A 63,828-nucleotide genomic window follows, 5' to 3' on the forward strand; every position below is an offset into this window, starting at 1 on the left:
TGTCTTCCTAGGAAAGAACACCCCCCCCCCCGCGGTGGCTAGGGAGCTGGACTCCTCCAGAGGCTCCCCTCCTTCAACCAAAGCAGATGCTTGCCAGGTTTTCCTGAGACACTCAGGGCCTAAATCCCACTGAGGCTGCGCCTGGCTAAAGGAAAGTCTTCCACAGCGCCGGAGTGACCGGGGGAAGGTTTAACACCATCCTTGGGCTTGGGGTGTTCCTGTCCTGCCAGCACACCACCTCATCTTCGTGGGGAGAGGTGACCAGCAGTGCAGCTATACCAGCCTGACTGCACGCAACGCCCAGGTACCGCGCTGAGCTGTAAACTGCGACGGCGAAACAAGTTGTTACCAAGCTCTCGCTGTAAGGTGCCACGTAACTCCCCGCGGCATTTGGGTATTTTACAAAGGCCACTTATGTAGTATTACCCTTGGGTTTAATTGCTTGTGTCCAGTAGCTGTGTGAAAGATCAGATCTAATCTACCAGGTTATACCTTCTTCCCTGCTCAGACGCTGGTGAAATTCCCTATTTCCTCACTGAAAGACGCTTTAGCTCAAACCCCGGCAGGGAAAGGGGAATTTGGTGCGGACCCGACGATCTGGTTTTGCAGGCAGGGAGCCCCTCCGTGCGGTGCCTCTGCAGAAATACAGCTTCAACAGGACGGCTGCTCTGCCCAGCACGGCATCGAGCTGCTCCCGAGCAACTGGGAGCTACAAACTCCAGAAACCTCCAGAACCAGCTAGGCGTGTGAGAATAACTGCTTTTCCGTTCTTCCTTTTATGTTCATTCCATCTTGGTTTTTTTCAGCCTGAATGCTCTAAACGGATTTTTCAGACTGGTGACCCAGCCAATAATGTACTATTTTATCAATCAAAGTAGGACTTTAAAAAATAATAACAACAATAAAAAAAAAAATCAAAAGTAGTGCTTTTAAAATCAATCTGTTTGGAGCATTTGTCATTGATTGACTAACACTTTTGAGTGACTGAATTTTTCAGTAAACAAATTATTTGCTCGGAAGATGTGCCAAGCTCCACTGATATCTTGTGGCTTTTGTGGATGCACAACATGCCGGCCTTCGGGGGCTGTGCAAGAGGTGTACCCCACACCTCTGTCTTCATGGGTGCCAGTGAGCTATAATGGGTTTACATGTTTTTTTTCTGGAAAGCTGCTTCAGTTCTATCATTTCCCCCATGCTGGCAAGAAAGACACAGGAGACCACAAAGTCTGTAAACAAGGGTAAGCGTTGAAGACACCCAAGTAAAGATGTTAGAGAGGCAAGAACATCAGTTACAAGTCAAAGAGAACTGGATATATGGTGACTGGTTTTGTTAGTCTGCCTTTAAAAGTGATCCAGTTTTTTTTCTCTTCAGCTGAGGAAATAATTCAGTAAAGAATACAGAAACCTAAATGTCATTTTCAGAGAAATCAGATTGAAGCGGCTCTGTGGCTTGGGGGAGGCAGGAGGAGGTCCCAGATCCCTGCTCCAGTTGTCTAGTTGCTATTGTGACAAAACAGTAGCTTTTGGACCCAGCCTGCTGGACTCTTGATCTTGCCATACTGATCTCTAGAGTATCACTGAAAATTCCAGCTGTGAAAAAGCTCCATTTGATGCATGGTGTATTAGCAGCTGCCACCTGATGACAGGAGCTACTGAGTGCACATTTCATCTGGAATTCTTCCTGTGTTGGCTTACGGCAGGATGTCATAAAAACTGAAAGTCTTGGAGTGAAATCCTACATCACTGAAGTCAAAAGCAAACTCCCACTCATTTCTCTGAGACCATGATACCACCATTGATTGCAATAGTCCGAAATTCTCAGTGTGGCTTGGTTTAGCTGAGGAGGTGCCTGTTGTAACTGTGATAATCACAGGTATGATCCATCGGCACAGGGAACCGTGCCACTGGAGCGAGGCTCAGGAAGGCTGATGATAGTTATTCAGGCAGTAGGAAAGCGACTGTGGAACACAAGAATCATAAATCTTACAACACGAGAACAAAATGCAAAATACTTTTTCTTTAAAAATTCACTTTCAGAATTCAGTTTCCTATATAAACAATCTGCTTGCAAGTGAGAAAGAGATAACTTTTCTTAAACTGCAGTTGCAGTGCAGTAGCACGGAGGATTGTGTTCCGTTACATGAACACACAAAGAGCAGCTAAACCAGTGCAGGCGACTGTGGCTGACTTAATTCCTAACTCCTGCTCCAGGGCGTGACATTGGTATGATGTAATGGGGCTAAGGAGAAACTGTAGAAAGAAGTCTCAGCATCAGCAGTGTCTCCTTGGGGAATGGGATACTTTCCAAAAATTGGAGTGAGAAACAAATTGTGTGTCTCAGGGAAAATGCTAAGAGATGGAACTAAAAGGTACATCAGTACGTTTTAGAAAGTGTCTATATTGGAAACCATATAGCTCCAAACTAGCTCAGCTTGTATAAAAGTAAATCTTTGTTCTCCTCTGACCTAGTTTCTTGAGTGCACACAGTTTCTGCAAATCTCTGTAAAAACATCTCTCTGTAAGGTATTCTTCACCACTAATAGTCAGGACAGTAGTGCTTATGGAGCTCTGGGGTTACGTGCCATCATGAAGGCTGTAACGAACCTGTAAGGAGGAGGCAAAATATTTAAACGTCATTGTATCTTTTAAAAACATTTGGAGGCTAAGTCCTAGAGGAGGCTGCCATACTTTCTGCTGCTCTAACAACTTCCAGAAATTCTGCTCAAAACCAGGTTTCTGCTGTGCTTGTCTTTACACATCTGTAGCCCAAAGAATTTATAATCCACTTAGGTTTAAAAAAAAAAAAAAAAATGAAGACGATCTCAGTAAGCGTATTCTGGAAAGACAGGACTTCCACAGCACGCGTGTTTCTGTCCCACAGCCCAGAAGCTCGTTCTGGGGATACGGAAACGTATCTCGCCATCTGCCCCAGATGCGAGCGGTACCGGGCTGTTTGCAAGGACTTCGCGTCCGCGGGGTAGGACGTGCCCCTCGGGGGCTGGCCGAGGCACCGAGGGCCCCGGCGGCGGAGCTCGGGCCGCTCCCCCTCGGCCGGGGCTGTCGGGCGGCGGAGTGCGCGGGGCCCGGCCCGGCCCGGCCCAGCCCGCGGGGCCGCCGGGGGCCGTGCGCGGGGGGGGGGCGGCAGGAAGCGCGCCCGGCGCCCGCCCCCCCGCGGCGGCAGCCGGAAGCGCGCGCGGCGGCGGGTCGCCGCCGGGGCGGCGACGCTGCTGCCGAGGAGGCCGGGACCGACGTGGCCGGTCCGGGGAGGCGGAGCTGAGGGGCCGCCGGGCGGGGCAGGCCCGCGCCGAGCCGCGGCTGGATGGCAGCGGCGGCCCGGGGCACGGCGGCGGCGGCGGCGCACGGTAACGAGGGCTCGCGGCCCGGGAGTGGCGCAGCCGGGGGCGGGGGGTCGCCGGGCTACCCCCGCTCCGCCTTTGCGGTAGCGAGGGGGGACGGCGGGGGCCGGGTGCGGCCGCGCAGCTCAGCCCTAGGCGGCGGCGGGACGCGCTGCCCGCAGCGGAGCCGAGTCCGGCGTCGGCGGGGCCCGGCCCGGCCGAGCGCGGGGCAAGTTTGGGAAAGACGTGGGGAGCAGCGCCTGGCCGGGCCGCTGCTGCCGGGAGCCGTGCCCCGGCCCGGCGAGACCGCGGGCTCCGCGCCGCCCGCTCCCGGGGCCCCGGCTTCCCCCGGGCTCCCGGGACCGCCTTAGCCGCAGCTTGCCGGGGGAGCGGCGCTCTGTGGCCGCCGCTGCGGGCGTGCCCGGGGCCGGGAGCTCAGCCCCTGCGGGACGCAGTGGGGAAAGTTTTCGAAGTCGCTCCTCCGGCAGACGATGCCGTGGGAAGGTCTCGGCGCCGGGGGGGGGCCGCTGCCTTCCCCCCCCCGTGGGACGCGCCGCGCGGGGAGGTGTCCCGGCTCGCCTTCGTGGGCTGGCCGGGGTCTGCGCGGCCCCACAGTGGGACCCTGGGGGGCAATTAATGTACTGGTCCAGTAAGGTGCGTGAACAGGGTTAATTACTGTTCCCCCCTACCCCCGGCAAATATGTCTCGCTTTGCACTGGTCAGCATTCCTGTGATGGAAAAGCCGCGCTGTCTGTCCCATCGGACGCCGTCCGCCGTGATGTTAGAAACAATGACAAGAGCGGGGCCGCCGTGTTAAATCGCCTGCAGATAAGAGCTGAGCCGGAGCCTGGCCCAGGCGGGGCGAGGGCTGCGGCACGGGGTGACTGCTCGGGGGGGGGGGGCTTCTGCCCGGCCTCTCCCTCGGGCTGCCACGGGGAGTGGGCTGGGAGGAGAGAAATCCCACCGAGCCCTGAGGGGGTGAACCGCAGACTTGCCGGATCCGCAAACTTTCCTCTTTCATCCTGGATAGGATGGGGAAGGCGTCGCTGTCTCCCAAACTACGGTAGTGTTCCATCAGTGTTTTAACTGGCTTCCTTGCCCGCTCTTAGGTTTGCCCGGGGTCTGTAATCTGTTCCCATCTGATACCCCGTTGTTCTTAACCCTGTGCATCTCCAGCTTTTAGCTGCGCATGCTGTGATGTGCGTGATTTGCAGAAATGCGAGTCTCTGTGCAAAGTGGGTTTTTTATGAGAGGGATGGGGGAAAGGGGAAGGGTTCCACCAGAGCAGTGCAATCCCTAAAGATGGGCAGTGATTGAGAGAGAAGGGAGTACTGGGGGGGACTGGAGACCTTTAGTGCCTCTGCTGAGGTCAGGGCTTCCAGGAGGAATGCAAAGCTTTCCACGGAGCTAATGGAGGGAGGCGGCTCGTGGAGAATTTTTTGGCTGAAAATTATGCTTCCTCCCTGGAAAATAACTTTTTTCCATTCCATGCAGTACTCTTTTGCAACTGTAAGACCAGGCAACAGGCTTCCAGGGAAAACACTTGTAAAAAAGCCTTTTCTTTTTCATTTTTTTTTCCCCAACAACATCTAAAATGTCATTGTGTGGCAATGAGCAATTGTGCTGAGACAGAGACGAAGCTGTGTGGTCTGAAAAGGCAGAGTGTCTAGGAGGGGAGGAGGCGGGTTGCTGCAAGAATCGTCTTCGTGTCGATATTTTATTTTCTCTTTTCCAATGGGTTTTTGCCTTGGCATTTTAAGTTTTGTCCGTGTTTTCTCAGGCACTGCCTGCCACTGAGGTGCTCAGTGAGCGCTGTGAGGTGGGGGAGGCCCCGGCAGCGTCCCGGGAGGAGGGCAGGAGCTCTTCTCCTGGCTTGGTGTGCAGCCTCCCCCTGCACCCAGTCAGGGGTGTGTAAATGGCAAATTCTCATTTGTTTCTTCTTCCTGAGCTGGGAAGCCCTCATGGTTATTCCAGTCCTGAGGCTCTTGCAGAAGGAGCTGAGCAGACCTGATTCCTGAATGCTTGGCTGCGAGACTTGCGTGGCACACGTGGCACTCTGGAGAGTGCTGCCAGTGGTGATGGTGACCAGGTTCTGATCCGGCACGGCTGGGAGCTGTGATCCCAAACGGTGTCGTTGTCAAAAATGATGAGTAAATGATGCACTGGCTATTTCTCTCCCATTCATGTTCTTAAATAGGTCAAACACTCTTCTTGAGAAAAACATACAAACATGGTTATGCCTCTGCCTCGTAGTGACCACAGACTTCTCTGGGAATCTACAGGTGCTTTCTCTAGAAATTTCTCAAGACCTCTAGCTGGATTCCTAAAACAGATGCTGTTGTCTAAAATCAGGTAGATAAAGACTTCTTCCACCCTCTGCAACTATAGTGGCAGGGTATTATTTTCTCTCTTGAGCTTTTTTTATCCTAGGACTACATCTTGACTGCTCCTTTTCTTCCCCTTAAGTATTTGTCTTAGGAGCAGCCAGTTTGAATTTAGAGACTTTACAAACATTAAGTAAACTTAATGTCTCACGAGGAGCGTGTAGTAATGAGAGAAGCAAAGAGATAAAAAATGCATTTTTTTAGAGCAAGTGGTTATGATATGTTAGGAAGAAGCAAATGCTGGGAATATCCTCTAAATAATTAGCTGGGCACAAAGATCAGTGCAGGTGTGTCCTGGATGATGCACCAAGTTCCTCGTAGATGTTTTATAAGCATCAGGAATTTATTGCATGAGATAGGGGTTGTTCTTGAGCCACAAGGTAATGATGGTCAGGCAGCACGGGTGTAAAGAAATGTCCTATGTTTCCCTTGGGTGAGTAACGAGAGAATAAAGACCCATGGGCCACAGAAAGTTGACTGATACAAATGTGAGTTAGGGGAATCAGTTTTCTACCCCTTTATGCCCATTTATTGTCCACCACCATCTCTTTTTGGAGGAACCTGGTCTCTTCCACTGCTGGACCAAGGACATGAAGTCAGGTATGCAGCCTGTTTTCAGAGTCCTGGGACATGCCCTTTGTCCTGTGTGCTACTGCCTCTCTCCAGGATTTCGGTCACTTAGTCTCAAAGACCCTTTCCGGTGTCTCTTGGGGGAGATGTGGGCTGTGAGTGTGGAGAACGAGATGGAAGAAATGGATCTGTTGCATCAGTTGCAGTGATTTCTTTTCCAGGCTGACTCTCAAAAGCTGTTAACTTTGTGGTGGTAGTGTTGCAGAAGAGGCCAGTTTGTGCCACTTCCCATCTTTGCTGAGATGTGGAGAACTGTGTGTGTTTGTTGCCTCTTTATAGGCATGTGGTGGTTGTATAAATCCTGATTTTTTGCTCTGCTCTTCACAGTAAGGTGTTCTCAGTCATTTTCTAGGTCTAATCCTGTCATAAAGGAAGAAGACATCCGTCAGGCCCGCTCTGGAGTTGGTAGGGGTGCCCTTCTTTTTTTAAAGCAGGAAATTCTCTAACTGCAGGTTGTTATGCAGCAGCTAGTAAGCAGAGGGAAAGCTGTGGCTGGTGTAATCTGCCTGAAGAGTCCCGTCACCTCCCTGTACAGATGCCTCTGTGGCTAATGGCTTCAGCCTGTATGGGTACTTGGGACAGAAGAAACTCTGTTCAATTAGGGGACAGCGAACATTTTAAGAGCTTCCTAACTTTTTGTGTGTTGGGTTTTGTTTTTTTTTTTCAAGAAGACATTTGGGGCATTCTGTGGCATAGCTCTGTGTGTCTGTTTGCATAGCTGTGGGGGGAGCCTGAATCCCAGTGAGGGGAGCCAGAGGGCCTGGCATCTGCATCAGGTGTGTATTCTTTTTTCTCAAAAAAAAAAAAAAACCCACCAAAAACAGTGCTGGAGATTCTGTATCATAGATAGCCTGTTTCAGTATATCACCGCTTTGGCACCATGTAAATTTGTTTCTTCATATCCAGGCTGAATCTTGTTTACCATTTGAGCTGATGCTACAGTGTGGAAGAAGAGTTGAGCACTTTCCCCCTTTTTTGTGACTTTTAATGTATGCAGACTGTTCTGTTCCCTTCAGTGTTATCTTTTTAAGACTAAACACACCCAGGTCCTTCAGTCATTTTTTCCAGGTCGTGCTTTCTACACTCTATTTTTTGTTTATTTCCACTGGAATGTCTCTGATTTTTGTATCTGTTTTATAAGGAAGAGTATGTGAGGCTGGGTATGGTCTGCTGGCTAAAGTCTCACTTGTGTGGAGCAGAAAGGAAACCCTGTTTTTGTGTCACACCTACAATGTACACCTTCTCTCTGTTACAATTAGTAGCTAACTAATATGTCTCAGGATGTCATTTGCCTACTTTGCAGCAGGCTTATGTTGCTGGCTTGGAATTAACTTCTGAATCAATGTAATGCATGTATGCTTTTTTTTTTCCCTGGTGTGTCAGAGTTACTGTTTTGTCATGTCCATTTGATTTTTTTTTTTTTTCCCCTGCCCCGTAGTATACTGTTTTGTACTGATCTTTACTGAAATTGGTTTGATAGTATGCTGTAGGTAGGTCCAGGGTCCTTGCAGCCAGAGCAAAACACTGCAATAAGATACCACAAAATCCTGAGCTGGTTTGAACTTGCTATGTTGAAAGACTCTTTTCTTGGGGCGGGGGGGAGTAATGGGTTTTGTATGGGTCAGTAGAGTTTACACTTGATCAGATATTATCTTGCACAAAAAGTTTTAGTGGTTCTTCCACAGCTAGCCAAGCCAGTGTCTTCATTGGTTCCTTCTTGCATCCTCCCTGCTCCTGATGTCCGTGGTCACTATGCTTGGAGCTCAGTGTCCTCCTTCACAGGAGCCATGGGCCTCTGTCCTTTAAGTTTCTTTTTGATTGCTCACTGCAGCTGGGCCTTCCTCCTGCAGTGATCTAGTTCAGGAACTGAAATTGGAAAAGGACCAAGCCTTTAAAAAAGTAGTTTTTCCTGCTAGTTTATTCTGACCCCGCTCACTCATGGAGTCAGGCATGAGCATGGGGAGGGGATGCTTCATGAGGGGATGGGGGGGACGACAAGGGGCAGCACTGCCCTTCTCAGCTGCAGTGAGCTCTTAGATTGGTTGCAACATCCTGGGTTTTGTCTTGATAATTTCAGGCCCCTTTCTGGCTGTTACTTAATGCTTTGCTATCTTTATCACTTTCTTATCTTATAGGTAACTACCAACTGATCATTTAACTTGATCAAGAATCTTTCAGAGGATTGAAGTTACTGGTCTGTAACTTAAGTCTTCTCCCACCTTTTTTTTTTCTTTTTATAAAGGTAGGTGAGGCATGATGCTTCTCCAGCCTTCTGTGGCCTTCCCATATTCCTGTAAATTTTCAAAGATGGTCACTAACGCTTCAGAGATTACTTTGACTGGTTTCTTACATGCTTTCAGGTGAATGCTGTTATTCCCTCTCAATCAGCTGTTTTGTGAACATTTGTTAAGCCGTTCTTTTCTAACCCACTCTTTTCTTCCATTTCCAAATTAATTTTGCTTGTCACATTTCACTTTTTTTCTGGAGACTGAAGGTGCATTTGAACGTCAGCCTTTGCATCATTTGCTTTCCTTTCCTGTTTGCCCATGAAAGTGTAACTATCTTTGTTTTCCTCTTCTGACATGCCTGCTTCTCTCCAGTTTTCTTGTGACTTAGTGACAGCTATGCTGATTTTGACTAAGAGACCATCTAACCCAGTATCCTTCTAGGAAAGAATAAAACTAGGACAAGTATACATGATCTTTTCCAACTACTCTTGCAGCTCCTTTCAGATAAGGGGATTTCCTGAGCCTAATGTGAGCTGTCTAGCCATGAACAATCAATAGATTTGCCTTTCTAGTACTTGTCCTCTCTTCTCTTGAATCCATGTAAAATTTTCCATCATTTTTGGGGAAGTACTACCACACAAGTTACCTGCTGGTGAAGAGTCACATTTGTTTGTTTTGTTTTGAAGCTGACCCTCACTGGCTTCATGTGATGGCTGTTAGCACTTGTGTCTGAAGAGGCGGTGAATAATCTACCCCTGTTCACTGTCTTTAACACCACTCATGATTTTATGGACCTCTATTATGCTGCAATGTCTTGCGTCCTAATTTGTTACGTGGATGCTGTTCCATGGCAAAGAGAAGACTTATCTGGGGAGCGTCTCTGGTCAATACCTTTCTCTGAAGCCTTGGGACACTGAAGGGCAAGGACAAGAGTACTTGGAGTCCTTGTCCAGTCCACCTGAGGGGAGATGCTAAAAGCCAGACTCTTTCACAAGATGTCTTATGTGCAGTTTCATACACCTGAGGATAAACAACCTCTCTGTCCTTTAGTGCTGTTTTGAAATCGGGAAGAGTTTCAGATGTTCCTTATGGGCATACATACCTGTCCTAAGATGCTGAGGGAGGGTGTGGCGTGACCGAGGCCTTTCCTCCGGGGTGGTGGGAGGGAGTCTTGGGCACGCTCTTGGAACCGCTCTCCCCTGCTCTTTTCAGAGATTGGCCAGCCCGGCTGAGACCACTTAGCGATGACAAAACAAAAGCTGCTTCTTGATGGGACGCTCTCCTTGTTTCTGATCGTGGCCTGTGAAGCTCAGCAGCTCCCGAGGAGTCATGTTGCTGCTAGTTCTGGTCCTCTGTGCGAGAAGGAGACAGAGTCCTGGGGAAACCTTTTCAGCAGTGAGCGGCTGGATGCCTGGATCTGTTCCCTCATCGGTTCGTTCATGGTGGGGCTGAGTGGGGTCTTCCCCTTGCTGGTGATCCCGTTTGAGACAGGAGCTGCTCTGCGGTCAGAAGGTAAGCCTGCTACCTGCATTAGCCTTTCTAAAGCCAAAAGTCCTGGGTTGTGACTGAACAGCACAGTGATGAACAAGACCTTGTCACAGAAATACTGTCCTTTACAATAGACAGTCCATTTCTGGTGCTTTAGTCCATACCAGGCAATTTGATAGGGAGTCCTTGGACAAATGCGAGCCCTGGATGGAGCTTGTACAAAGAGTATTGTTTGGTTTGCACCCTGCTTGGTCCAGGACCCTCCCACACACTGCTGTCGTAGCCAAGCGGTGCAAGAGCTTTTTCATGCACTCCAGCTTTGTGCTCTCTCCTTAGAAAGTTTGCTTTGCAGATGCTTCCAATTTAGGTCTCTTTGTGCAAAATCTCAGCTGGAGATGTTTTGGCTCCTGGCTGAGTTGTGATCAGTTTTTGTTTCTTTTTTTTTTTTGTTCCTAGCTGGATCACACCGTTTGAAGCAGTTGTTGAGTTTTGCAATTGGTGGACTACTGGGAAATGTGTTTCTACACCTGCTTCCCGAAGCCTGGGCCTACACATGCAGTGCAACGACAGGTATGAAAGTCTTATGTGCCTAGAAGTGGTCTGTGCTATGCCTATTGCTACGTTTTTTTGAGTCTGTTCCATCTCGAAAACATAAGACCAGCCAGCCTGGGTCAGCCCAAAAACTGGTCTAGGCTGGTATTCTCTTTCAAATGATGTGTAAAAGCAAATGCCTAGGGAAGGATATAAGAACAATAAAAACAGATGTAATACTTCATATTTGTACTCTGCAGTCCTCCAAAGATTTTGAGATTGCAGGCTTCCTGAGTTGGCCATGGTTTCTTTATGTTTAGTAACTTGCAATGGATTTCTTGTCTATCAACTTTTCCTATCGTGCCTTGGACTCCTCTAAATCTCTGTAGATTTTCCTTTGTCCTTCCTGTAAGGAAAAGGAATGCTTCTTTAACCTGATGGGAAGTTATGAATATGTGTGTGGTCTGATACGTGAACATGTGCACCACCTCAGATGGGGATTCTGCCCCATCAGATGCATCTTGTCTATAAATCTGTCCCTATAACAGTGTTACTCCTAGAGCCTCTTTCTTGGGACTAATTGGGGCCCCTCCGCTGGGTACTTCGATCTATGTGAGCCCAAATGTGTTGCACTCTCAATCTTTGCTCAAGGAAAAGTCATGGAAAATTGTCCATAGAGTCGTGACTAAAATGGGGGGGGGGGGGGGGGGCAGGGGGAGAAAAGGGAAACGCGAATGACAGAAACCTGTGTTCGCCAGCGAACTAAACACTGTTTGGGTTGGGATAGAGCTTGTGGTATCAGGGTAGAGCTTGTGGTATCGGTGTATCTCCTTCACCACTCAGATAGCCAGTGTTGTTGAAACCTGTAGTGATTGTATCTCTCCACTTAGCAAACTGATAGCATAGAAGGCAAGTGCCGCTGCATTGCACCTGTTGAGAAGCCAAGAAATCATTTCCCTGCTGAAAATGTGAGAGAGGGAAGAGGATGCCCTGGGTTTCCCAGACTTCCTTGCACCTATGCCCTGGGATCTCAAATCTGCTGGGGATTTGGTCCTCCTCTTCCTCACAGCTCTGGCACTGCCAGCGGAACCTGCTGTCCTTTTTTTCCCCTTTCGACAGTGATTCCCAAATGACTCTGGTCTTCCTGCTCTAGCTTGTTTGCTTCTGCCAGATTGTCCTGAAGCATAAAGGTTTCCTTGACCCGTGTAAGCCCCATTATGGAGTCATTCTGTTCTTCCACTGCAATGCAATCTTCGTTTCTGCAGCCAGGCTGAATGGATGATTATCTCACAAGCTTGGCTGTAATTGAAAAGAAAGTTTATAGCTTTGGGCTTAATAACTTGCCCAGGTGTGGAGCTGCAGACTCACCCTCCCCTTTCTGCCACTAATGGCAGATTTCATGTCAGGGCTTGCTGCTCAGTAGATACAGCTGCAGGATTTTTGTGGATGTAATCTGCCTGCCTCTGGAGCTCAGGGAAATTCCCACTGTTGTCAGGAAATACTCTGGATTGCACTGCTGAAGCAAAAGGGGTGGGGGCTTTCACTCTGAGTGTCTTGAGATGAGGATATCTGTTAGATCAAGAATGAGCAAGTTAAACTAATTTGCTGTGAGATATGTTTGCTCCTTATTCCTCACAGGAGGTGTTTCCATTGTCCGTACTTGTTTTTTGTCTTTGAACTGCTGGTTAAACTGTCTGGGGTGGGGTAGGTTCACATGTGGGAAACACTGTGTACTTGATTAGTGACATGAAGGTTTCTCTCTTGTCCCTCAGGAGAAGGGCAGAGCTTTCAGCAGCAGAAACTTCTGGGTCTCTGGGTGATCATTGGTTTCCTGACCTTCCTGGTGCTAGAGAAAATCTTCCTAGAGAAAGAAGAGAAGGAGTGCCCTGGTGTGGTAAGTTAGCAGCCAGAGGGGAGGGAGTGCTGTTATGTTTGGAGCACTGTACTAAACACCTCATCTGCCCTGGCAGGCTCAGCAAATGATCCTGATGAAGCCGTGAGTAGCTTGTCAGTGCCCTTTGGGAGCTTTTTGCCACTTCTTTGACACTGAGCTCTAGAAGGTGTTTCACCTCCAGGCTTTGGTTTTGTGGTTTTAGCTGAGATTTCTCACCTCTAGGCTGGTGTTGTTCTTGATGTGGTATGTGTGAAAGAGAGCTCCCCCTTTATGGGGGCTGGGAGCTGGAGCGCTCTGCAGATGAGGCTGTTGCTCAAGTAAGCTTTGAGGGATGACAGCTTGCTGATGCATGTTCCACTGAGCCATTGCGACTCAATCCCCTTCTGGGTCCTCGGTCAGGACAAAGACCAGCCTTCTCTGGAAGGTGTTCCTCACTGCCCACTCTTCTTAGGACTGGCCTGGACCAGGCATTTGTTCAGGTAACTTTGTGTGGTAGAAGGGGTTTATGGTTGGCCAGGTAATGCTAAGTAATGGTTCAGAGGAGAGTCACCCAGCTGCAAAGGGGCAACATAGAGAGAGGTACCAGAAGGTAATTCCAAGATAGAGGAGAGCAGCTAGTCCTTAGACATCTGCATAACTCCTAGCAGCAGCTCCTATAGGCTGTTCAGTCCCTGCTGTGCCATGACTTTTGAGAGGTGAAACAGCAGGTCAGGCACTGCATAAGAGCAATTGGGTATTACTTTGGCTCAACATGAGACTTTAAAGTCTGAAAGGAATCTCATTTACAGAGAGACTGAAGTCCGAGATGAACATTTTGCTGTTTGGAAGCTGACAACCCCAGCTGTAGAATAATTCTCTAGACTTAGATATTCTGATGCGCTGGGGAAAGCAAGACTCTTTTTCCCCCAACCCTTGCCCAGATGGAGTTGTATTTCTCTGGGCAGCCACTGCTAGCAGGAATGGCAGGCTCAGTTGCTTGTCTTTCCAGAAGAACCTGGCTTATGCCAAGGGGGTGTGCCTCCTCTCTCTACTTTCCTTCTCTTGGTGATTGGGGAAGTCTTTGTTCTTGCTGTCTCACAGCGCAGATGTCACGATGCTCTCTGAAATCTGTCTCATTTGTGGCAGTTGTCAGTTATTAAACTGGGGTACCAAAGCTGGTGATTTGTATTGTAAGGACAAAAGGATTAAGGGTGAAGACTGGATTTCTGACCCTGATTCATGCTCATTCATCACTGACAAAGAGGCAGTGACAAGTTGTTTTCCCCTAATTTAGGGCTGCGAATCCAAAGCACCAGCTGGAAAGATTCCCAATGGAAGTGGCTACCCCCTGCTGAAGATGGCAGGCCAATCCCAAAGAGCAGGAACAGGTTCAACTCAGTGTAATGGCTCCTCTTTCCAGTCTTGTCCAACAGACAACAGAATCAAGGTAAGCGACCCACAAACTGACCTTCACAACTTACGGTTTTGGGGCACATATTTTAAAATTCAGTCAGGAGGATGAATTGTCTGTGGAAAGAACTGTGCCTGAGTGGGGAACTCAGTATTTGAGTGAGTTGAGCTTAATTTTGCTCTGTCAAAATGTCTGTCCAAGTCACAGTGGGGAAGAAATAGTGGACTTGGAGAAAATCTGCACTGCAGCTTATGCAAAAGGGGCAAAGTCACTATTGTGAAGGCGTAAGTCTGATGATGTGCGTTTTGGCTGAATCCTGAGATCAAAGTACAGTGCTTTCACATTTTGTTACTCTATATCTTATAGCCATTATATCTTTATTTGCTTAAATTTTTGTGCCATGATTTCTCTGTTCTCTAGTGTCTGCATTGTACCAATTGTGAGCTGCATGTTTCCTTTTTAAGGCACCTTTTGGAAGCATTTTGGCAGTTGAAGCTATCCGCAGTAAAACTTTAAAGTTCAGTTTCTCAGATTAGCAGTTTATCTGCTGCCAAAAAGGGCCTCTTGTCCACTTCTGCCTCCAAACCTGTATTTCCTGTCACTTCCTTTGCACTGGACCTCATCTGACCCCCTGACCCCACAGTGAGCCTATTCAGGGAGCTAAACAGGCAAAAAATTATCTTTTTCCTTTTTTTTTTCCTTTTTTTTTTTCCCCTCCATAGGTTTATTTCTCTCCTGGCTCAGCTTCTTGAATCAGCTTGGCATGTAGACAGGCAGCCTGTAGTGCTGGGATAAGGGAGATCAGCAAGCTCATAGGATTGGAGGTGGAGGAGGGAAAAGGCGTACTGTTTCATTGGGCAGCAGCTAACCTTTAGATTGGCTTTGCTTTCAGTTTTATGTTACTATCTTTGCGCTACAGAAATCCCTGTCTGGGTGAACATTACAAGCAAGAGAGTAGACGACCGCTTTGGTGAAGGAGGACCTATAATTTGAGTTTGAAAGGCCATAAAAATGTGCAAGATTGTAGGAGAGTAACTATGAACAGAAAGTGTGGTTGCATGAACCAGCCCAAACCTGGATATGTGGTCAGTCAGAGGCTCTTCAGTCTTTCTATTTTAAATCTGTTTTGCTGTAACTTTATAGCTCTTCCTGCACAATGTGAAAGATACGCTAGGGTCACTGGGTATTTTTGATATCTGTCACATTCATGTAGTCTGTACAGAACACTGCACAAACCGCAAGGTGCTGCATTGGTGTTTCCAGAGGTGACAGTGGTGAAGAAACCAAGTGCTGGGTCCTGCACTTGGGTCACAACAACCCCATGCAACACTACAGGCTTGGGGAAGAGTGGCTGGAAAGCCGCCTGGCGGAAAAGGACCTGGGGGTGCTGGTTGACAGCCGGCTGAATATGTGCCAGCAGTGTGCCCAGGTGGCCAAGAAGGCCAACACCATCCTGGCCTGGATCAGAAATGGTGTGGCCAGCAGGAGTAGGGAGGGGATCGTGCCCCTGTACTCGGTGCTGGTGAGGCCGCACCTCGAATGCTGTGTTCAGTTTTGGGCCCCTCACTACAAGAACATTGAGGTGCTGGAGAGTGTCCAGAGAAGGGCGTTGAAGCTGGTGAGGGGTCTGGAGCACAAGTCTGATGAGGAGCGGCTGAGGGAACTGGGGTTGTTCAGTCTGGAGAAGAGGAGGCTGAGGGGAGACCTCATCACTCTCCACAACTACCCGAAACGGGGTTGTGGTGAGGTGGGTGTTGGTCTCTTCTCCCAAGTGACTAGCAATAGGACAAGAGGAAACGGCTTCAAGTTGCACCAGGGGAGGTTCAGGCTGGATATTAGGAAAAATTTCTTTACTGAGAGAGTGGTGAAGCATTGGAACAGGCTGCCCAGGGAGGTGGTGGAGTCACCATCCCTGGAGGGGTTCAAGGAATGTGTGGACGTGGCATTGTGGGACATGGTTTAATGGGCATGGTGGGGTTGGGTTAATGGTTGGACCTGATGATCTTATAGGACTTTTCCAACCTTAATGATTCTGTGATTACTGGGTTATGAAATGTGCCATTATTTTAGAAAGGTTTATGTAAGGAACTATGGACTTAGAGGCTGGTTAGTCTACCACTAATTTCAAGTAGAAGTGAAACACTGATGGGGGACACAATAGCTCAGGGCCCGGTCCTAATGTAAAAAATCATAATGTAATTAATGCTAATTGATGTGCTCTTATGGAAGATGAATTCTTGTCACCCAGACATTTTTCCCTGCCTTTTATTCAGTCGTAAGGATGTTTGATAAAGGTAATGACCCTGGCAAATGTATATGAAACATAACTTTCTCCCCACATTCTAATAAAACTAGTACTTCATGAAATCAAGTTTGCTAATATTAGCTGTATTAAAAATCAGTTGTACTATATTATAAACAGGGACTGGATTAATGCAGCCCCCCTCAAATCTGGGTGGTTTATGATTTTTCTAAGTGATTATTTATAAAAACAGTATATCTTCACATTTGCAGATACTACTATATTACTTAAATGGCACATTGTGACTGCATGAGGTCAGTGATACTGGCTAAACTGAATAACTTCATCAAAACAGCTGAATTTTTAACATGTTTTGTTAGATGCAAATATTAAGGAATAGATTAAGAAAGAATGCAGATCATATTTACAAGATAGGGACAGTTTCTAGGAAGTCGATGCCTTGGAAAAAGGTATGAGAATCACAGTAGGAAATTGTTTGAACACATTCTTCCATTATGATGCTACAGCCAGGAGGATGGGTGAGTAGGAAATAGTATGTAAGAGAAGAGGCAAGTGTTCCTCTTCCTGTATAGCAGTAATGGAACAGCTATCTGACTTTTTCCACTAGTGTTATTCACAATATCCAAAATACTACTGATAATTTGTAAAGGGGTCAGGAAAGAACTGAAATAATTATTTTAGGTTTGCAGTACGTGATAAGTGATTTTCTTCAGGTCTGTAGACGTGACAGATCAGGGGTGACTTAAAGTATACAAATACCCATGTAAGAGTCATGACTAAATTTGAATAGTTAAAGCTATAGCAAACAGTAGCAGACTAGAAATCAAAGACAACTCTGTAACCGAGGGTGACTTGCCAGTGGACCAACTTACCTTAGAGACATAGTAGATTCTTTGTCACTTGTGGGCTTTAAGCTGTGGTTTAAGCTTCTTTCTACAAAGGACACTATAGGTTAAGAAACTATGGGCGTCGTGCAGAAATTGAATGAGATTCTTTCAGTTGTGTTATGTAGAAGGTCTAGACAGCCATGGAGAGCCCTTCTAGCTTTAAAATCCTAATGTCTGTTCAGGCTTACAGATTGTTGTCAATATGCATGAAATAGAAACTAATGAGTTAACATGTGTAGTTTCAAAATTCTACCTTCTGAGCACATAATCTAGTATTTTAATAGTCTTTCTAGTAAGGGGGGAAATTGCCAAAACTACCAAGATATTCCTGCGTTGTTAGCCTGTTTCCTTAGGCAACAACATAAGTAGTCATTCCATCTGTCTGTCCATCTGTTCTGCCCTTCATTTTCAATAACTTTTGAACCCGTAATTAATTTTACTTGAGTTCAAGAGAGGATAGAAGTCTTGGGGGTAATCAAATTTCTGCAAGTTCCATAAAAATCAGCACAGCGGTAGAGGAGGAATGCAAGCTAATGCCCTGTTGAAAAAAAACTCTGGCAGAACTTAGGAAAAAAACTCTGGCAGAACTTAGGTGCTGCAGGCTGCTTGGCGGGTCCGCCTGTTTGGCAGATCAGCAGGTAAGTCTCACTGCCCCTGCCTCGTGGGGAAGTGGCTGTCACGTAGCGCAGAGTGGGGAAGGGACAGGCAGGGAAACAGTGTTGGCTGGAAGCGAGCAAAGTAGGTGCTTGCAAAGAAAAGAGAGAAAGCCATAGCAAGCCACGCTTCTTTGGTTCTACTATTCACTCAGTAATCCTGTTTTTTTCAGAAAACAAAAAGGGAAAGATACTATTTAAACAAAGTCACCTTTCAGGGCTTAATGATTAGTAAGCTGTAATCAGTTGTCCTTTTGTCCATATAGATTAGAACTTCTGCTCTTTAGCTGCTGCTGTAATAATTTGTCCTAGCTTGAAAACTGCAGGTGGGAGGCTTCCTTTGCACCCAGACATAGATCAGTTCTGTCCTGCATTGCAGCCTTTATTCCCTCAACAAGTAAAAACGTTGTAGAGTACTTTTGCCTTGCTTATTCTTTCTTTTTCCTTGTGGCACATGAGGTCCTTGCTGATTTGCAGAAGTATGTTTTATTGCACAGTGACATTAATTCTGAAGCATGAACATAAACACTTCATCTGGCTGTGCTCTTTATGAGCAACGAGAACATCCTATTAGGAATTTGCAGAATGTAAATGTCAGAGGCTCATAACTGTCAAATCAACCCAATTTATTTCTGAGCACTCCAAGGCTTTGCTTCTTTCAGTGACAGCTTTTGCTGAAGCCACTGACAAGAAAAAGTCATAATGTTTTAATCATGAAGTCTATTTTTTCCCTATACAGTAGTATGGGAAAGCATTTTTGTGTAAAACTTTTGTGAATAATTGTTACTAGCCTGTGGGGAAAACACAATCACATAAAATCCCAACATGAAAAGGAGACATTTTAGACAGTCATATTTGACTGAAAATGAGGAATGAGAAGTAAAACTGCTGTGGTCATGGGTCTGCCTGTATGCATCACTTTGTGTTCCCCTTCTTACAAAAACATGCAGGGAACTTCTGCATCCATTGTGGAGATGTAACTTAGATTATTACTTAAACGTGATCTGTAGTTAGGCTTTGCTTAATTCTTTATTTAATCATCAATGCACTTTTAAAAGTTTATAGCCTGTAATGATGCCCTGAGATTGTGCAGTAGAAGTGCCCTGCAAAAAGGTGATGCTTTGGAGAGAGAGGCTTGACAGAAGGCCCCACCTGAGCTGTGGCATACAGATGGCAGGAAGAAAAGATGCCCCAAGCAGAGTTTGATAGAAACAGGGAAGAGCAGAAGACCAAAAAGGGCTCCTGAAACCCTTGTGTTTTTCCAGGTGAACTTTAGCACCTGATGCTATGATGAAGTAAGAGCTTAATGCCCCACAGCTGCTAGACAGTCCGTCCTCTCCACTCACTGGATGCTGCCCTATATCTGGAGTTAATGTATGCCAGCTTAGTTCTTGCAGTCCAGAGACAGCTTGATGTATTAGCTAAGACCCAGTTTGATAATAATTTAAACTGCAGTGCCTTAGAGAGAACTGCAGTATCTCAGGACCCCCACGCAGTGGTTTTTGTTAAATCTGATGGGGGGGGGGGACGACCCCAAAACCTGTGAGCAAAACAGCTGGGGTGGTACCCTCATAAATCACTTTAGGTAAAATACTCAGAATTTGTCTGGAGATGACCATAGTTATCATGATGGAAGTCTAATATGGAGATGGACTTGTGAGGAAGGAAGCTGCTTTATGCTTATAATTTTAAGAAATGTGTTTATATGCAAATGCATATACATGCTATCCAGCCTTCTAGTAGGTGGTTTTTTGGTGACTGTCATCACTATCTTCTCTTTTTATTCTTTGTTAAGGGAAAGCAAACCCACAAGCACAAGCTTTTTTAGTACAATGCTTGAAGATTTGTTTAGTTATAAAAAGAAATATTGGCAACATTTGTTCTGTTGCATTGTTCTTGCCAGCTTTTGAAGAGGAGATACTTAATAGTTAGATATTAAAGTACATGACTAGAAAACAAAGTCAGGTCATATTTGAAGCCAGTCACCTGTGTAAATTAGACAGCATTACCTAAAATTGATTCAATTTAGAATCAGATCTATTCTTGCATTTTGGCTTTCTTTGTTTTCTGTTTCTAAAGCCCTCTGTCATTTGCATAAGATGATTATCCTAATCTCAGACAATACTTGCCTACCCTAAAACTTAGTTTGCTCTAAAACTGAACATAACATTTAATTGGTACTTGAGCACTGACATAGTTTAAAATCTTCACCAGAAGTGCTATATCCTGACCTTTCCTATCTGATCATGACTCTGTATAACCTGTGTCTAAACCATGTGCTTTCTTTTATCTTGTTATGTCTCTTCCTTTATCAGGGGCTTTTCCTTCTCTTTGCAGATTAGTGGGTACCTCAATCTGCTGGCCAACACCATTGATAACTTTACACATGGCCTGGCAGTAGCAGCCAGCTTCCTGGTCAGCAGAAAGGTAAGGTTTCTGTCACCAGCTGTGTACTGAACTGGAGAGGTCTGTTCTCAAGTGTGATGCATGCAAAATACCCAAAGATATGAGGAGTTCCCTCCTCTATTTTCTGAAATTTCCTGAGAAAATGGAGTCTACAGTAAAAAGCAGGCCTGTCCTGACCCTCTGATGCAGAGCTTCTTGAAACTTGGGACATGTTAGTAATTTGTACTGGCATTAGGGGAAGGGTTAGCTCATCTGCCCTTTTGTTGAATAGTTGTAAACCAAGTAATAAGTCTTAACTTGGAGAAGGGGGCCTCGACATGCTGATGAAAGTCTCATCTCAGAGCTGGGGACTGTTTCCTAATCACCTTCTCTCCTCTGCTACAGGTTGGGTTCCTAACCACAATGGCCATTCTCCTGCATGAAATCCCACATGAGGTGAGAGGGCTTTGTATCCTGCCATCACGAGGGGTTACAAGGGTGCTTCATCTACTAAGAGGAGGGCTGGGTCTGGTTAACATTTTCTTGTCCGTTTGAAAGCTACTCCCTCTGGGAGACTGGCAACATGGAAAACTAGAAACAGTCTTGTTACGGATGGCCTTTGTGGCTGAGAAAGTTCATATTCGTTAACTGTCAGCTCTTGGTTTTCTTAGGTTGGAGACTTTGCAATCCTACTTCGGGCTGGCTTTGACCGCTGGAGTGCAGCCAAGATGCAGCTTTCCACAGCTCTGGGGGGGATTCTAGGAGCCTGCTTTGCAATATGTGCTCAGTCACCAAAAGGAGCAGGTAAGGCTCCTTGAGACCTCTGTAGGAATAGGAGGGTGCGGCTGTCGTCCCCATGTGTGTATCTTCTTTCCCTTCTCTGTTCTCTCCCATGGCTTTGTCTAAGTAATAACAAAAGCTTTCTGTATTTGCAGGGGAAACGGTAGCCTGGATCCTCCCTTTCACTTCTGGAGGATTTCTGTATATTGCCTTGGTAAATGTCGTGCCTGATCTCCTGGAGGAAAAGAATCCTTGGTAAGTGCTCCCTCCTGTTCTGCTGCAGCAATTCTTGCTGCCAGGGAGCAGGGATATAACCTTTCCCCATGCCTTTTCCGGGAGCACGTGAATGCCGGCTTTCCAAATCCCATGGGCAAGGCTGGAATCTGGATAGACTGCTGTGCTAGCTATTGTGTTTACGGGGCTACAAAGACCCTATAAAACATGAGAACCTTCAACAGGGTCAGTCCCAAAGACTGTGCTAACGCGGTATGTAGCATGACCAGCTAGAGCAGGCTGCTCAGAAACATGCCCAGTAAGGTGACCTGTTCCCCAGTCTGTCTTGTTGGCTTCTGGCATGTACTGGTTTGGGGACTGTCTGAACCAGGGCCCCATAGAGGGGTATGTGTCTGATAACCACACGTGAACCTATCCTTCGCATGCTTCTCTCATCCCTTTTTGACCGTATTCATTACTTTGGGCTTCTGCGATCTGCCTTTGGCAGCAAGTTTGCATAGTTTGACTGCACTGTGTTAAATGATGCTTCTTATTATTTGTTTTTTAGCCTCTTGCTTATTAATTTTGATTAGATGCTGCTGTGTTGCTGTGTGAGTAGAAAATACTAGTTTTCTTCTCTTTATCATTCAGCATTTCACAGTCTGTTATTGTATCCCACCTCAGTCATCTCTCTTCTACACTGGTATATATATTCTGGTATATTTGGCCTCCCATCATTTGTATTATTCTAGTTTCTTGCAGCCTGATTAAGGCTGTAGCAGGTCCAAATCCAGCTGTACCACAGTAAAGGCCCTCTCAGATCTGCTGGCAGAGCTGCCCCTGAATTTTCCCTCCTATTTCAGTTGTAATGAGAGAGTTAACTTCAGCAGTTTAAATAAGAAGGCTTGGCTCACCTAGTTCATTTTGACTGAAGCAGTTAAGGAAGTGCTCAAAAACCAGCTCCACAGTTATATCTGAGGAGGCAGGAACCTCTGGTGGAGAAATATTAATGACCAGTTGGGAGCTTGCTTTTGGGTTGGTAACCTCTAGTGCTGGCAGAGCTGTTGACAGAGTATGCAGAGGTGGTAGGTACATAGTCACTTCAATCCAGCATAAACCTGAGATGGTCCTAAAAGACTGGCAAAATTACCAGTTTTTTTTTAATATTTTTGTAACTGTAGTTGTTAGCTGGATGAGGTCCCTAAAGTATATGTGAACATGCTGCACAAGTGCTGTCTCTCTTGTGAGAGAAAGGACAGGAATAGATACCTGGGTAGCTGCATGAACTGAACCAGCTTAAATTTTGAAACCTGAAGTTGGGCCTTGCAGCTGAGTGGAACAAATACCTGTCACTTTATAGACAACTTCTTTGCTTGGGGTGCTGGGAAAGAGTCTTCTCAGCTGTGTTAGTGGCTTCATACAGCTGTTGTGTTCTCCTTGTGGTAGATTTGGAAGGGCAAAGAACAAACCATTTGTGAGTCTCTACACTGCTGCCTATTGGGATTGGTCTATGGCTCCTCCTAATTTTGCTGTTTCTTTCCCAGGAACTCCCTGCAGCAAATTCTGCTCCTGTGTACAGGCATTACAGTCATGGTGCTACTCTCGCTCACAACCGAGTGACCTCTGCGCAGACCTCACGATGCCTCCCAGAGCCATCACAGTGACTCTGAGCTGTTACAAAGCAATAAGGAACACTAATGTTACTTCCTATGTGTGTGCGTGCAGATCTGGCTGCTAGTATGAGAAGCAGGTGAGAAAGAGGTCTGGGTGTGCAGGACTTCATTCCCTGGCTCTCCTATCCCTGTTCTGCTAAAATCCACACATCAGGGCTTCCGTTAGTTTTTTGGGTTTTGTTTTTTTTATGAAGCAAAAGATACAGTGAGCAGAAATGAACTGAACAACTGCTGCACAGCAAATGGACAATGTTTCATTCAGTTCATTCTGATGGAACTGCACCTCCCAAGCTCTTGTGTGAAAACAACAGAAGCGATTCCTGTAGCTGATGAAGAGGAAGGACTTTTCCTACCACTCTAAGGGCTGGAGGCAGAACAGGGATGGCAAAGCAACAATAAACTAACAGCTTTAGCCAGGACTCCCTACCCGTGAGAAGTTACGGTGCTATGAGACAGAGGGGAAGGGACCCTTTCCAACTTGATCTCCGGCTTTTCATTGACATCACTTGTTCTTAAAGGTAGTATTAGCCTCAGCAGTCCACCTCTTTGGTCTATTTTGTATTTGTTTATGTTGAGATCGAGCCAAAAGCTTGAGGCACTTTAGGATAGGTCACTAGAATTAAACGGCTCAGCTTGGAGATTACTTATCTCAGCTCTAACCACTCCAGTAGCCAGCACAGTCTAACTGTTTATCTGAAAAATGGTCAGTAAATGTTTATTCTATTGCCATACTACCAGCTCACATACATCTGGAAGGAAAGCCATGTAGTTGTTGCGACTGAGCTCCCTCTCCTCATAGCCGTTAGCCGAACATGACTCTGAGCCTGCTCTCGAGACCCGAATCACCTTCCTTCTGCCCCACACCACGTTTCAGAGCTCCCTTGAGGTGTAGCATGTTAGCCCTGCCTGGCATGCTACAGCAGCCCTAGACTGTCATGGCAGAGGTCTGGGCGGTTTGGGCAATAGTTGAACACTACAGCCTGGGCAGCAGCCAATAACACCTGGTTAGCTTTTCCTCTGTTCGGTGTAGACTATTTAAGAGCGTGCTGTAACCAAAAATATAGATGGTAGCCTATTTCTGGGCTTCTTACTTCACAGTGGAGTTAGTCTGTTGGGGATGAATGGATAAGATATAATACTGACAGCCCTTAAAGGAAGGGGCACAGCAGCAAAGAATGTTGGAGGGAGGGTGAAATGGGAAGGGTGAAACTGCTGGTGAAAAGATTTTTAAAAATGGTTCTGGAAAAGCTGTGTGCTAAGTAAGGAGAGAAAGGGATATGAAAGGGTGACAGTAAGTATGCTTTAAGAGGAGTTTTCTGTTGTGTGACACTTGGGACAAAATTTTTTGCAATTTGAGACCAATAAAAATAAATCATGTTTCTAGTGCTTTGCCCACATCCCAGCTCACGGGGCTGACGAGGCCATCGTTCCACAGGGCTGTTCTGTTGCCACAGAGATGTGCACAATTACTCGATCATCCTTTCTGCAGAGCTTATCCTCACTTTGCTTTGATCTGTTTAAAACCAGGTCTAATTGAACTAGCAGAGTCATTGGACACAAAACAGGTGCCACAGTGTGAATTGCACCAACTCAGCTCTGTCTTTAAACAGCTTTTGTAAATCAGTACAGCTCTCCAGTCTGCACAGGGCCTTATCAAGAGGGCTCGTCCCTTGAGAGGGCGATTTGGGTCAGGGCAATGAGGCAGGTATGCTGCCCGCAGCAGAGGCATTTACTTCCCTAAGAGATTCCTGAACTGTTGACACAGTTCTTTTTTTATGACAGCTCCTGTCCTACTTTTCAGAGATCGCTGGAGAGCTCATGCTTGCAGTTCTCTCTGCCCAGGAACTGCTGTCTAAAATTTTTTCAGCTTTCCTTACCCCAGGCTTACATCAGTAACTAGTTTCACTGCAACAATGAGGGAGGCCTAGTGCAATTTTTTTATTCCTCTTCACAAAGTTGCCTTCCTTTGCCAGCTACTCCCTCTATCATTCAGTTGTCACAAAGTCTGAAGGTGGCATCCGCTTCCTGCTTTCCTGAAAAGAGGATTAATCTGATTAGCCTGCAGGGACTGGGGGAGCGTGCTAACCCTCTAGTTCTAGCTCTGGGGTGTTTTTTCCTCCCCTCCAGGGGCTGAAGCTAAGCAGACCCCATAGTAGGGCTCTGGAGGAAGCGGGTTGGCACAGAAAGATGTGCCAGCTGTTCCCCAAGATGGCTTTCTCAAAATGAGGCCAGCATTTAAGTTGAGGCATTGCCAGGTGAGTGCCCATGAGTTGGCGTTGTTGCATCAGCACTGAGCCTTGCCAAGACTGAAAACCACAGTCAGGATTTTGTGCTCAGCGTTCAGGAATGCGAGGTGGATGATGCTGAAGAAAGAATTTCTGAGTTGTTTTTCTTGGCTGCTACCACAGGCCTGGACAGCCTGCAGTTCTTGGGAAGATACCCTGGTACGAGGTAGCACGGGGTTTGCGGTTAGTTTTCCACTCCGTCAGCCCTGGGGCTGAGAATGGAGAGCCTTGGGAGGAAATGGAGCATCACTCCACCACATTTGTCACTTTTGGAAATGCAGAGAGAATCATATTTTCTAGCTCTATTTTTTCAGCTGCTCTTATGCATTTTCCCCCTTCATCTGTATTGGTCTGCTCTGCATGGAGACAATAGAGATGAAATAAATGGTTTTCCTTGTGGGTTTGTGGTTTGGTTTTTGTTGTTGAAGCTACTACTTTTCTTTGAATTACAAATTCAATTCAAATTTCATTTGAATTACAGAGCAGTATCTCTGGGTTAGTCTAGAGAAGTCTGGGCTCTGTCTTGCCCTCCTTTTCACTCCTCAGACTTTCACAATTGAAAGAAAACGTTCTCATCCAGTTTCCTGTTCCTGCTGCCATGGCACTGTGGGCCAGGAGCCGTGTGGTCTGATGATAATTCTTGGCTGCTGGTGTAGGTTCACCAAGTGAGTTGCTCCTCTTTGAGGGGAGAGCTTGCATGGTAACTGACTAGCCAGAGTGTTTTGCAACCATACTTTGTTGTGATCAGTTACTTTTTTTTAATCTAAAAACCCCAAGGCCTATCTGGTATCAGTTAACGCTATGCTGGTTACCTGCCATGTGGGACGAAGGCGCACTCATCAAACATCGCATGTAGGAATCGCCCAGAAAGGACTAAGGGGACTTTCTCTACCCTTCAAAAACACAGGTTCAGAGCATGACTTATGCCACTCTTCATTTGAAAGATTTTTCAGCCTGTGAATACTGAATGGTAGTACCTGGCTCTCAGTTCTTACTGGAATCTTAAGAAGAAGGAATACCATAATCCAAGAACTGGAAGAAGGTGAAGGTGGGTAGGTGATCAAGTGCATGATTTCATGGTCTGGGGGCTTTGCCAGCAATGTACGTTTTGGAATCTCTGCCCCTGGCTTTGCCACGCTGCCCTTCTTGGTTGTGCCCTGCCTGTAGGGCTGTGCTCTAAGCCTCCCTCCCCATGCCTTTTTCCTTCTCAAAAGAAATCAAAAATAACATGGATTAATCAGCTGCCTGGTTCACAGGCTGCACCAAGAGTGGCTCTGACGCAATTGCAGTAGCACAGAGGGGGAGAACAATTGGAAGGAGTCTCGTACATGGGAGCTTCGTAAGGTGATGGTCTCGCCAAAGCCCCTGTCTTCTGCAACTAGTCTGAGGAACTGATGTAGGGAGGAGGGTGACATCATAGGATTGCAGATTTAGGAAATGTGAATATTCAGATCTTTCCAGGAAAGAGCTGTTAACAGATGAAGGATTTTTCCATGTTATCTAGAGCAGTGACTGTGTTTGAAAATTATTTTTTTCATTCTTGATGTGGAAGACTTAATTTAGCTGGTATGTGTAAGAAAATTCTTTTGACAGCAGCCCTTTCAATTTGTCTGCCTTGAAGGCACTAATGTGCAGCTGCATGGATGGTAATCCCGTCTGCCCCCTGCGAACTGCTGAAGGGGATCATGCTGAAATGTGGTGCAAACAAGCTTTATCTGTGGTTGCTGCACGTTTCCACCAGGCATAGTGCTCTGGGGAGAGAAGTGGTACTCTGTTCTGGACAGGGTCCCCGGGAGAAGTGCTGGGAAGGGCATTTAGGTTGTGCCCGGTGTGGCCGAGAGAGCAAGAAGTGCCAAGGTAGGGGAAAAGGATCTGAATCTCCTACAGTTGAATAGTTGCTCCTGGGAGAGGATTTAAAGTACTTCTAACAAACAAAACTAAGGATTTTAAAACTGGACGTTAAATTTGTAATTTAGACTTACCCTATCACTAGATCATTTTATCTGGAGGGCAGAAGTGAGAAGACGATGCCCTAACAACTGGCTGTGGGGACTGATAATGCTGCAGCTGGGGGAACAAGTCCCATAGAACAAGTAGGATCAAAAGGGATTTTGTGCCCTTGGAAATGTTGCATTTAACTAATGGCTTGGATTTAGCCTGCTTCTCACTGCGTAACATAGATGGACTTTTTTCAGCTCTTCAGGCCCTATTTTCCACTAACTGATAACGAAGGATTGAGGAGAAATCGCAATCAAAATGCCAAGTGCTGCTGCTAGCGGCGTTTGTATTTCATCCACGTTTTAAAAACCGCTTGGTCCCGTGGTGTCTCCGCGTTAGCAGGACTGACCTCGGCCCTCCGGCCCTCCGGCCAGGCCAGCCCCGCGGGCAGCTCTGGCGTTCGAGGGGCGAGTACGAGGCAAGAGGAGGCCGCGAAAACGGCCGGGGCCCCGCTCACCCCTTCGCCCCGCTCACCCCCCGGTAGCTGCCGCTCCCGCCTGCCCGACGGCCGCCCGCGGGCACCCCCGCACGGCCTCGGGGCGAGAGACGGGCTCCCCCGAGGCCGCTCCGCTGCGCGCGGCCGGGCCGTCGTTGGCCGTTGGCGCGGCCGTTGCCCCCCACGAGGGGCCTCGTGCCGCGGAGCGGGAGCCGGGGCTGGGCCCCCTCGCCGGGCGCTGTGGCGGCGGGCGGCCCCGGGACCCCCTTGAGGCGGGGCCTGGAGCCCCCCGGGGGGCTGCACCGGTGCAGGACCGCGCCCGAACAGGGGCCCGGGCGGCGCCCGCCGCGGCCCGGCGTCGGGGAGCGGGGGACGCTGGCCCCGTTTCCCTTCCGGGGGCGGCGCGGCGGCGGGCGGAGGCCCCCAGCCGGGCTGCAGGGGAAGCGCCCGCCCCTGCCGCCCCCGGCGCGGTAAGATGGCGGCCGCGGCTCAGGCGCTGAGCGGCTCCGGGCTGCTCCTGGCCGCCGCCGCCCTCGCCCTCCTGGCCGTGGCCATCGGCACCGACTCCTGGTACGAGACGGACGCGCGGCGGCACCGTGAGCGCTGCCGCGGCTTCGGCCACAAGCGCAGCGACCCGCCCGGCTCCATGTCGGCGCCCAGCTCGCACCTGCCGCTCCGCGCCCGGCCCCCGCGGGCCCTGCTGCCCGGGCGGCCCCCGGCCCCCGCCCCGGCCGCCGCCGCCGCCGCTCTGGACTCGCACTGCGGCCGCCGCTTCAACTCCACCGTCTCGGGGCTCTGGAGGCGCTGCCACCGCGCGGGCTACGAGCCGGACAGCGAGGAGCTCATCCGGAAAGGTGCGGCGCCCGGGGGGGTGGGGGCGGCCCCGGCCCCGGCCCCGGCCCCGGCCCCGGCCCGGCGGGCCGCGGCGGGTCCCCGCTGCTGTCCGTGGTGCTGAGCGCGGCTGCCGGCGCGGCCCGGCCGGGGCCCAGGGTCTGCGGGCGGGGCCGCGGCTGCCGCGGCTGCGGCGTGAACAGGGCGGCGGGAGGGCACGGGTGCAGCCCCGCACGGCCCCCGTGGCTCCGGGTGTCCCTGGCGTGCGGGAAGCGGCGAGCGTGGCCCCGACCCGATCCCGGGGTCTTGTACGCCTCCCTGTCTGCTTAAAATGCTGCAGTGCTGGGTGGGACCGCGTCCCCGGAGAGCCCCTTCTGTGGCCCAGTGCAGGGCCTGACACTGGGGCAAAGTCTCGGTGGGCATTCTCCTAACCCTGACACCTCCTTGTTAGTGAGTGCTGAGAAATGTACAGTGTTGTTTATAGCTCTGTGATGTTTGCAGCAAGGGGAAAGGGACCTGTTGTTCCTGTTCCAGCATGGGGGAGTTCTCGTTGCTGCAGTGGATTGCCAGGCCTTCACGGTGGCAGATGTCACTCAGGGCTCCAGGGGTGACAGGAGAGAAAGCTGTGGATCTTCTGCTGTTGTGGCGCATGGTACAAAGGCAAGCAGTTCACAAAGTGTGAATAAAATTCCTGGACTGGATGATACAAACAATGTAGCAGGCTGACCCACTAAGTCAAAATAAATGACATATAAGAAATGCCATGTATGGTTAATGATAAATAACAGGACTTACTGTTCCAGCAGGTACATATTAGCACAGGGAGAGTAGGAGTTGGCAGAAGTGCTTCCACTGAGGCACAAAATGGAAATGCTATCTTAAGAAAGTGGGAGCAGTTCTTCAGCGCGGCTTCCAACTGTGACGCCAGTCCTGCACAGCAGAGGATGGATAGACTGGCACTGTGAAGCTCAGCTCGTCTTTGTCCGTTCTTCCCTGCACAGCAGTGACTCTTACTTTTAGAAACTCTAGCGCTGTGTGATTAGCTTCTTTCTCTATTTAATCTCCTAGGATCCATTTTATGCATTTTCATTTTTATTTCCATGTTGATCTCATTTCACTAAAAGGCAGCTCATTAATTTCTTTCTATTAATTGTGCCTGTCATGTAAATTATCTATTTTTTTGCTTCGCATCAAGCCAAATGCTTTCAGCTGCCATTGAGATTAGCAGAGGCTGGGGGAAGGGATGGAAGAATGCTAGGTTCGTCCTCAGTACTTCTGTTTCTGAGGTATTTTCCCAACACTACAACGGTCAGACAGAGAGGCCAGAGTCTGCATTCTGCATGCACGAGGGCGTTACAGGGTGGTGAATGATCATCCTCTGGTTCTGAAGTGTAAAACTGAATCAAAAAGGGTTTCCTTCTACTTACTTTTTTTCTTCAGCTGTTCTAATAAAAGACCTTGCCTTTCCCTGCAAGCCTTGCTTCCCTCATATTCTTTGCCTATTAGGTCTGCAGTTGCTACTGTAAGGATTTATGTGTTATCTTATAGAGGGAAATTATTAATAATGGTTCTTTTAGAGTCAGATCTTTAAATAGATATGACTCTCTTCTTATCCCCTCCCCTGACCTGCTTTACTAGCAGCCTTTCCTTGTTCCCGCTGTGTCTCTTTTCTCTGACAACTGTGATTAAGCAGCCTTTTCCGGCCGATGGTCAGGTGTGGCTGTTGCTGAGTTGTTCTCTCAAGCACAGTACTAGATCTGGGGCTTCCAAAGAGAAAAAAAAAAAACCATGTTTTTTTTTCCCCAGTGTGAGCTGAAGATCACTACTGTGCACCTCTGAAAGTCCTACTTTCTCCTTGGTTTGCAGTAAGTTTTCAGCTAGCTCTTTGGTGATGTGTGATGCTTTCTTAGGTTCCTAAAATTCCTGAAACTAGCAATTTTTATAGGCTTTTAGTGACAGAGGAGTAAATAGTTGGGTTTTTTTAATGGAAGTCCAGTGGTAATTTTGATTAGGGTTTATACTCTTCATTTTCTAGTACCTCCGGAATAAGGTTGCTTTACTTTCTGGGTCTCTCCTGAGTTCTGAGTAAATTACTAAGTCTGTAAGTAAGTGCCCATATCCATTTAGATAATTCCATGGATTTGTAATCCAATGTTTATCTACTGCTACTAATACAAAGCAAGTTCTGTGGAAACTTTCATACTTAAGCTTTTTAGCCGATGATGCATATACATCCATACGTTTATATATAACATATATTTGTTAAAAATATGTAAAATGTATTTGCTTTATATATTTAAAAGGAAAAAGGGGGAGTCAAAAAATGTAGACCAAAACTGAGAGGTGGGAAATGTTTAAAATGTAAGAGGGGAATGATGTGGAGGATTTTTCTTAAAATGCAAAATCACTGTTTTGGAACTGCGAAAAAATAGATAGTTTCATTTTAAAAATACAATGAAGAAGGCAAAAGAGGAAATAATGTACAAACCAAATGGGGAAGATGGAGATTAGCAATCAGTAAAAGATAGCAGCTAAAGAACTGAAGCACTTGGTGGGGAAACTAAGAGGATCTGTGTGTGTAGGGAGCGACTCTGTGAGTGTAAGAACTTGAGCACTATACATCACGTTATAGAGCCTGTGCTATGTGGAATACATACTGGATCACTCATACTGCAACAAAAACATTTTGCATGGAGGAGAATTCTTAAGTAGTGAGGTCCTGCAGGGATTTATTATATGCTGTTTAGTGGTCTTCTCTATTAATATGAAAAAAGTGTTGCCTACAAAGTGGTGACAGTAGAAAATTATTAATTAGAAAAGATCCGTTCTAATAGGCTGCTTTGGATAGCTTGGTGTGTTCATGTGAACAACATGCATTTTAACACCAGTAAACTGAAGGAATTAAAAGAGAAGAGGTTCATCACTGTTCACAAACTGAGGATTTTATCGCTTTTCAAGCTTGCTCCGAAAAGACTCTGGGGTGGGACTGGTAGGTCTCACATATACGAGGCAGAAATGATTTCTTAGTACCACGATGTAGCTGAGAAGGTGAGAACCACCACTGGATGCTTAAGTAGAGGAACACAACAGTTTGTGGCTGTAATGAGGCCCTTGAGGGAAAATTGCTCAGTCCTGGTGTCTGTACTTCCCGTCCTTTCCAACTGATGATGAATTGGAAGAGTTACAGGAATGACTGTGAGGTCTGTAGAGCATCTATTATAGCGGCATATTTAATAAACTCAATCTGTGTGGTCATGGCCATTGGTAAGTATGATCTCTCAGTAAATATGATCTGTAAGAGTTATCATGGTGTTTTAAAGGAAGGTTGATTTACTAGACCTAGTGGCCCTTGGGTGATGATGTGGACAGAGTGATCCCATAGCTGTGATGCTCTCCACAGTCCTGGGCAGACATGGTAGAAATAGGCCAGGGAGCTTCAGCGGCCGCTTGGTCCTGGGGCATGAGGGAGGGGAGGGCCAGACCTCACGTGGTAGCTCAGTGTTAACTGCCCATGGCTGCTCCCTGGCCTTGCTTGTGGTGAGGGGAGGGCTTCTCCCAGCTGTGTGAGAGCCAAACTGCTTTGAGATAGGACTGGGCCAGGTAGCAGAACTGAAAATGAGAACCCCTGCGTTTCCTCCTCCTAATGCTGGCACATAGACAGTGTAGAGAAGAAAACCCACATGTTTCAAAGTCAGAGAGAGATGAAAACTAAATTGAGAAAAAATGGGGGTGTGCTGAGCCCAGGATTACAAATTGAGTGTGTTACAGCAGGCCTGGATCTGGGTTTCCAGGTGTCTGGCAGCCCAGGGACAAGGGCCTGGGCTCTGCCTGCGTATCTGGAGGTCCAGAAATTCTTTCTAGCCAGCATCCCAGCCTTCCTGTTCAGTCAGGAGAAAGGACTTGTCCAGGGACACTGACGTGTAGTGTCCCAAGAGTTGTGAGAGGGTACAGGAGGGGCACCTGTCTGCAGTTGCAATCCTGAGGGGAAAAAAAAACCCAACACGTTGAGGACGAGGTCTGAGAAACAATGTTGGCCGTGGGAGGGCACAGGCATGTAGCTGGGCCATGAAAGTGTCAATGTGACACTGCGGGATGCAGTTCATTGCTTCTTATGTTTATTTTTTAATCAAGAAAATTGTACATGCAGTGCAACTTTCATAGCATTCTTTTAATGCCGCTAAGAAACGCTAGGATCAGGCTGTCTGTGTAACCTTTTTCTTGTACGGGTGCTTTACGGTAAGCTAATGACATGAGCACCTGCCCGCTTCTGTCCTGTGTTCTCTACCTACTCGTGTGCCAAGAAAGTCAACGCTCACCTACTTGTTGTTCACCACATGACTCCCTTCTATTCAAGCCCTTGCCTGAAGGCAAAGTTTTTAAGTTTTCACAGGCTTTCCTATGGTGCTGGTCTGAGTGTGTTATAAACAAAAGCGAAATCACTTTGCTAGCAGGTTTCTGAAATGGAGGGCAGGATGCTGTCCCTGTTTTATAGACTGGGATTTAAGGTATGTAAGGGCTTAGGACAAAGGACTTACTGGAGTATCTTTGAGATACCTTTGACTTCACGATAACTTTGAGACTGGAAACCTGATTTTGATTTTTTTAAAATTTTTTTTCTTGAGTACTTAGAGAAGAAGGTGTTGCATCACTCCAAGTGCAGCCTCATGGAGTACCTGGCTATATTTGAGTGCATAGCGTCTCTGCAAATTAGCCTTAGAGATTCACTCAGAAAACAGGAAGCATGAACTAGTGACTGCAGATGCAAAATCTGAGGATTGCCTGGGTGCATGTTACAATTTTCTGGGAGAAAGTGGGTAGGTATTCAGCTGACAGATCGCCCTCACGGCTTCCCTGATCCCCTGACTCTCTTGCCTCCCTGGTTCAGCTTTTCTAGCAGACCTGCAGAGAGAGGCCTCCCTTGTTTTGCCTGTGGTGGCTCACACCAGAGCAGGTCCAGCCTGTGCTCTCAGAGAAATGGGAATTAGAAAAAGCAGCTTGTGATGGTGTAATCAAAGGCTGTCACCAAGCCCATGGATTAGAAATCAGAGCTGAGCATAAACCCTAAAATTCGCTAACTCCTGAGCTCTTAGTTTTGCAAACTTGCTGTTTTAATATAATTTTATGTGCTACGTACATAAAATTAGCACTTTGAATTCTGGGGAAGAAAGGATTAGGAGTAAAGTTTTTAAACCAGAGGCAGGATGAATTGATACTTGAAAACTTCCAAATAACCAGATTTGTATAAGAAGGTGGAGAGGTTTTACTTTTAGTCTACATGTAAACTCTTGTAATAATACATAGCAAAGATTTTCTCAGTGACATTTTAGCTGAGGAGTCCATAGCTTGGATCATAAGGGATGTACGTCTCTAGTCTTTGATTTTTCTTTAAGGAGCTGTAAAAGTAGTAATCCTTGCTCTTATATAAAATGCTTCTTCATATATAGTACTTTTATAATCAGAATGTGTAAATGCATAGATCTTACTTTTAACAAATCCAGTGCATTGTAAGCTAGAATCTGATGTCATTAGTTTCTACCATAGACATATTTCTCAACAACACATGTAAAGCACGTCAATATTGAAATTGAATTCACTCAACAGTTATAGGTGAAATTTAATTAGATATTGTGACGTGCTGTATATGGCCTAAGTTCTTAATTCAGATGTTTACAGAGCTTTTGCAAATGAACTGGCATCCTCTGTTACTGGCGTGTCTTGCTGATCCACTTGCTGAGGCAGCATTATGGACTTGTTCTGAAATAACCGCAAAGAGGGTGCCCTGCTCCACGGGGTGAGGGCAAATGGCTGAAGGTGAAGAGCAGGAACTCGGTGTATGGGTGTCTGGGTACCAGCACCCTGTGGTGTCGGGGGGAGGCGGCAGGGAAGTGCAGCAGGGGAAGGGGGTGGTGGGAAGCACAGCTGAGGACGGGGGCCTGCTTGAAATGCTTTGCTGCTCGGAGGCTTTTGGAACTCTAGCTTTGAGTTTTCCCCTTTTGGGGCATGTTTTTTACATGCCTGCTTGTTCCACTTCAATAATAACTGTCACTGGTTTTTTAATGTGGGGAAATTCAGATCACCTTTCCCTCCCTGGCCTGATGGCTGGAATTGGCTGGGCCCCTTGTGTGCAGCTCTGAATTTTGTGAAGCTGGGGGCTTCCTCGTTGCAGGTCCTTGCAGGAACCAGGTCAGCACAGTCCCGATGAACATTGTTGGAGAACAAAATCGTGCTTCCCATTGCTGCGGGAGCAGCGCAAAGCCCATTTCTTCTCCTGGGTTTTCCAGCATCTTTTGCCAAGCTGATCACTGAGGCTGCAGCTCCCTGCTAGTGATTGCTCTTAATTAGCTCTCTGGCCAACTGATTGTTTCTGAAGGGTTCTTCTGCCCCAGCATTCAAATAGTGGCAATGACCCCACAGCCACTGTTTAAGGGCAACTTTTCCTACTGTTTAGCTCTTGCACCTTTCTGGCTATTCTCTTCCACCACACCATCCACCTTTATTCCCCCCCCCCCCCCGGCTTTGTTTATAACAATGAGGACAAGGCACCTTCCTCTCCCTCCACCCCCCTAGTGTTTTCTCCATTAATGGTTGTTTTCTAAACTAAAAATCCCTTTCAAGAAGAGCATGCATGGAGGTTCACATTTGCATCTTTTCATTCTTTAAGCTATAATGGAAACAAGGCTACATGGGTACTATTGTTTGTCAAAAGTAAAGCAAAGAGCCGATGACTACTGGAGTGAATTCAAACTTTTCTCCCATGGAGTTCACTTCCCAGCATTCATTCAAAATTTTCAAAGTGATTCACCTGTCTTCTTATAGACAAAGCAGTCCTGTTGGTATTCAGCCACCTTCTTGTCTCCTCAGCCATCCCAAAGAAATGGTACCAGTTCCTCTAGGAAGCTTCTGGAGCTGTTTTTGGCGACTGTCATCACTGTTTACCTTCAGCTGTTCTTCCTGGGGCCTGCCTGGGTCAGCACCTCGCTCCATCTTTGCCAGTGTTTCTTTGCAGCAAGGCTTCCTCGCCTCCTAATCCCCAAAGCCTTTGAAGTAAACAAGCTCTTTTTTAGTTACATTTGCTCTGTTCCTGAGCTGCGGCTTCCCCTGTGTGAGCTCCACTGGGTCAGCCAACCCAGCAGCAAGTGCAAAGCACAGGGGTTTCACGCTGTTTCACACTGATGTCTCTTTTACAGGAGTTATTCAGCGCTGCACTGCTGTGAAGTACCACTACACCTCCAGCTCTCTGCCTCGCAACTTACCCATCAACATCACGAACACCATCCGGCAGGATGAGTGGCATGCGCTCCGTAAGTAACCCAAAGCAGCGTACAAGACTGTTTGTTTGGATTACTTAATGCCTTAACACAGTGCCAGGTGAGGGCTCTGAATCAGCTAGCCGTCACTGGGCTGTAAGCACAAGCACTATTTGTTAATGAGGAAGGGCAAGCAGCTGACAGTTTAATTGGAAGGGGACATGAGATTTGGAGGGGCTTAAGCAGTGAATTCAGGAATTCAGGCATGTGTATACTGTGTTGCAAGACATAATCTTATTCTGGATCTGGGGACAGACAATTCCGAGCTGGCTTACAGCAAAGGTGCTGCATCACTGTATAGTCTGTATAGAGCTTGCTGCACTTTTCTGTGTGCACACCAGTGACCTGGTGCAGCTCCCTGGCAACCAGCTCTTTTAGGGAACATCTGTTTGTCTTTGCAACCTCCTCTTACCAGCTCCTGGCCCACAAGCTGCCTCACGCCCAAGTCCTTCCCACACAGATGACTGACCTATAGCCTGTCACTGAGACTGATTTAATAATTTTTTTTTCTGCTCCTGCTTCTCTCTATGTTTGTTTTCTGGTTCTATTGCCTCACAGAATTCTGCCTAGCCCCTGTCATGTGAGCCTCAGTGCTGAGGAAAGCCAGCCAGAGACTGAACTAGGAAGAGGCAAGAACGGCACTTGTATTATGGATGACAAAGTGCTGTTCATATCGCTGGTGCCCAAGATTTTTTTTTAGAGCTTGTTACTGGAGTTTTTCCCATCATACTGTATTGATCTGCTGTCTGCTTTGGTCCTCCCACTATTCTTCTTTTCAGTTCACACTAGCTGCCTTCCATGCGCTAGTCCTTTACTTCTCTTCAGCATCCCCTCTCACTTCTTTTATTTCTATTATTTTCAGCAGACACTCACCCAACAAAGCCCATCCCAAAGAAACACACCACAAAACAAACACACAAAAAAAGCCCTTGCAGTACTAACATTTACAAATTGTTGCCAAATCCATAATGCACCCCTTCTGTCCCATGTTGGGGAGTATTTGGCCAGTATTCCTCTTGATCAGGACAGAAGTGCTCTCTAGTTGTGCAGTGCCCAGCAGAAGGGAGTCAAGTTAGCTGGATTCCCTTAGTTGCAGTGTAATGGGCAAACTATCTACCTCAAAGAAGCTACAGGAGGAGGAGTCCGTGGGTGAAGTATAAACTTTAGAACCAGCAAATCTAAATCTGTCTGGACTCTCTCCTGGCTGTCCTGTCTAGGTGCTGCCATAGTCATGTCTTCCTTCTTGCTTTTCTCCTTTCTCTTTCCTCAGATCTGCGGAGGATGACAGCTGGCTTCATTGGCATGGCAGTCTCCATCATCCTGTTTGGGTGGATCATTGGTGTGCTGGGCTGCTGCAAACAGCAGGAGCTCATGCAGTACGTGGCTGGGCTGCTCTTCCTCATGGGAGGTGAGAGCCTTTTGCTTCTACTCCTGAAGTCACCGCAGTCAGGATTGCTGGCTTGGGAGGTGCTCTTAAAAGTAAAGTCAGCCCACAGCAAACACACGAAGCAAGTCTTCAGCGCAGCAAACAGTCAGCACAGCGCAGAGTTACTGCTTCCAGCACTGGGCAGGCTCTGTGCTTGCATGGGTGTTTGCATGTCTGTGAGTAGACCCCGCTGTATGTACACGAGCCTTCTGCTCTGGAGAGCTGGTGTGTAGCCACAGCGACCACGTGCACAATGAGCACAGTCCTCTTGCCTGCTCTGAGCTTGCGCAGCCTGTGGCTCCTGTCAGCTCAGCTCAGTTTTTCCCTAGGGAATCTTAACAAAGAAAAAAAGAAATCAGTATGTAGATCACCTTTCTGCTGGTCAAAGATGCGCACGTCTTTGGGTAAGAATGAAGCCCAAACCCAGTCAAGGCTGGAGAACGTTGGCCCAGTGGTAAGGACATTAGGTCAGTGCTTGCCTGGGTGTTACATCTGGTACTCCTGGCTGGGAGCAGACTTTCTGCATGGCCAAAGGTTTTGCTGAACTTTGCTTGTTCAGCTCAAAACCAGGCAGTGTTTCACCTTTATTTGAAAGGAGCATAATAGCAACAAATGAATGAAAAGGGTGAGCCAGTGAGATGCTGCCAGGCTGGGGGAGACTCAAATTGCAAGCACTAAATAGGTAAGTTCAAGTATGGAAAAAATGAGGCTCTGCTTAAAAGCCAGAGCTGCTACCCTAGAGGCCCAGCGTCCGCATCTACAATGGCTGCAGGAAAGGAGCTTGGTGGTACAACAGCAGCTGTCTCAATTAAACAAGTAGGTGTGACACTGGTTTGGTGCCACTTTTTTTTTTTTTTTTTGGGGGGGGGGGGGGGGGGGTTGGCACTGGTGGTGGTGGGGAATCATCTCTTGCCATAAGCAAGCCCTCCCAAGGAGCGTTTTTTTGGGGAGCTGCACAGAAACCCACCCTGCTGCCATGGCATGGTGCTAGAAAGGCTGGAAGTTAGGCTTGTGCTGTCCTTGATCATCTTAGGTGCTGCTTACCCACAGTTTCCTTTGGGAACATTTTCATTTCTGTAGCACACAGCAATGAGAGAGTCAACTATTATAAGTGGAACTGGTAGATTGGGGCCCCTTCAAGCACTTCTGCACTCAACGTGATGGGCATGCTGTCAGCAGTAAGAGCTGTCGTTAGTATTTAGACGCAGAGCCAGAGATGGAGAGAATAAAATGATCCCCTCGACCTTGAGTCTCATGTACTAGTGTGCATTAGCCATACTAGAGTGCCTTGCGTTACAAGTTTCTTTGGCTTTTTTTTTTTTTTTCTCCTCTATCTAGGTGCTTAGTGAATGTGTAGCAGATGATGACAAATCCTGGGCACTTTCTATGGGCCTAGGCTGCAGCTGGCAGGCATCTGGACATTCCTAGTAGAAACCATGCAGTGCTGCTCTTTGCATTAGTCACTGGAATAAAATAAAGTCTCAGGAGACTTGAATCATGATGAACTACACATGACTGAGTTTGAAATAGCGACAGAGGGAGCCAAAGCAATATTGGTTATTTTGTGAAGTGAGGTATCTTGTAGTCCTACATATTTTGCCTTCCCCGCCGTGCCCCCACCCCCACCCCCCCCCAGCCTTGTCAGAAGAGTGACTGGTAGGACTATAAAAGAAAAGAAAAAAAAAAACCAAAAAGGCTAATTCTTGATTTTGGACATTCATGACTTTTTGAAAATACCTAGGGGGAAAAAACACCAGAGCATAATTAACCTGTCTGAGGGCAGTGTAGAACCCTCTTGCTTTTCTCCTGCAGGTACATGCTGTATCATCTCACTCTGCACCTGCGTAGCTGGGATCAATTTTGAGTTATCTCGCTACCCTCGCTACGTCTATGGGCTGCCGGAAGACATCAGTCATGGCTATGGCTGGTCCATGTTCTGTGCCTGGGGAGGCCTGGGCCTCACCCTGCTGGCTGGGTTCCTCTGCACATTGGCCCCCTCACTCAACACCTCTCGGGCAGCCGTACAAAAACCCAGACAAGAAAATGGGGCCGTGTGACCTCGGAGGGAGCAAGGAGAGACTCTGGAAAGCGCAGCCTGGGCAGAGCTGTGGGTTAACACCAGGAAGAGGCGGCATGTCAGCGTGTGGAGAGCAGTGCCATAGCTGTGGAAGTACCAGCTGGCGGGATGCTGCTACAGCCTCCAGTCGGGGACACGGACATTGCAAGTAACTCCAGGTTTGAATTATTGCCCATTTGCTCATTGATGGTTTAAGGGGAACAGTTCTTTTGATTTGTTTTTCTTCTGTTTACAAGGGATTAAGTCCAAGGCTGTGTCTCTTTTTGTGCTGTTTTTTGAACTGTACCTCCATGGTCCTGTTATTGTCCAGTTGTAAGGGATGTTTACGCACCGACTCTATTGCTGCAGGTCTGTGTAATTCAGACCCCAATTAGGGCAAGGAGCTACGTGACGTTGGCTTGAACACTTTTGCAACAGGCGTGTCTAGTGTTGGCTCAGGCCATCATTTCCCAAAAGAACCTTGATCTAAGCTGAGGTTTAGGCCAAAGAATTAGCCCATTCTTAGTATTAATTAATTCATTTAAATCAGAAATCTGTGCTATTCCATGCTGTAGTATCAGCTATTTACTCACTACTAAAGCTGTTTCCAAAAGGAGCTGGCTGTAACTGAGCAGCAAGACTCTAAAATTAAAAAAACCTCTTACTGGCTTTAGGAAAGGAGGGGAAAGTTTTCCTCAGCTTCTTACACAGGTAAGGTTACTCATTTGGCTAACTAACATACATAACCTTGTTTTAATGGGGAGATGCATGCAACACGCAGCTTGTAACTATTCCACTAGAGGCCAGGGTATATTTCTGAAAGTATGTCACAGTTTGAGCTGCCGGAATCAACTTTCACTCCCCAACTAACTTGTGGGTGCAACTCCCGTTCTGTGAAAGGAGGTGAGTGAGTAATTCTCCCCAAGCTCAAGTAGCAGTACTGCTGAAATAGCAGAAGAGGTACTGCCCCCTCCAATATTAACGTCCAAAGGAACCGCAATGTATTTTCCTCAGGAACGCGTGGCTTCTGCTCACTTCACCACTCGCCCCTTTCTAACATTGAATGCCCCCCGAGCACAGCGCGCCAAGAACACGCGTGCTCCGCTGGAACGAGCTCCCTCTCAAAAATGAGCAGGAAGGACCTTGGAACCAGCACAAGTACTAGGGCTAACTCAGGAACATCAGCCAAAGCACTCTGGGGTGCGTTTTTCTTTCTTTCATCTGTTCTTTCTTCCCTCACATCCCCACCCCTCTCCCAAGCGTCCAAAAACTGCACAGGTAAAGATGAGATGGCCAGCATTTGGAGATGTTTACATTGTATTTAAAATACAATACAGTGGCATGTAAGATACTTAATGCTAAAGTCAGTGTATTTATGAAAAGTGTAATTTTTAAATGGAAGTTGTAATTCTCAACTGGCATTAAAAGTACTGAAAGACTTGCTCAGTGGCCGAAACCTCGAATTCCTTCTGACTAATTACCAAACTGATTGACCAGAGAGCTCGCGTACATATCAGCAATGGTGTTAAAGCTTTCAGAGTTAGTTTTAAATGACAAAGTTAGAACATCGTTCATGCGTAAATTGTGTTTGCGTCTCCCTTGCAAAACGAGTGTCAGTTCAAAAGTTTCAAAGACTCTAACAAAGCTGTACAGTCTGTTCACCGGCTGCCCAGGTGAAAACAGGGGATGCTGCCTGAGCTGCAGGTCACCAATGTCAAAGTACACTTACTGCAGTGTAACCTGTGGTCCTCATCCAGAAGTAGCAGAGCAGGATTTAATTCAGTTCTAGCAGGAGGAGGCTCCGAAGGCAGCATGATGGGCACTGTGGCCAGGAGGTTCTCACCTTCGCTTTTGCAGATGTAGAACCCCCGAGCAAGGGCGACAGCCCCAACACATCACGGATTTGGTTTTAGAGGGAAAAAACGCTTTATTTTTTCCAGACAGAAATTAAGTGGTACAGTCCAGTCTAGTCCTGTCCTCTGCCAAGGCCACAACCTGGACCGGGCAGAGATCAGGCATAGTACTGCAGATTGGCTTTTTTCTTTGCTTGAACCTCCAGGATTCCTTCCATGTAGTCCTCGTGGGTGAGCTCTGTAGCTCCACGGCGGAGGGCAATCATCCCCTGCCCAACGAGACAGTATTTAGAGAGGGCATGTGAGCACCACATCAGGTCAAAGTAATTACTCCACGCTAGCTTCCACACCTCCCTCCTGTCAGTGCTGGCTGCTGCAGAGCAATACTTACCGCTTCAACGCACACAGCCTTGCACTGGGCTCCATTGAAATCATCTGTGCAGCGAGCCAGTTCCTCATAGTTCACATCAGGGCTGATGTGAGCGGGAGAGGGGAAATAAAACAAAAAAGTCTGAGAACACGTACCAAATAGAAAAACCGAGGTATGGAGCTTCCTTAAAACCCAACAGTGAGCTCTCAACAAAAGAGGGTACCTACCACTCCGCAGCCCTGAGGTACCGTCATGAGCGACAAACATAGCCCCAGAAAGCCATACCTGACATTCATTTTGCGTGAATGGATCTGCATAATTCTGGCTCTGGCCTCCTCATTAGGCATTGGGAACTCAATCTTGCGATCTAATCGTCCAGAGCGGAGCAAAGCTGGGTCCAAGATATCAACCCGGTTGGTTGCAGCAATCACCTAAGTAGAAGCAGGGTCATCAGTCTGAGGCACCTGGAGGACAGGCCTCTCCTCCCCAAGGATCCACCAAGCTTCTTCCCTGGACATTGTTTTCCATCCCCTGCTAGAGTGCCCCAGATGGCAGTAGCACTCTGCTAGACCCCAACCTTGACTTGTGTGTTGGGCTGGAAACCATCAAGTTGATTAAGCAGCTCCAGCATGGTCCTCTGCACCTCCCGATCACCAGCCTTCTCACTGTCAAACCTGGGGAGGAAACAAGGGTAAAACCATCAGCATGAACCTGACTACCCTGCCCCTTTGTTTTTAATCACATAAAAAGACAGAATGACTGCGGTTCACACTCCTTGGCCAAGGTCTTCCAAATTCCTCCTTGAAACTACAGGAAGTCCTACCTTGACGAGGACTGTGACTAGAATAACTGTCAGCAGCAGCTAAGTCTTATTATGTCCTTAGAGCTGAATGGGGATAATGTTGTCCAGGCCCAAGTAGTAAATGGGGGCAAACATCTCCATGTGCCTGATGCAGTTACCAGAAAACTGTTTTATGTAGCAGGAGACCATCACGTAGATCCCGAGTCTCATGAACTTCGCTCATGAGCCCAAGGATTGTGGCAGCTGCTATCTGTGATTGGCTTTACACTGTTTCTGAAGAGGCCGTGCTTTAAGCTAGGCTTCCCTCACATCCACAGGCAAAGGCATACACTAGGCAGCTCCCAAGAACTTTGCAACACGGCCTACACCTCACCTTTTAGTGCCAATGGCATCCAGTTCGTCAATAAAGATGATGGAAGGAGCTTTTTCCTTGGCTAGAGCAAAAGCATCACGTACCAGCTTAGCTCCATCGCCAATGAACATCTGCACAAGTTGTGGACCCGCAAGCTTCAGGAACGTAGCCTGGGAAGTGAAAGAGAATCCTGTGCCTCGTTTCTCAATGGGGTCAGTTCCGAGTACTACAAGAAGCCCTTCATTAAAACAAGCAAGCAAGCAAACAGACAAGAAAATCCCAGCCTTTAACACCAGTTTGTATGTATGACCCCCTCTCCCCTTGGAGGTGTTCTTACTTTTTTTCAGGTACTACTCTACAGCAGTACATGCTTTCAAAGGTTCCTTTTACCTTGGTCTGGGCAGCACATGCTCGAGCTAAAAGCGTCTTCCCTGTTCCTGGAGGCCCGTACATAAGGACTCCTTTGGGTGGCTGTATACCCAAGTTTTCAAATTTCTCCTTATGATTCATTGGCAGGACGATGGCCTCCACGAGCTACAGCAAAAGAAAAACATTAATACAGAAAGTCATTCTACTCCACAGATGGAGGCTGCCTGCTTTGAGCTGAAGTTCTGAGCTGAAGTTCAAAAACTGTTGTCCTCAGTCAGACCAGAAACGAAACATAAAGTATCACCTCTTGGATTTGTTTATCCAGCCCCCCGATGTCACTGTACTGCTCTGTGGGTCTCTCATCCACCTCCATGGCTTTCACCCGTGAATCATACTCAGTGGGTAGAGTCTCCAGGATCAAGTAAGAGTCTTTGTTCACTCCCTGTAAACACAAGTCCTTTGCTTTTAACAGGCCCTTCAGACAGCAATTAGTAAACACAATTGAAGATGATTCACTAGACCTCAAGGACGCGGGACCAGCTTTGACACTGGCACTCATCAAATCACCACAGCTTGGCACAGTGGACAACATCACAGCTAACCTGGCACATTTTAAGAAGGGGCCCAATTCACTTATGATACAAAAGATCAGTTTTAGAAAGCTTACTAGGTGATACCTAAATTTTCAGCACCTAATAGTATGTATAAAGATCCGCCCCTCCCCAACTATTTTTCTGTACTACAGCTACAGCTGAAGCCATGGTATCTTTTTATTAAAATTTTAGTACAGAAACGGTCTTGGAGAAATCTGGACAGATTTGTCTCCTTTCTAAAGGAGAAGACATACGCAATTTTCTGGCCAACATTATATCTAAGAGTCACAACAGTATCACTCACCACTAGGTCTCCAGGCTTCAACTTCTCAGCATCAACCAACCCAATAACAGGCAGGAAATATGTCTGTGGGAAAAGAACCAAAGTAAGCAAAACCAGCAGTACCAGGATAAGGTCCTTTTCAGCACTCCTCAGGCCTAGCGGGGCACGTGGGTCTTACCTGGCGCGTTGAGGTCTTGATCACAGCACACTTGCCCTTTCTCTGGGAATCCAGGTCAATGTTTGCTCCGTCCTCCTCCTGGTCATTGGGGTCAACATCCAGCAGCTGAAAACCAGAGTGAGAGATGTCACGATAATGTAACCAGGCTAGCGGGATGACCCCAGGATTAATGCTTCTAAGTTACATGCAGTAGGAGAAATAAAACTTCCCATCAGCAGTAGAATCCTGAAAGCATTAAAGCCCTCCTGTAAAAATTAATTTCTTCCTTTGCTCATGAAGCAGCGCACAATAGCGCATAGAAAGACACTATAAAGTCCAGAACAAATCAGTAGCTAATGGCACCGATTTCTCCTCCCATTACAGCAGCTCACATTAAGCCTTAAGTTCATTAAGTTCTAAAATAGTAGCATAAACCAACCCCCTTTTTTAAAAACAGAAAACTGTCAGCATTTTTCAGCAGATCAGCAAAATTACTGAGTTACAGAAAGAATGCAATGTAGTAACAGAGCTACGGCTTGTCACTCACTATCTCACAAGTTTCAGAAAGCACGTACCAAATTTCACACCCCCAAGACTACACTAGGCGAGGCTGCGTCACCCTCTGATGGCTACGTTACGTACAGGTGAACAGAAGCCAACACCTAAGGAACGACCCAGACAAGAAGTGGACCGGTGAAATGCACTTCCACGTCACAGACAAAACCAACGGAATAACCTGAAAGTCCTGCCTCCAGGAGCATCAGCAGTTTGAGAATATGCCATGTCCCAAATTACCGATGACCTCCCCTGCCCTTCTCCCTCCTGGTATATATTGCGCACACTTCTCACATGGCTGCAGGAGAGCGCACGGCGCTCACCTCAATAACGTTAGAGACGAGGTATGGCAGGGTTTTGTTCACTTTGATCTTCTCACTGTTCTCTTTGATCTTGTCTTTCATGGCCTGAAGCTCATGGGTCACTCTCAGTACTTCACTCTTCATGATCTGGAATCAGGATGCAGAAGAAAAGAGAATAGTATTAGAAGACTAAGGGAAGATAAAATTAATACATTATTCTAAAAGTAAAGCAGTTATAAAAACATAAGCGAGGAAACAGTGGGTATAAAGGGAAACATAATATCAAAAGAGGAAAAGCCAGTGAATGAGCAGTCCGTTCTGGTCTCCCACCAATCAATATCCCTAAGTAATTTCTTCCCCGTGTCACTGGATAACCTTAGCCTGATCAGTGCATCGGCTTACAAGGTTGCAATATGACCTAGAAAAGGATATGACCTAGATAAGGCAACTGTGTGGTTTTCCTTCTTAATATATATGGACACACAGGTAACTAGATATACACCCACACACACACGTGCATATCTATATGCATCCATGTATACACACCCATTTTAAAGTTAAGTTTTGCTGGGTTTAAAGAAGAATTGCGTGCTGGAACACTGAAGCGATGACATGTGATAGCATAGAACAAACAGCCAGAAAAACCCTAAACTGAAAGTATCACCGTAGAGAATCAAAGTAAACTGGAAGTATGAATGAGGAATGGCAGAATTGAGACTTGTGTCTGCAGTGGGACTAGCAGCACCTTTGCAAAGAGATGTACCACCACTGCTTCCAGTGGAACAAAGAGAAACAGAGGTGCCATTTTTAGAAAGCTGTTCTGTTCGACAAGACCACACCTATCAAGACCTACATATGAGAAACAAACGTATCAGCTACCTCTGTAGGGGAAAAACACTTTTCGTTCTCCTAGAAAGTAAAACGTTCAACACTGGAATAATATCCAGTACTTGTTCCCCACAAAGATAGCCAGGTCCTTTGGAAAACAATGGAAATGGGCTCATAGGACATCTCAGGTTGGGAGGGACCTCGGGGGGTCTCTAGTTCAACCTCCTGCTCAGTTGGGCAAAGTGCAAGTGAATCTTGAAAACTTCCAAGGACGGAGACTATATGATTTCTCTGGAAAAACTTGTTCCACTGTCTGACTGCCCTCACATCATCTTATCCCTGCCGAATCTCTCATCTTTTAAATTTTGACCAGTAACTTAGGTTTTGAATTAACCTTGGCCTAGGCTTTGATAAGATAGAAAACTTCTCTATAAGAAAAAAAGAAACAAAGCAAACATATTAGTAGCATGTCAGAAAGCTCAAATTCCTACATCTTCACACAATTTTAACTTTTCTGAGGCTTTTACTGCTACTGTGGCCAACAGCTTAATGTCCAGATGGAGATCAGTGACAAGTGGTGTCCCTTAGGGGTCCATATTGGGACCAGTACTGTTTAATATCTTCATCAATGACATAGACGGTGGGATCGAGTGCACCCTCAGCAAGTTTGCAGACGACACCAAGCTGAGTGGTGCGGTGACACACCTGAGGGATGGGATGCCGTCCAGAGGGACCTGGACAAGCTCGAGAAGTGGGCCCGTGTGAACCTCAGGAGGTTCAACAAAGCCAAGTGCAAGGTCCTGCACCTGGGTCGGGGCAGCCCCCCCGGTATCAATACAGGCTGGAGGATGAAGGGATTGAGAGCAGCCCTGCGGAGAAGGACTTGGGGGTACTGGTGGATGAAAAGCTGGACATGAGCCGGCAACGTGCGCTCACAGCCCAGAAAGCCAACCGTATTCTGGGCTGCATCAAAAGCAGCATGGCCAGCAGGTCGAGGGAGGGGATTCTGCCCCTCTGCTCCGCTCTGGCGAGACCCCACCTGCAGTGCTGCGTCCAGTTGTGCGGTCCTCAGCACAGGGAAGACATGGACTGGTTGGAGCAGGTCCAGAGGAGGCCACAAAGATGGTTGGAGGGTGGGAACACCTCTCCTGTGAGGACAGGCTGAGAGATTTGGGGTTGTTCAGCCTGGAGAAGAGAAGGCTCCAGGGAGACCTTATTGCGGTCTTTCAGTACTTAAAGTGGGCTCATAAGAAAGATGGGGACAGACTTTTCAGCAGGGCCTGTAGCGATAGGACAAGGGGCAACGATTTAAACTAAAAGAGGGTAGATTCAGACTAGACATAAGGAAGACATTTTTTACGCTGAGGGTGCTGAAACACTGGAACAGGTTGCCCGGAGAGGTGGTAGATGCCCCATCCCTGGAAACATTCAAGGCCAGGTTGGACGGGGCTCTGAGCAACCTGATCCACTTGAAGATGTCCCTGCTCATTGCAGGGGGGCTGGACGAGATGACCTTTACAGGTCCCTTCCAACCCAAACTGTTCTATGATTCTATAATTCTACTAACTGTAAGGGAAAACACCTATAAGAAAAGAAGTTCTGTACTCACCATCTAACAGTAATATGTTTATACCCAAGACCAAGGCACCCAATACAGGTGTTTCTCAGAGCTGTCTGCCTGACACCCACATATGTTTTCCTCCCTTTCCTGGTTAGTCACACAGTTTGAAAACACACAGTCTGTGATCCCCGCTGAAGTGAGTGTAGCACCAAACGGTCTCAGGAGAACGGGTTACACCTGAATTGGCCTACACGATTCTGTTTAATGGGGAAATCCACTCTTCTCTAAAAAATGATCTTTTTAAAACTCTGGATGCCTAAGCGTAATACTGTGCTGTAACACATACTTATTCACAGGACAGAACTATTACAGGAGCCAGTACAGAAACTGTTACATAAAAATGCAAAAAATTTAGAAATTTGATTTAATAAACACGTTCTGGGAAACATTCAAGGAAAACTGCATGAAGGGAGGGTGCCAATAAACGTCTCTGCCACCTCAATTATGAAGCTTTTACTATAAAATAGAGAAGGCTGCTTTTACTCCTCACTGTATTCTGCAATTTAAAAATAAGACCCACATTTATCTTTGCTGTCTTTAAAGAATAAGGAAGTATGTTAATAAGTCAGAATTACTTGTGGAGCCTGAAGCAGTAGGATCAAGTTGCTCTATAGAATTTATGAAATAATTTATCTCAATATTGCTAACATCAGGCAGTAAAGACAAACTCATGCTAAATTTATAAGCGCTCTTTTATGTGAAATGGGTCTATCTTGGGACAGGTCTACTCAGGTCTGTCCTATTTAGCATCTTTATGAATAATCTAGACAGGAATAATCTAGACAGGGAGATGGAGTGCACTCTCGTCATGTTTGCAGACGACACCAAATTGGGGGGCACAAGTCTCTGTGCTCCAGGGCAGGGCTGTCACTCAGAGGGACCTTGGGAGACTGGAGGAACAGGCATACAGAAACCTTACAAAATTAAAGGACAAATGCAAAGCCCTGCACCTGGGAAGGAAGAGTCCCTTGCAACGGCACAGGCTGGCGACTGGCTGGCTGGGGAGCAGCTCTGCGGAAGGGGACCTGGGGGTCTCCGTGGACAATAAACTGAACACGAGCCAACAATGTGCCCTGACAGCAAGGGTGGCAAACAGCATCCTGAGCTGTACTGACAGGGGTGTAGTCAGCAGATGGAGAAAAGTGATCAGCCCCTTTTACTCAACACTTGTTAGATACTATCTAGAGCACTCTGTCTGTTTTGGGCCTCCCCATACAGCAAAGACGTTGATAAACTGGACTGAGTTCAGCATAGGGCCTCCAAGGTGACCAGGGGGCTGGAGCACAGGCCCTGTGAGAAGCAGCGGAGGGAAGCGGGCTTGTTCGGCTGGAGAAGAGAAGAACTACTGGGGAAGGTATCGAGAAGACCGAACCAGACATTTTACAGCAGAGCACAGTGAGGGCATGAGACAACAGACAAAGACTGAAACAAGAGAGGTTCAGGCTGTATGCAGAGTGAATCTTTATCCTCACAAGGACAGTCAAGCAGCGGCACAGAACGCCCACAGACGTGGTGCAATCTCTGTCCTTAGAAGCTTTCAAGATCCAACAGGATAAAGTCCTGAGCAGCCTGGGTTACGGCTGACCCTGCTTTGAGCAGGAGATTGGACTAGATATCTGCTGAAGTCCCTTCCAACCCTAAGTACCCGACGATCCCACCTCACCCAAGCCATGGGACAGGCTCCCCCCTTCCCCTGTGCCTACGGGAGCTGGGAGCACTTGCGTACCTTTAGCTAAAGCATCCAAGCTACTAAGGCTCTGTAGATCAGCCGTCCCCTCAGCCCCCCCGGGCCCCAGCTCTTCTACTTACTGCTTCTGCCCAACGTGCCCGCCTCGCTGTTCCTCAGTCTACTACACCTCCACCTAGCTAACGGCATCTTATTTTTCATCGCCCTCGACTCTGCCCCCAGGACCGTGCTCAGCCCGGCGCCGCGGCGCAGGGCTCCCGAGGGCGGCCCCGCCGCAGGCAGACGGCGCGGCCCGGCCCCGCTCCTCTCCCCGGCCCGTCCGCGGCCGGCGGCCCTCGGCCGCTACCTTGATCTCGCTGTCGAGGAGGCGCGTGCGCTGCACGATCTCCTCCGTGGACATCTTCAGCACCTCCTCGCCGACGCCATCCTGCGGGGGCACAACGGCAGCGTCACCCTCGGCCCGACCCCCGCCCCGCCACCGCGCCCGGCGGCGGCCCCGGCCCGCGGCCCCGGCCCCTCACCTCGGACTCGTCCCACACCGACGCCATCTTCCCCTCAGCCCGCGAGCGAGCGCACAAAGCGGCGGATTCCGGGCGGCAGATTCCGCGCTCCTCGCCCCGGGAGCAGGGCGGGAGGCAGCGGGACGGGCGACCGAGGGGCTCCGCGCCCCCTCTTCTTCCTCGGCGCCGCGGCCGCGGCCCCTCCGCCCCTGCCGCCCGGAGAGCGGTCCGAGGGATCTGCCGAATCTGCCGGCGGGGGTTAGCGAGGGGGAAACTGCCGCGCAGGTCACGTGCCACCGGCCAAATCTGCTGAGTGATGGCCCCGCCGCCATCTTGGTGCGGGGCAGGGGCGGAGCCCGGCGGAGGCGGGACCGAGCGCTGCTGTCACCGCCCGTGAGGGGCCGCTGCGCGGAGGGCGGTCGCGGAGGCGGGCGGGGGGCTCTGGCAGCGGTACCCTTTATTACAGTCAGTCCCCGTACAGAGGAGCGAGGCGGGGAAGGAGCGGAGCGGGGCCGGGCCGAGCCCGAGCCGGCCAGGCGGAGGGGAGACCGAGGACGCCGCCGCCCGCCCCAGCCCCGCCAGGCGCAGCCTGAAGGGCCCCGGGAGGCGCGGGGGGCCCGGCGGCCCGGGCCGAGCCCCGCGGGCGGGTCAGACGTAGCCGGGCTTCACCGACAAGCGGCGGCAGTTGGGGCAGCCCCGGGTCCCGTTGGTCTGGAGGCACCTGCAAAGGGAGGAGGTCGTTTCGGGGGGGGGCAACGTCCTGCGGCTCCCCCGGGAGGTTCCCCCGCCACTCTATACATCAACCCACAACATCGGAAAAAGCTCCCTCCCATCACGGGCAGAGAGTCGGTCTCCTGTCCACCCAGTCCCTGGAGGCACTTAAGCACGTTCCTCTACTAAAGTAAGTTCCTGTAGTGCTGGAGGCAAATCCACACCCGGCCCCCCTCGCTGCTCAGTAGTTGGATCCTAATTTTGGTGTCATGGTGAGGCTGTGTTTTTAAATTCTTAATTTTCAGTATTAAAGTGTTTTGTTAGACGGTCGTTTCTTCTAAAAATAAAATGATGGCACGGCTAACTTCTTTCATGGCAGTAGCACAACAGCAGACTGAACACCTTCTTCACCTCAGTCTTCTCTAGACAAGAGAGAAAGTGGGGCGATTCAGGGGAAAAATCCAAACTGCCCCTGGGAGTGAAGAACTGAGTCCCCAAGAGGAGTTGAATAAGAATCTGTGAACTAGGCTAAGCACCTATAAGGTGAGAACATCAGTGAACAATCATTTAAAGGATGGGAGTGGGATGGATATTATGGCTAAATCTCACCCCTCAAGGCCATGAGATTCATGACACTGCAATGGGATCCTGCAGGTAAGTGGGACAAAGACCTGGGGAACAGCATGCATAGGAGTGGCCTACTCTGGGCACGAACAGCTCTTTCCTATGACTAATGTCATGACAAGGATCTTTAGTACTTCCAGCTCATTACTTTAAGTGGAAGAAGTGGGAGCAAGGCAGCGCCTGGAGCTGGTTGTTCTTCTCCCCAATGGACTCTCCACACATGCCACAGTACAGCTCCATCTCCTCCACGCATTCATGGAACTTCACTACATGGTCACGCAATTCTTGCTGCTGCCCCTTTGAGCGATAGATCCTTTCACACAGGCAGTGGAGCTTCAGCAGGCCAAGCTGCACGTGAAGGGCAGAAACATAAAGAAAAGTGAACAACAATGTGAAGACCGACCAGTAACAGAGGGGTGGAAACCACTGCAGCCCCATCAGCCAGCTAGAGAAACCTCAGCACAGAAAGCTGCCCCAGGGATAGGATCAGTCAGAAGGACATTCGGTTTCAGCACTTCCTGCCATTAACCCTACTTCTCTGTATCACAAAAGGGGACACCAGGTTTGAGGCACTCTGCAGCTCTTTCATAGAGATGGTATTCCTGAGCTATCCATGACATACACTGCATTTAATTTCCCTTTGCCTCCAGCCAGCACAACAGTCCAGCCGCTGCTCAGGGCAATAATATTTTTCAAAAAGAGAGCCCTAATCCACTAGTTTTCTGCTTGTTTCATACCCCATTTTTACTGCTTCCCATTCCCCTTTATTTATCCCACTGTGACTCCTCCCTCACTTTTCAGACTTGCACACTGATGATCACCTGTGCAACTGCCCACAACTAAACACTTCACAACAAAGCAAGTCCCAAGCATCGACTGGTTAATATGGACACGTTAATAAGCAATAACAAGACTGGATACTTCAACGCTTGGCTTCTTAAGTTGCCTGACAGAAGACTACGGACAGTGCTGAAGAGAAGCTGTAGGATCCTACCTTGTTCCCTAGTCCCTCTGCCAGCTCCTGTGCCTTTTCAATGCTTTCCAGAGCCTGTGAACGGAGAGCATGCATGATCAGTTCTCACCCTGATATATCAAAACCAGATTTGTATGAATGCCCTATGGGAATTATTAAAAGAAAGAGGTAAAGAGATACAGAGTAGAATTTGGATAAACAAGCATCATTGCAACTCTGGAGATGCAAGATAGCTGTCTGGCAGATTTCCCTCCCCTCGCAAAAGTTCATCCACCAGAAAAGCTTGGTTTCTGAAAGACCACAAATAATCCAAGAGCTACATTTCTGTTCCAGCCACATAGTGCAAAGTAGGGGTATGATGTTGGCAGAGGCTGGTGTTTCCGAGCTCAGTCACACATGCTCATTGGGGTTGGGACGAAGCACAAGCAAAGCAAGCGTTTTCCCCATCCCGCCCTCCAGGCTCAATAATAGTTGGGCAACTCCAATTTCACTTGTACAAGAGGGGAGGAAAGGGATCAGCACCACCAACACACCACACTCTTCTGTTTTTTCCCTGCTGTTCTTACATCCACTTTGTCCTACTTACCCATGGTGTGATGCAGGAGTGTAGTGCTATCCATCTTCTTCAATCTGAAGGAAAGGATTTAGCATAGCAGCTGTTACACCACATGAGTCCCTACTTTCCCCTAGATGCCACAGTGTTCCCTCACTGTTCTGATCATCAGTCTCTGTTTTCCACAACTATTGAAATCTGCTTCAGATTTGTCCAAGGGGAAGAAGAGGTCTCCCTTGTGATGCAGTAGTTTTCAGGAGGAACATTATAAAATTTCTACTCTATGATTTGGCATTACTGCTATTCTAGGAGAAGAGGACCAGATGAGATGAAAGAATGCACTCTGAATGCAGAGGAGATGGCGTTGGACCTGTGGCGGCAGCAACAGCCTAGGATAAGGAACTTGTAGAAGAGGGAAGCAGGAACTGAAGGCTAGGAGGTAGAACACAACTGAAGAGCTGTGCCTAGGAAGAGTGACTGTGTACTGGGAAAACCCTGAAATTAATGACCGGGACTAAGAACTGAAGTGAAGCATGTGGAGTGAGGGAAGAGATGCTGAGAAGTCCAGGGGACAGTTTGTCTGGGACAGGAATATAAGACTGCACAAGAGGCAAGCAGGCTGGGACAGCAGCCTGGGAGGATCTGCAATAGCATTGACTACATGCAAATGAAAGGAAACAGACTAACTGGCTGAGGAGACTGGGAAGATGGACGAGAATACGGAATCTGCAAGTGGGAAGGTAGCAGACTGCTGTCTTAGGTAACTGATATTGGGATGAATAGCGCGAGAAATGGAAACTGGGACTGGCAAGTTGAGGAACAAGCTTGGGTGAGTATTCAGGGCTGTGACATTTGAGGAGGTCACATTTGGGGAAATGGGCATAAGGTCCCTGACCCACCAGGGCAGACTTCCCTCTAATGCCTGGAACAGAATACAAGATTCATCTATTCGTTCTCTTCTTTTGTGGGTTTTGGTGAGATTAGGACTCTGTGCAAAGCCCTCACCAGGTTCTCACAGGTGAGAACTGCTTGTGATATCAAAGGGTGGCAATGGCTGGAGGTGGGATCAGCGGATGTAGGGGTTTGATAACTGCTCTGAATATTCTCTTACGTAGAGGCCTACCTGCTGCGTCCTCTCCCATTCTTTCGAATACGAGATATGAGGCTGGGAAGGGATTACACTGAGCAAAGTTTTTAAGTCCACAGTTTCTTCTTCCATTGCAAACATAGTGTTTACTTACTGAGATTGCAAGGTGTATCTCACCCAACTGATTCCCTGCTGTAGGAAACTCAGATGCTGACAGCACCTTGAACTTGTCTTTTCTGACAGACACATACTTGATCCCCTAGTATCTGGGATGCTTTGTTTCAGCTAAAATTCTTTGTGCCTCATATGAGTGATAAAAGTGAATCTTCATCATATGTACACCCAAATCAGCATCCTGACGTAGCACTGTGCAGGCGTTCCAGGTTGTTCAGCACTAGTTCAAGGCTAACCTTTAAGCATCTCATTCTGCAGCCCAGTAATGCTCCTGCAGTGCAGTCTGCTGCACCTAGCGCAATCTGGATTTTAACACACATACACTACCTAAGCATTTTCAAAATAAGTAACATCCCCCCCTTGTACTATATTGACCGGTTGTCTATTCCCAAATGATTTTCTGCTCTCATTTCTGTTTCATGTCACAGTTCAAAGTTTCAAAGTTTCTCTAGGAATTTGATGCCATGTTTGTCTGCAAAGCACGTGGTGGAGCTGTAGAGCTGTCTGAACGTCGTCACTCCCACAACAATGAGCTTAGTCATATAGCTAAAAAGTAGGCAGTGGAATCTATTTCAGAGCATAAGCATAAGCTGATTGCCTACAGTGGCTGGAGTAGGCTTCCTCCCTCAGTGCTGGTTTCTCAATGTACTGCTTGAAGTCATCAGGATTGACTAATGAGACAATTCTGTAAGTTAGCAGTCTGACTCAGAATAGATGTTCATACTGTTACTAGTGAATTCCTGGCTGAGAGGGACCATTCGGAGAAATGTAACTGTGCAAGCACCAGACCCTGTTGGTAGAACCAAGGGGTACAGGACTCTACTGCACTTCGATGGGCGTATGGTTCAGAAAAAGACTGTGTGCTCTAATCTTGTCTAACAAACTCCTGTAGAAAGAAGTTTGTAACTGACCTTGTCCAGCTCCTTCTGGATCATCCAGCACTTAGTCACTCCTAGCAGCACCTGGATCAGGCCTAGGCGGTTTCCAATCTCTGTCATGATGCTCATGGAGGAATCATACCGAGGAAAGGCTGTCTGCAGAAGCAGGGAGGAAAACGTGTTTTGCTATGGCCTGCTTTTCACACCCTCTCGCTATCCCCTCTGTCCTTCCTGGCAGGAAAGAGCTGTACCTGCACGTCTTTGCGACTGCGATGAATATCTGCAAAGCACAGCAGACACAGCGCTTGCAGAGGCCGGTCACCATGCTGCAGGGCAATCTTCATGGACTCCTGAAAGAAACTGTCTTTGGTCAGTAAAAGAGCTTCTTCGTGGTTCAGAGCAGCAGGGCTGGGACTGTGCGCTCCAGCCGCTGAAAGGTCAGCTCCAAAGAAATGGCACAATCTTTTTAAGGCAAGTAAAGTCTTGTTCACAACTTCCCAACCAAGGGCCATTCATAGACCCAAACTTTCGAGGCCCCCCGGGCTACTGAAACCACCGCTCTAAGACTGGGAGGCAGCAAGAACATCTAGAGGCAAGCGTGAATGCCACGGTACCTCTCTTCCTCCCAGTCCTGTAGGCAGGATCCCCTTGCAGAGACCACTGACAGCTCTGCATCTGCCTGCACCCTGTACCTCACAGCAGTCCATAGCGTCTGCCAAGCGCCCCAGCTTCCGATAGGCCACTCCCATGTGATACTGGCTCATTGCACGGTACTTCAAGCTCCAGCCCTTTCCATAATCATTCACCAGCTCAGCTGCTTTACATGGGAAGAACAAGGCTTTCTCGTAGTCCTGTAAGGCAGACAAGCAGACAGACAGCAGTTACAGCAAAAATAAAGCAAAAGGAAAAAAAAAAAGCAACCATTTTTTATTTACTAACACTGCAACAGCTAGCAGGTTTCTGTACACCTTTCAGCTCCTGCTGCTCCTCTTCCACATGCCGTATTTCACTAGATGTTTTCACTGGATATCAAACTGTAGAAGGTGGAATTGCCATATACTGAATTCATATTACTGTCTGGGTTCAGGACACTGGGGCAATGACACAGCAAATGAATTTTATATAATATGCCATCAGCTTTACTCAGCAAGAACCATCTACCCTGCTCTATCACCAAAGGCTGAAAATGTTCTCTGCTCTTACATCATCTCTGCCTTCTACATCTACGTGGAGCCCTCATGTTCTCCATAGGCTGAGTCAGGATCTCTAGGAGGCTGGTTATCCATCATCGCAGGAAACAGGAACAAAGAATCTTGGCCTCATCAAATCCACAATAAGTAATAACATCACATATTTTCATTTTTAAGCGTCTCTCTGCATTAAAAGCATTTTAGAAAGAAATCTTCTTTTACAGTAAGTATGTAAACTATTATCTAAATATCTAAAACCATTCTCAAGTCACATGAGACTGCAGAAATGAAAAAGGCTTCATTTTTTTTAATTCTCCAGGATGCACAAAGGAAACTACAACTTTTAAAATTTCCTTTCTCCCTTCTTCTTTCATACCTTTAAAGTATCCAGCAGAATGTTCTTTTCTTAATTATCGGTATTATGAGGGAAGTTTACAGACAGTTTTCAACACTTCAGTTGGTGAGTCTTCCATTAGTGACAAAAATTAAGACTTTGTGAGGAAAACCTATCTGTTGCTGTTTGCAATAGAACTGGCAAATCACCCCCACCCTCAGTTCCTGCCTGGTTTTGCTCATGTAAATAGCTATTGGCCTGCGATAGTGGTAGAAATAGAGAACCCATGAGTTCTGGCTGCCAGCTCTGTGTGCAGACAGTACCTCCTCTGAGGTGGTCGTCTTTGAAGCTAAGTTTGAGCTTTTCAACACACAGGAACATTCACAGCTGCTTCTGCTGTGCTATATAAACATCACACTGATCCTCCCATCCTTACTGTGAAGGAGAGCACTCAATGACTATTTTACAAACAAGAGATTTTACCTTACAACGCTCTCTCAGTGGTTCGCTTTCTAGAGCAAAGAAATAAGCTGAAATACACACCATTTCCAATTCTTTCCTGAATCCACGAGACAATCACCCTCCCAACCTTTAGCTTACCGCACCTTTATCTGCGCATAGAAGTTCCCGAGGCTGCAGCAGACTCGACACTCCAGCATCTTGTCATCGTTGTTGTGTGCGTAGCGTAAAGCTTTCTCAAAGCACTCCAAAGCCTTCTGGAAGATGCTGAGGCCCAAGAAGGCATTGCCCATGCTGAGGCTCACCTGGCCGTTCAGCTGCAGGCTCACAGTGGTACCCTGCATGTTCAGGCACGTCTTACAGTAAGAGATTGTTTTCTGGAATTCACAGAGTTTCTCGTTGCTGCGAGCCAGGTTTAGGTAGCTCTCTGTAAGGTAATCCGGGTCTTCCAGCTCCCGTGCTGTGTCAATCTGTACCACTGCAAACTTTAAGTAGAAAAGACAGTGTTTATAAAAGTGCGTAGTTTATTTAAATACAGCTCAAACACCCGCAGAGTAGCACCCTGTACTGGAGAAGTGGCTCGTCTCTGAGCAGGGCGGAGAAGCCCAACAGCACAGACTTGGAAGCACCGCATACGTTGAGCAGTTATCTGGTGGTATAAAAGGCCTACGAGCAGTCTGAAGAAACCTCTCCCTCTCTCCGCACCGTCTCCGGGGCAAAGATGATGAACTAGGCTGGCAGATAGTGGAAAAAAAGCTATTAAGTGGCCCTGAAGAGAAGCAGGTGAAGCAGGAAACAAAAAAAAATCTGACACAATGCAGCTCAGGTTTTTTTTTCACTCAGTTTAATTTGTTCCACTTTCTCTGGAATTCTTAAGATATTGAAGTAATCTATTAATAAAAGAAAGTAAGCTACTTCTTTCATCAATTTTTTACTAAGATATTGCAGTCTTGACAGTTTTTGTTCCATAACCTTCAGCATTCGTTGCATACAGTTCTCTTACATGATTTGAAGTCTCTTTCTTTTAGACTGCAAACTCGTCTGAGCAGTGGCTCTTGTGTTTTGTGATGAAACAAGCACACTGCTGGCTTGAATTAATACCAGTAGCAAAGGTAAATATTTAGCAATTTTCTCAGTATGTGTTTTCATTAGAGATTATCAGTTAGGTTTATGGATAACAATTCCCAAGGACACCAATTACTTCCTTTTTGTATAATGGCAACACATAATAATTGAAGCTACTAGAACATTTTACATTCTTCACAAAATAAAAAAAACCCCACAACCATAAATTGTGTATGTTTGGGTATGCATGTTCTCAGTTTCCTTAGCACTTCAGGAAAGCTGCTATGTGGACCAGGTAATGTGCATTAGCTCATGCTTCCCCACATCCCCTTACCTTTGTACAAGTTCTTCATTATTTCCCGATTGCCACAGCCTCTTTCCTTGGTGTGAAGTAATTTTTCTCTCCAAAAGAGGTTGAGCATCATAACCCTTCTTGAATCACAGTTAATTTCATGCCTTTAATTCTGACCCCTTTTCTCCTGTTATTTCCTCTCTCAGTGGTTTATTGCTAAAGTTCTCCTTCCTCCATCTTTGATCACTCGCGGTGTAAAATCTTCAGTTTGACTGAAGCCATTTTTCCTTCCTAATACTGGGAAAAACTAAAATTCACCGACTCTGATCCCACTTTCTGTTCTCAGGTAACAAATTAAGGTTCAGGTATACTGAGCCCACTCTTTTGCCCGTTTCTTGTTTTCCGTGAAGCCTTCAGTGTTCCTTCAGGTAGCCACATCTTACCTTTTTTGCTTCTCTCTTCCCTAATCAGTCTGTTGTATCTGCCACCACCTAATTCCACATCACTTACCAGAACTGGTTTTCTTCAAATGTTTTCCAAGTGTATTAATACCCCTCTTTTCTTCTTCATCCTAAGCATTTGGTTTTAGGATAGGGCTTTGACATGTGCATGGGTTTACCAGTAAGATGTGCTCCCCCCCCCTTCTAAACAGAGCTACCAAAAAACTTTTCAATGAGATGTGGGCACCCCCTTCACGTTTTGTGCTAAATGCTGAATGATTACCAGTCTAGTAAGAGGCAAGCGAAAACATCAGGACAAGAATATCAAGCCCCATTTCAGGCTGGGATAGTTTCTTAAGACTATTACAACATCCTCTTGCCTTCTCTTCCAGATTCCTGAGTCACCCTCCCAAACACTGCCTGCTGCTCTCTGTATGCATCCCGTTACTCCTCCGATCCACACATCAGCTTCTTTTTGTTCATTTAATCAAAGACGTTTATCCTCATGCTCTTGAAAATGTAGTTTCATCTTCTTTTTACCATTTTTCCGCCAAGCCCCATATGCTTCATTCTTCTATGCTGTCCTGACAACTGGGAGCTCCTCTCTGACCTCAACTGTCAGTCCCCTCCTGGAACGTCTCTCAACCCCCCTGCCAAAAAAGCATCCTCTTTCCCCTCTTAATCAGCCCCCATTGCAAACAAATAATTGCAATAAAGAACAATGTAAGATCTGTATTAGACATGAAACAGCAGTTGAAAAACAAGGTAACAGACATGTCTCCAGAAGACTGTTGCTTATTCTACAGAATCCACTTGGAGATCTCTTTTTACACTGGCATACACACTGTAAACAGCTTTAAGTGGAGCAAAGGCCCCGTTTTCGTACCTTTCTCTGAAGCCTGACAACACGGTGTGCCCGTATGTGGGGAACAAAACAAGAAAGGTCCCCATGATTAACTGGAGAACCTCAGTAACCTGGGAACCCTGAGGGACCAGACCCAATGAAAAGTAGTATTCTGTGTATCTTGTGGGCTGGAGCTATTGGTCAACACGGTGATTACGGCAGCCCACAATACGCACTCAATAGCTGGTATGTTCTACTATATACAAAATAACCCCCCCGATTTCACATTCTAATCTCCAGCCACTCTCCGTAGTGGGTGCGACACAATGGCATGCATTCATCTCCAGTTCGCCTTACCTTCAACATATCTTTGTATCTGCCCATCTCTGCATGAGCAGTGATGAGGCAACCCAAAACCCGAAACCTGCCAGCAGGATCCGCAGACTTCTCCAAAACCCTCATCCAGACTCGCAGGGCCTTTTCGGTCTGATTAGACTGGTAAAGATGGAGTCCTTTCTCTATCTGTTGCTTTGTCTGGTCCTGACCCATCTCCCATGCATTAAAAAGCCTCATACACTAACCTCTAAGGACAGCAAAAAGGAATTGCATAGAAGAGAACACAACATAAAACGCCCTGATAGAGGAGGGCGGGTTGTGTGCTCAGGCGGCTTGGAGCCATAAAAGCCCAGCCATGTCGGGGGCTGGAGTTGTGGGAGGCAATGGCAAGGAGTGGTTGCTCAGCACTGAAGGTAGAATCCCAAATCCACTAGACAAACGTCTCGCTCGCTAGGACTCCATCAGTGCCTTTGCCCGTCCAATCCCATAAACAAAGAGGAAAAGCACAACAGGGAGAGAAAGAGAAAAAATCTCAAGCGCCGGGAGTGAAACTCAATCTGAGCAGCCAGTGCTGGTCTCCTCCCCATTGGTTACAGCTGCGCCTGCCAGTCCGGCTCACGTGGCTCCCAGGAATGCTCCTCAGGCTCCCCAGCTCCCAAGGTCACAGGGAGCCAACTGCCCACCCCTGCCCGCCAGTATGCAGCTTATAAATACCCCAGGGAGAGACAACCAGCTGCAGTCACAGGGATGCCTCGGTTGTCTCTTTCCCCTCTCTCTGGCCATCCTCTTTTACAAGCACTGGCGGTGGTGCGCTAGCCTGGGAGGTAGCAGCCTCAGCTAGGCAGTACCTTTAGGAACAACACGTGCCTTAAAAAGTCAGGTATGAACGAGAAGGCTCCAGTACATACACATGTGCAGTATTATACTTGCAATGATGTGCCTGATACTTTGCCAGGCACAAAATTCAGCCTCCCTTTTGAGGACCTCAGCTGGCAATACGGACTGTTTCTGTGGACAAAGGTCAGCTCTGTCACTGATTTGCTGCAAATACGGCAGTGACTTCTTAATTTCAGGGACAACAAGCAGCTAACCATCCTGAAAAACTTTGTTCGTGACTGACTGTTGCTCACTGCCATCGATACCTGTGACAGTCCTCCAAGAGTTTTCAACAGAAGTTGTCAAAGGCAGTGCTGAAGCTCCTTATCCAGAACTTGCTGATCTTTTATGATGAATGACAATAATGACCCAAAGCAACAGATTTCTGCACCTTCTGATTGCATAGGAGAATTGTTAGCCCAATTAGAAGAGAGCTTTAACTCTCCTACACACCTTTGAAAGAGTAAAAGACTGGTTCCTCCAGGAGTCAAGTCTCATACCCCATTGATGTGCTGCATTTTTAACGGACCCAGTCTTGGTTATCTATAGATTTACTCTGTCCTTCATAAGAAGAGATACTAAACTTGGGGCGGGGGGGGAATGCCTCAGGGAAGTCTGAATTTTTTCAGATATGGAAGTCCCAGACACCTGTTTTGGGATCTTCTTACAGGCCAAAGAGAAGAAGTGGCAATTCAGAGTTTTAACAACAGACCCACGTGCAGAAGCAGCATGTCTCCAGCTGCCTCCCTGCTTCTACGTGAATTTGGTGGCAGCTCTTCCCCGAGCAAAGGTAAATACCAACAGAATCATCTCACAGCCACCAGTTGGACCATCCTGGCCTGTGTCATGGCTGCCTAAGGAAAAACAAACCCAAGGGAGCCTTCCTGAGGTAATATCCCTAAGGAAAGCAGGGCACAAGAGAATGAGGAACCACAGTCTACCCAGAGGCTTTACATCATAGCAGTCATGATCTTAAGAGATTCCATCCATACCTTTATCCAAAATTTCATCAGAAAAGTATTTTAAAAAGAAAAGCATTTTAAATGGTAGAAAAGTCTTGTTACAATCAGACTGATTCTCTTTTGGGAGCTTATATACTCTATGATTTTGCATTATTTAATTTAGCATTGTTTTTCCGAGCAGTAATGTGTTAGATGATGTTTCAGCATAGACTCTGTGTACTCTCAAGTTTTAGAAGCAGAAACTGTGGAAAAATCTACAGAAGGTTGAAGAAAAGTAATGCTGATGCATAGCCAATTAATGTGCAAAGATCACTTCAGCAGCACTGTTAAAATTATTATTTAGGTGCTTTATAGATTTTAAGGCTTCCGTAAGTCTCTCCTCCCTGCAGTAATTCTTCTATGTCTCTCTGGAGGTGGGCAGTGGGATGGACACAAGATGCAGAAGACTGATCCCCACGGAAAGCACTGGTAATGGTGAGGCCATCAGTTTTCTCAACTTGGAGAAGTTAAGAGGCCAGGGACAGCAACTGTTGGAGTCTGCTACATAAAAGAATCAAGCCAGGACTCAAGAAGGGGGAGAATAAAAATTACATCATTCTTCACTGGAGCAGACTACTTTGCAAATTAACCTTCCACAAGTAACCTGCCTCTAACTCAGACTCATCCTGATGCTTTTGGACCACTTCACCAAAGCACTGCTCCCCTCAGTATTCACTCTCATATCCCACAAAGAGTAGGCAAAGTGAGAAAAGGATGCCTTCCGGTCTGACAAAACCCATCTAACAGGAGGGAAATTACCTGTCCTGCATTTTGTTGATCACGCTGTACTTCCTTGCTTTTGAGTTCTCCTACGAAACAGCACTTAAGAGATTAAGAATCAACTCACAACTCACCTCTTGTGATAAAAAACTTATTGCAGTAAAATAAGGGCTAGAACCATCAAGCTCAAATTTTCTAAAACCAGAACCATACTCTGATATGAAACATACCACTTTGAGCCCAATGCGGCTGCCTAAATAAGGAGGGGTAAACGGGTAGAATCACCAAGACGCTGACTACCTGTGCTGCTTCGAGAAAGTAGTGGCAGAGGGATCATGAGTCTGTGGCTCAAGATAGCTCTAGTTCTTACAAGATTCAGGTACAGCTTCTACAATAAATGATCCACAGTTTCTTCTCAGGAACTGCAAGTAAGCCTGCAAAGGTGCATGGAAACACCGAATCAGGGAATCTCACCTGTCATGCAGTGGAGCTATGCATGCAGCGTAGCTAATCACGTAGTCACTTCTTCAGAGTGACCATACTGAGCTGCTTGTCCTCCTCCCTGTTGCTCTTCATAATGTATCCCCGGTGACTGCTGGCCATGTGAAGACAGCAGAACATGGCTGATAAAGTCAGGAAGATTGGAGACTGGAGTCAAAACAAGGAGTGAAAGGTGGAGGCGGATGTGAGAGGAAAAAAATTTCTCCTAAAACATTCAACACAGGACTTAATCTACAGGTTTGTATATTTCCTATTGACGTTGATAAATGTAACTACTCACGTGAAATGCTGATTATTTTCAGAGAGTAATACACTGGCTCTTATTTGTAGTTTAATTGTCTCCCGATTGGTGGTGGCCTTTTAAATCAAAGAAAAAGCCTTCAAAAAATAAAGCAGCCACCTACCCAGAGGGATCTAGTATCACGTTCTGTAAGATGCAACTGAGAGCTTTGATTGCGTAAGATGAGGCTAGCCAACTTTTTGCACAAGAAGGAATCTTCCATCCCGCCTAAACAAACCCTTTTTTTGATTCAGTTGTTTCTCTCCATCCTTAACCTCAGATATTATCTGAACTGCAATCTCTCCGGCCTCCCTTCTCAACAGCTGCACATTAACTGCAGGGATCCCAGCATAGTCTGCAACAGGTGGCTCAGCGCCTCGCTCTGCAGTTGGTGCGTGGCAGGGAAAGGAATGCTGCACTGAATCCCGATGTTTGCAAGTGCTCTCAGATTTACAGTCATGTAGGAAGTAATGGGGTGAAACAGAGTATGCCAGATAACAGGAAAAGGACACGGAGGAGAAACATAGCTGCCCTGAAAATGCTTGCAGTCTCCAAGATGCAAGACAGCAGAAGGAATGAGTAACATTACTGACTTTTAGGAGCTTGCAGAAACATGGCAAAGTCTTGGCTGTTGTGGTACTTTCCTTCTGAGAGAGGCAATATTAATGTCAAACTTGTGGCAAGTTTCTAAATGAATTATACTTTGCCTACACCAAATATTTATTTTTTTTACAACACATTTTATTTCAAATTATGAACGTATCTTAGTTCTAAAAGCAAAGCAGGTAACTGTCGCTTGTCACAAAACCCGAGCTAGTAAGTAATCCCGACACATTTGGGGTCTCCCGGTGTAGCTTTTCCAGGACCAGGAGCACTGGGGACTGCAGGTACCTTCATGTTGCAGAACCAGGATAGGTTCAGCAAGCTTGGCCGTGTTCTTGGAAGGGCTAAGGAGGCAGTGGTGGGTATGGGGCTCGTAGGAGCAGCACGAGCTGGTGCCTATTTAATCCCACACACCACCACGCACATGTGCTGTTCCTGTATAGCAGCAGTCCAGTGTTATGTTGAAGTTATTTAGCCCCTGAAACACCATGAAGCACAGTGCACGGACAGGCAAGTAGCTACACAGCATCAGTTCTGTGAGG

The 63,828-nt window shown here is 47.3% G+C and overlaps 4 protein-coding genes across 7 annotated transcripts; 2 read left to right on the forward strand and 2 right to left on the reverse strand.

The window, feature by feature from the left end:
* The first annotated feature begins 3,344 nt into the window (after positions 1-3,344).
* Positions 3,345-25,420, forward strand: SLC39A13 (solute carrier family 39 member 13). 2 transcript variants are annotated; one of them, XM_059819364.1, is made up of 10 exons: positions 3,345-3,362; positions 9,790-10,089; positions 10,522-10,635; positions 12,369-12,490; positions 13,764-13,916; positions 20,021-20,110; positions 20,474-20,524; positions 20,740-20,872; positions 21,004-21,103; positions 22,606-25,420. In XM_059819364.1, the coding sequence occupies exons 2-10, from the start codon at positions 9,822-9,824 to the stop codon at positions 22,679-22,681; spliced, it is 1,107 nt and encodes a 368-aa protein (XP_059675347.1). In that variant the 5' UTR covers positions 3,345-3,362; positions 9,790-9,821; the 3' UTR covers positions 22,682-25,420. The 2 variants fall into 2 exon arrangements, with proteins under 2 accessions (XP_059675347.1, XP_059675348.1); XM_059819365.1 differs by lacking the exon at positions 3,345-3,362 and adding an exon at positions 8,508-8,591.
* A 2,508-nt stretch (positions 25,421-27,928) lies between these two features.
* On the forward strand, positions 27,929-39,074 carry LOC104251443 (transmembrane protein 178B). Its single transcript, XM_059819913.1, has 4 exons — positions 27,929-28,307; positions 35,472-35,585; positions 36,862-36,999; positions 38,830-39,074. The coding sequence occupies exons 1-4, from the start codon at positions 27,929-27,931 to the stop codon at positions 39,072-39,074; spliced, it is 876 nt and encodes a 291-aa protein (XP_059675896.1).
* Positions 39,075-40,389: 1,315 nt separating this feature from the next.
* PSMC3 (proteasome 26S subunit, ATPase 3) lies at positions 40,390-49,406 on the reverse strand. 2 transcript variants are annotated; one of them, XM_059819303.1, is made up of 12 exons: positions 49,367-49,406; positions 49,192-49,272; positions 44,731-44,856; positions 43,874-43,978; positions 43,717-43,779; positions 43,124-43,261; positions 42,841-42,984; positions 42,472-42,620; positions 41,874-41,970; positions 41,582-41,727; positions 41,318-41,399; positions 40,390-41,195 (listed from the first exon to the last, which is right to left on the reverse strand). In XM_059819303.1, exons 1-12 carry the CDS (start codon positions 49,391-49,393, stop codon positions 41,085-41,087), a joined length of 1,269 nt encoding a protein of 422 aa, XP_059675286.1. In that variant the 5' UTR covers positions 49,394-49,406; the 3' UTR covers positions 40,390-41,084. The 2 variants fall into 2 exon arrangements, with proteins under 2 accessions (XP_059675286.1, XP_059675287.1); XM_059819304.1 differs by lacking the exon at positions 49,192-49,272.
* A 587-nt stretch (positions 49,407-49,993) lies between these two features.
* On the reverse strand, positions 49,994-59,542 carry RAPSN (receptor associated protein of the synapse). 2 transcript variants are annotated; one of them, XM_059819883.1, is made up of 8 exons: positions 59,327-59,542; positions 56,475-56,813; positions 55,038-55,196; positions 54,597-54,695; positions 54,379-54,501; positions 51,675-51,728; positions 50,829-51,028; positions 49,994-50,066 (listed from the first exon to the last, which is right to left on the reverse strand). In XM_059819883.1, exons 1-8 carry the CDS (start codon positions 59,540-59,542, stop codon positions 49,994-49,996), a joined length of 1,263 nt encoding a protein of 420 aa, XP_059675866.1. The 2 variants fall into 2 exon arrangements, with proteins under 2 accessions (XP_059675866.1, XP_059675867.1); XM_059819884.1 differs by lacking the exons at positions 51,675-51,728; positions 54,379-54,501 and having other exon boundaries at positions 59,327-59,518.
* Between the last annotated feature and the right edge of the window lie 4,286 nt (positions 59,543-63,828).

Source organism: Gavia stellata, chromosome 7, assembly GCF_030936135.1.
Source record: "Gavia stellata isolate bGavSte3 chromosome 7, bGavSte3.hap2, whole genome shotgun sequence".
NCBI lineage: Eukaryota > Metazoa > Chordata > Aves > Gaviiformes > Gaviidae > Gavia > Gavia stellata.

Excerpts from the sequence above, each read along its gene's own strand:
- PSMC3 (XM_059819303.1), bottom strand. The coding sequence starts at position 49,393 with ATGGCGTCGGTGTGGGACGAGTCCGAG. Across the intron at positions 42,985-43,123 it reads TGGATAAACAAATCCAAGAG|CTCGTGGAGGCCATCGTCCT; the intron begins GTGATACTTTAT and ends CTTTTGCTGTAG. Across the intron at positions 41,400-41,581 it reads TCACGCAAAATGAATGTCAG|CCCTGATGTGAACTATGAGG; the intron begins GTATGGCTTTCT and ends CGCTCACATCAG.
- LOC104251443 (XM_059819913.1), top strand. The coding sequence starts at position 27,929 with ATGGCGGCCGCGGCTCAGGCGCTGAGCGGCTCCGGGCTGCTCCTGGCC. Across the intron at positions 28,308-35,471 it reads CGAGGAGCTCATCCGGAAAG|GAGTTATTCAGCGCTGCACT; the intron begins GTGCGGCGCCCG and ends TCTCTTTTACAG. Across the intron at positions 37,000-38,829 it reads GCTGCTCTTCCTCATGGGAG|GTACATGCTGTATCATCTCA; the intron begins GTGAGAGCCTTT and ends TTTCTCCTGCAG.
- SLC39A13 (XM_059819364.1), top strand. The coding sequence starts at position 9,822 with ATGACAAAACAAAAGCTGCTTCTTGATGGGACGCTCTCCTTGTTTCTG. Across the intron at positions 12,491-13,763 it reads AGAAGGAGTGCCCTGGTGTG|GGCTGCGAATCCAAAGCACC; the intron begins GTAAGTTAGCAG and ends CCCCTAATTTAG. Across the intron at positions 21,104-22,605 it reads CTGGAGGAAAAGAATCCTTG|GAACTCCCTGCAGCAAATTC; the intron begins GTAAGTGCTCCC and ends TTTCTTTCCCAG.
- RAPSN (XM_059819883.1), bottom strand. The coding sequence starts at position 59,542 with ATGAGGCTTTTTAATGCATGGGAGATGGGTCAGGACCAGACAAAGCAA. Across the intron at positions 54,696-55,037 it reads ACGCTATGGACTGCTGTGAG|GAGTCCATGAAGATTGCCCT; the intron begins GTACAGGGTGCA and ends AGTTTCTTTCAG. Across the intron at positions 51,729-54,378 it reads TCCAGAAGGAGCTGGACAAG|GCTCTGGAAAGCATTGAAAA; the intron begins GTCAGTTACAAA and ends CTCCGTTCACAG.